Source organism: Oenanthe melanoleuca, unplaced genomic scaffold, assembly GCF_029582105.1.
Source record: "Oenanthe melanoleuca isolate GR-GAL-2019-014 unplaced genomic scaffold, OMel1.0 S001, whole genome shotgun sequence".
In the NCBI taxonomy this organism is placed as follows: domain Eukaryota; kingdom Metazoa; phylum Chordata; class Aves; order Passeriformes; family Muscicapidae; genus Oenanthe; species Oenanthe melanoleuca.
Genome location: NW_026612650.1, coordinates 4,432,804 through 4,504,892, shown reverse-complemented (window position 1 = coordinate 4,504,892; position 72,089 = coordinate 4,432,804). Strand labels below are relative to the sequence as shown.

Genomic DNA, 72,089 nt, shown 5'->3' with positions numbered 1-72,089 from the left:
GCCAAAAGGGGGGCGGAGCGGCAGCCTCATCACACGCGGCGGCGGCAGCAAAGGCTGTGCCAAACTTGATCCACAGGGCGCGGACGCGGTGCGGGGGGCGCGGTGCGGGCGGCACAGAGGCGGCAGCAGCAGCGGCCCCGGCCCAGCCCCGAGCAGGGAGCACGTGGGAAACACAAAACCCAGAAGTGTCAGCGATAGGGACACAGAGCCCCGATACAGGGAAAACGGTTTCAGGGAAAGACAGATTCAAAAGGGGAGAAATTCATGCTTTGTAAAGTCAAAGGAGAAAAATTTAACAACTTTTAAGTAATTACAGGCAGCTGCCCGGACGGTGCTGATTCAAAGAAAACCTAGGCACAGCAGCATGAAGTCACCAGCCCGGGGCTCACCAAGAGGAGGGGAAGCACCGCTGCCCCGCTCCCAAAAAAGGGCTCCGACAGCCCCCCCGCTGCTCTCCCCTGCCTTGCACGGGTCAAGTGCTGCTGAGGGGAGGGGGAATGGGGGATGGAGAGACACCAAGAGCTGTTTTTATCTATATTGTGGAGAACAAGCAGAACAAGGGAAATTGATAAGAGACTCAGTTTTATTTTCAGTTCTTGTATGTTAAACTAAGGTGTTTGTTTTTGTATTGTTGTTAAAAAGATGCTAAAATTTTAAGAGTGATGAAGGTATTTTAATAGTATTAGGTATTTTAATAATTAAAGGTATAATAAGGTATTTTGTATTTTATTTGAATACATATCATCTATATTTAGTGATTTGTTATTTCTCAGATATGAGTGGACGATTATTTAAATGTCAACATTGAGTTTTAATTTTCCTATAGTTAATTGTTTCAAAGAAACCAGTTTCTAAGTAGTTGTAGTACTGTCAATATAAATCAATAGATTTCGAATTTTTATAAGAAGCTTGCAGATTATGTTTTGCAGATTTATTATTAATATTTTAGTTTTCCCTTCAAATCAAATTGCAATGGATTTCTAGTCTACATTTTTAAAATTATCAATGAAATGTTGTGTGAACACAAATCAAGACCACTTCTAGGATCATCATTTGAATTGTAAAACTTAATTTGAATCAAAATTCTTTTCATATATCTTGGAAAAACAGTATTTATCTATCAGTTCAATTTTTAAGATTTAAATATAGTTTCTGTATTTAATTTAAAAAAAACACTGTAATAAGGTTGTATGAATTCTGTATCACAGAACGATTTTGTTTTCTGTTTCATCGTTTAATTTGAAGTCTTTCAGCATTTTAAGTAAGTTTTGGAAAGTCTCCAGATGTATTCTTGAATCAAATGTGTAATCAGTTAAGTTGTGAACTTAATGTTTCTTTGTCTTTCTTTTATTAATTCTCTCTTTTATTTTGGCAAGTCTTTTGTGACCTGGCCCTGTGCAAGTTTTGAATATTTTGCAGAATTCCAGAAAATTATTTGAGCTCCATTCTCAGAATGAATTTCTAGTGTTATGGTTTTCCTGAGTTGCTATCACAAAAGCATTGCAGCAGCTTGCCATGTTCAAAGCATCTTACCCTAAAGAAGAATTTTAGAGAAAATGAGTTGCTAAAGGAATTTGATTTCTTCTTCACCTTGAAATGTTTAATTGTAGTTTTGTTGTTAAGAGTTGTAGGGTTTTTTTTCTTTAATAAGAAGATGTCAGGGAGTTCTCTTCCAATTAGAGTTTAGGCTCTGGCCAAGCCTTGATTCTAACTGAAAGAGAAAAATGTGTAAACCCAGGTGTTTTCTGCATCAAAATAATATTCCGATCATTTGGATTGGCAATTTGACCTTATCAATATAACAGCTGAAGCTAACCTTGAAGTGAATTTGGTGTTCATTTTCTGGAGATGACCATCTGATTCCTCATTGAATCAAGGTTTGTCAGCTGTTTGCAGACCCTGAGGTGAAGACACAGTTTTTTAAGAGGTGATGACACAGTTTTTTAAAGATTGATGATTATCTAATCTTGTAAATGTATGTCTGATGTTTAAGGTATTTATAATTGCTGTATTGTGTTTTAACTTCAGAAGATGTAAAAACTTTGGATTTATTTTTTGTTAGAAAATAATTGAAGGAAAATTCTCCAGTTTTGATCAAAAATCTAGAAACAAAGAAAAATTGAAAAGCTTTCAAAATAAGCATTTGGGGGAAGGGTTCTGCTTGTGTCTCCACAGAGAGAGGACAGAGATGAATGCCAATGAGATATGTGAGGCACTGTCCAGCCAATACGTGGGCAGATGCCAGCCCTGGAAGTGAAAGGGCAAGCTCACAGATTGAATCAGAAACAAAGATGATGAACTTCTCTCCAGACAGCTGACTTGAAAAACTAATAAACCTCTTTAGATGGGTCAGTGGGCCTTGAAAAAGAAGAAATTGAGTGCTTTGAAGAATTTAGTCAAGATGGTGATTTGCTCATTGCGACATCCATGCAACAGAAGCTGAAAAAAGCTCATGACTGTCTGATCACAAAAGTGCAGAAGGCTGGATTGGAAATTAGCACTTCAAGATTTGTGAAATTGCACGCTGGAATTTTTTATGTTTGTTACTCTGAAAAAGACCCCTGGTTCATGAAGATTGCTTCATGATCTCAGAAAGCTGAATGAGATTGTAAAGTCTCAGAAAATAGAAATCAACTCAAAAATCAACAATTTGCAAGACCTACAACAATTTCTTGGAAAGATAAACTGGATGAAACCGATTTTGGAAATCACAAGAGAGGACCTTTCATTTTTGTTTAATTTTCTGAAAGGAACAACGATATCAAATTTCCTAGAACTCTCACATTAAAAGCACAAAGAGTTTTGGAAAAGGTTGCAGAAATTTTATAGCAGAAACAAGCACATCGTTATTTAGATTCATTGCCTTTTTGTTTAGTGGTGTTGGGAGAAGGAACACAGTCATATGGTTTAATTTTTCAATGGGATGAGTCTTAAAAAGACACACTTTTAATTATAGAGTGGATTTTTCTATCTTACCAATCCCCAAAGACAATTTTTACAGATTTAAAAATAATAGATCATAATAAAGAGAAAAACAAGGCTGATGACAATGACAGGCAGAGATTTTTTATAATGTATTTACCCTTGAAAAAGCAGTGTTTTGATTTGGCACACCAAAATCACAGGATTTGGCAGTTGTATTGTTAGATTATACAGGTATTTGTACAATTCACTATCCGAGTCACAGGTTGCTGAAAGTAAAGTTAGGATTCAAAGAAAAATCAAAAACGAGTGAGGAACCGTTGGACGGGATCATAGTGTTCACTGATGGTTCAGGGAAAACTCACAAATTAGTAATTATATGTCAGAATTAAATTACAGGAAAATAGGAATTAGATGTGGAAACAGTGCAAGATTCACCACAAATTGTGAAATTGGCAGCAATGGTCAAAGTTTTTGAATTGTTCTAGCAACCCTTGATTTAATCAAAGATTCGGCATATACGACAAATATAGTTAAAAGATTGGAAGGGTCACTTTTAAAGAAAACAAGCAATGACATTCTATATTCATATTTATCATATATGAAAACATTGCAGGAAAACAGGACACATAAATATTCTATTACACATATTAAAGCTCATCATTCCCAGAATTTTGGTAGAGGGAATGCACGGGCAGGCGGATTGACCATGTCTGTTTTGCAAACCTTGCCAGATATTTTTAAGCAGGCAAAATTAAGCCATGCATTTTTCATCAAAATTGAATTTTTTCACATTTCAAAAAAGCCAAGCAAAAGAAATTACTTAGTTCTGTAGGAATTGTTAAATGGTACAGCCGCCAGTTTTTATGGGAGCAGTCAACCCTAGGGGACTGCAAGGTCTTCAACTGTAGCAGACAGATGTGACAAAATACCCACTTTTTGGGAAAACTGAAAAATATTTATATTTTAGTTGACATCTTTTTAGGAGCAATTTTAGAAAAACAAAAAAAAAAAAAAGGGGGGAGGCAGAAGCTATGCGTCACATGTGGTTGAACAAAAGTTTTAAACTTCTTAAATGGTTCTTTTTTAGAGTGAACTCCACCAATTATAAGATATTTTACAAATGATACAAAGGCAAAGCTAAAAGAAAATCCTTTTGTTTTGATCAGAAATTTAGAAGCAGGTAAAACTGAAGGGCCTTTCAAACTAATTATGTAGGGAAAAGATTGTGCTTGTGTTTTCACAGATATAGGATTGAAATGGATTCCTGCAAAATACATGAAACCGTATTGGGCCCAAACGCAAGCAAAAGCCAGTCGTGGAAGTGAAAAAGAAAGCTCGCAGACACAATTAAAGACAAAGGATGTGAACTCCTCTTCAAACAAGACATAAAAGACTTAAGGACTGACAGTGAAACACGTTTGTTTATATGTTGTTGTATCTTATCTTTTTGTCAACTATGTTAGATAACAAAGCAGATTTATCAGTGATGCAGCCAAGGGAGAAGGTTTGGGAAAATTTAGCACAGACAGCGGGGTTGGGCACAATTTGTTTGTAACATTCCAAGCCAAAAAAGCCATTTTCGGTATGTCTGGTGGAATTGCCAGTGAAAGAATGGCCCATTCCGGAGGGCATCCCTTCATGGGCGATGCGAGTTGTGACAACTCCTGTGGACGGATGACATGTGTGGGTTCAATTTCTCCCTGTGGCCTCTTTCGAACCAGAAGAATTAGAAATGTTTTGCTTTGACAAGAATGGACTTCTGTATTGTATTTAAAGTTTCAGGAGTGACAAAGAACCAAACAATGAATGTTACTCTGAATCAGGATGTATATAATAATTGTACTATAGTCTCAAACAAACCATCCTTCCAAGTTTTAGCACAGTTACTGCTGGGAACATTTTTTGTTTGTAGGGACAGAATTTGGGCTGCTATCCCTGCCTGCATGAACTTGTCTGATCATTCAAAATCAACTCAGAAGAACATAAGACAGTTGCAGAAAGGTGTGGCAAAGCTTGAAAAAGTTACTAGATCAGGGATGGATGGTCTGTTTGACTTTTTGATCTTTTACCTTTGTAAAAAGAAATTTTGAAAGTAGGGTTTTATATATTAGTGGGGCTTGTAATTCTTCTTGTCATTTTGCCATGCATCATTCAGTGCATTTGGCATGCCATGGAGAAAGCTGTAAAAGAGGTGTTTTTGGTGCAAACAGAGGGGGGAGATGTGGGGGTCCAGAGTATTCCTCTGGCTTCCCTGGAAGGTTTAAGACCCCCCTGGCGGGGTCCCCGAAGACCCTCGAATGAGACCCAGGTGTCTCAGGGGCTGGATTTAGCTCCTTGGAACAATTTACCCACATTGAGAGAAGAAATGCAAGCCACAAAAATAAATAGAGTGTAAATTAGACTGTTAGAATGTAGAATTAGCAGATTTCTAGAATGTTTGTGATAAGGGACACGTGGCCAACATGGAGAATTGGGGGTGTGGATACCTCTTCCTCCTTCTTCTCCATGTCATCCATGCTGGGTGACACGCTGGCACTTTTAGATTGGATGAGAACAGAGTTGGACCATGTAACAAGATTGTATTGTATTGGGGGTCATTTGTAAATACCTAGTACGTAATTTAGACTATAAAAGATAAGTCCTGCCTCTACCAGGCAGATTCTGCCCTGGACGTCTAGCAAGCAAACCGCTGTTCGCTGGACAAAGCATTCCTGAGATAAGGAAGAATAAACAACCATGAAAACCTCTAAGAACAGCCTCCTGCAGTTTCTCATCGACGGGCATTGGAAAGAGCTGGGTTCCAAACCACCTGCATGTCCACCTAAGGTGATCTCAGGTCTAAGGAGACACCTCGGGATGTGACATCTTCCTTTTATTTTTTTAAAAGCAATCTAAAACTCCTGTTTCCCCATCAAAAACTGACATACTCCTCAGGTGTGTGCCAAGCCCAAGGTGCCACCAGGAATGTTTTCCTTTCCCAAGGCAGAACCCTGCAAGGAATGTTTGAGACCTTTGCACTCCTTGGTTCCCTGAGGCCTTGCAGTGTCACAAAGGACCCTTGCTTCCATGAGGTTCTGTGGTGTCACAATGGAGATTTGGGTCCATGGGGCCCTACAGTTTCACAATGCTATTTTTGGTTCCATAAGGCCTTGATCTGTCACAATGCACCCTTGGTTCCATGAGGTTCCTGCAGCAGGACTTCCCCTATGACACAGCAGAGCTCATCTGTTCTGTCCATCAGCTGAGGCCATAACTCAGGGCATCTTCCCCCTCTCAGGAATTGCTGAGATAACCCAGGCTGGACATCTGTCCTGTTCTGAGTTATCTCTGGTGCCAGGGAGGTGGAATTCCCAGCTGACCATGAACATCTTGCCTTGAGAGCAGACTGAAGGGAGATAAGCCTGAATTTCTGAGTGACACACACTTCACTTTAAAACTATAAAAGCTACACAGAACTTTCACAAAGCAGAACTCTTCTGCATAGTCCCTGCAAATGAGTGGGCTTCTCCCCCAAGTCTGGATGCATCTTCATGGTTACTTTTCTGGAAGCTGAGTGGAAGGGCTCCGTGTACACTCCCTCATCAATTCGGTGGTAAGTTACATTGACTCCTGATCTCTGCCATGTCTTCACCAGATGTAATATAGTTAACTTTATTGTGCACTGTGTTTGTATCTACCTGTTCTTCTTTTGTTTATCCTGTGCAGTAAGTAGTCAGTTTAAAGTCTCTTGCCTTTTATTCTTGAGTCCATTCAGTAAATAATTCATTTCATTTCACCTAATTGGCCATGCTAAAGAACTTATGAGCAAGAAAATTTTGGGGTGCAGGTCACCTGAAACAGAGCTACTGCCAGAAACCTGAGGATAAGGCAGGATTTGTCTAAGCTTTCAGTCCATTCAAAACAATAATGAATTTAATAACTAAAAGAGATATTTTTCCCCCATTATTCATTTCCTATTTATAATCTGATATCAGCAAACTCCAATTGACATTGATCCCAAGCACCTCCTAATGCAGTCTGAATAGATATAAAGATCAAGTCCCTTTATAGCTGACAATCAATCAAATTCTGTCCCTACCCACACCCTACCATTTCTCTCATCCAACCCTAGGGATTCAAGTCAGCCTTGTGCAAGTCTGAGCTTCCTCCATTCCAGGCTCTGAAACAAAATTCAAAGGTTTAACGGTGTAGCTGATGGATAGAAGCTGCACATATAATGATTAGAGCAGAAGCAATGTAGAAAGTGGCTGAGCCAGTAGAGCTAAGACAAAAAATCACTTGCTTGGCTGTGTTGTGTCAAGCTGGGCTGATGGGATATTATTAATTAAACTGTAATTGCACCTGGGCTCTGAAACCAGCCAGAACCAGGCTGGGAGCATGATCTACGGCCAAAGGGCATGAGAACCTAGCAACTAGACAAAGATGAAAAGTTGAATGGGAGGAAGACTCCCTGACTTCATCATTAGGAGACCACTGACCCATTTCAAACATCCACTGACCCATTTGAAGGAAGGAACTGTGCCAGCATAAACGGACTTTGAGCAAATTTTAATATGAAGAAGGGCTAGGTGGAGTTAGGTAATTCATATGTATAGGCATATTGAGTAATTATATGAATATGTAAGACTTTTGTGGATAAAAAAAGGCAAGAGCCCTGTGTACTTCGCTCATCCCTGTGGGAGATTTCTCCCTGGTGTGTCAAGCATCATAATAAACATGCCACTTTCTAACTTTAACTGGTTAGAGTCTTCGTTTCTGCCTCAATTTGTTGAGCACAGCAGGACACCTCTGTTTGGCTGGGAGAACAGTCCAGACTGTGGACATCTCTGGCACCACTGGGACCTTCCTGGAGGGGCCTCTGCTCCCCGGCTGCTCATTGCAGGGACGGACATGACCTCTTGTTGGACTGCAGACAAAACGGGATATTTAAATTTATATTGGGTAACCTGTAATAGGTACACGTGGCTAAAAGGCAGCTGATAAGTCTCTGAAAATGTTCTGCGCTCAGCACAAGCCTGTGCAGTTTTGCTTGCAGGCATCAGGAGGGTGCTGTGGCCACAGAAAGGGTTTGTTGTGTCAGGGGACGCATTAGAAGTTCTAGGGGTCAACTGGACAAACCCTTGTTTATTGCTGCTGCTACTTTAATAATTCTTATTTTGACTGTGTCCTGACTGTGTGAGTTACTGTGCATGTGATTGGTGAGATGTGTCTTTGGTATGACACAAGAGAGATGCCCGGATTCACGTTTCTGTTTTGGGGGACATAAACCGCTGGAGAAGGACAAAAGCGATTGGGATGACCATTTAAAATTGCTGCATGCTGTGTGCTGTGTTGACAAGAGGTGAATACTTTGTCTCTTGATAAACAGATACCCTTTGCTACAGTAATTTTTGACTTTGGGATTCGGGTTGTGCATGGGGAATTCCTATTTACTGGGGACGGCATTCCCTGTAACACTTGGTGTTCAGGGTTAACCGGTCCCTTGCCACTGCTGGTCATTTGGTGTTTTAGAGTAAGATTGCCATCTTGTGGCAAAAGTTATGATTGCAGCAAACCAGTAATTTTGCCCTGTGTTTCCTATGTTGTTACTCCTCCTGTGTTGTTGGCTGTGCTGTTGTAGTTTGCTGATAGAAGTGGCTGTTGAAGCTCGAGCCCAATGTGAAAGAGCCCTGACATCTAGGCAGGCTCTGTCTAGATGGTTTCAGCTTGAGACAGGAGAGTTTGTGAATACCGAAGGGGAGCTAGACTGCCATAGGGTGAAAGGACAGTGTAAAAAAATTCATGCAAGACAAATTAAATTAATTTCTCTCTGCAGTGGTATGTCCTTGACCCTTGGGAATTTAAGGGGGGTCGTATTTGTGGACTGTCAGATGTATAGTGTGGTGGTTTGAGCATATTTTAAATCTAGACTAGAAGAATAGCAGGGATCCCCCTCCCACAGTGATTATGACTGGATTCATGGGATTTCAGTGAACTATTGGATAGAAAGAGGAAGGAATATATAGAATTTCAGCAAGAAAGTTGGTAGCTTTGGATTGTGAACAGCCTGTGTGTCCTGGGTTGGTGTTGTGTCTGCTCCTCTCCCGCCCCCACACCTCTCTGTCTGCATGGAGCTGCCGCCGGTGCCTTTCCCCCGCCCCGGGGGGGGGGTGGGGCCCAGGGGGCTGTGCTGCTTGGCTTGCCCGGCTGCCCGGCTGCTGCTGCTGCTTGCTGCCTGCTTGCTAGCTACCCCAGCCGCTGCCCCGCTGCTGCTGTGGCTGCTGTTGCCCCGGCTGCTGCCTTCCCCTCCCCCTTCTCCCCTTCAGCTCGAAGATCTGTACCGGCTCCGGACAGGACCTGGACATCAGAGACTGCCTCCGGAGCCTGCCCAAGAAGCTTCTCGCCCTTCCCAGCAGCGACCGTCTCTTACTTTGGTGAAAACGTTTTTTTGTCATCTGAGATTGTACTTTCTTGTTGCTGGGAAGTGTTTTTCTTGTGTTTGTTAATAAATAGGTTTTTTCCACTTTTCCCCCCGAGTAAAATTCTTTCTGAGCCCAGTGGGGGGGAGGAATTGTAAGGGGGGCTTATTCTCTGGGGGGCTTCATTGGAGGTTTCCCCCCAGGTTTGTCCTAAACTTGGACAAATAATTTGGTGGCCCGTACAGGGAGACCAGAGAAAGTGGAAAAAACTGTGTAACTGTATATAATGATGTTTGGGATGGATTTTGGTATGTGGCTCTGGATATTGGGGTTTTTTGAGGTTTTAATGCCTCTTTGGTCTCTGGGGTTATTTTCCTGCCCGGAAATAGCTCCAGTACTGTCCCTTATTTGTAGTTTTTATACCAAAATATTGATTGGACTGAGCTTGGTTGCAATGGCTTGTAAGAGGTTTATAAAGATGCTGGAATCAGTTCCAGGGATATCTTCTGGATCCTGGTTATGGATATACATTCAGTTTGTTAGAGGAGAAGCAGGGGAGGAGGCTTTTCAGCCTTTGTTTCCTTTTGTCTCCTCTGAATTTTTTACATCATTATTAGGAAATGTGCAGTTCTCCTTGAGTATTAAAGAGATCATCTTTCTGATGTTTAATTTTGTAAGCTTCCTTTATACGGTTTACAGTTTATATAAAATCAGGGCTGAGATTTCTAGAGGTGCTGGTGCGACTCCTGATTTAGCAGCAGAGCAAAGTGTGAGGAGTCCTGAGTGGTGTGGGAAATGGCAGGACCTGGGCCAAATGTTAAAGGAATTTTCTGATCCTATGGTTTGGGACTTTTCACACGAGCAAATTCAGAACCCAGCTGAGGTGGTAAAATATTTGAAAGAGAAATGCCACAATAGCTCTAGGGAAAAAAAGATTACTGCAGTGAGCCAGGCTCTGGCGTATGCTTATCCTACCCTGTTAGATAGTGTAGAACAACAAACAAAGGAAAGGGAACAGGGAGATAACGTAGCTACTATGCCAGCTACTCAGGCTGTAGTTAACACGCCAGACTCGAGGACAGGGACGAAATTAGAAAGTAAGCTTCAACCAATGGCTGTGGCTACTAGTACAAGGAGTGGAAAGTGCACCAAGAAGACCGATCGACCAGTGGAGGATGATGATGAGGATGCAGGAGAAGGACCTTCAACGCCTCCTGATATAAAATCAAGAGTTAAAACAACTAGTGTGAGATCAGAGACTACTAATGAGTCCCTGTCCCTAAAAGATCTTCGTGGTTTAAGAAGGGATTATACAAAACGGCCTGATGAATCCATAATTAGTTGGCTGGTCCGGCTTTGGGATGCAGCAGGCGAGGCTACCATCCTAGATGGCACTGAAGTGAGACATTTGGGATCCCTGTCTCATGATCCAGTCATTGATCAAGGAATGATGAGGGAGGGTAACCCTCAAAGCCTCTGGGCACGTGTTTTAGACAGTGTGGCACAAAGATATCTGTGTGCTGATGACCTGTATATGCAGCACACCCAGTGGAAAACCATAGAGCAAGGGATCCAACATCTGAGGGAGATGGTGGTAGCAGAGGAATGAGGAAATTTGTAGCTGTCATAAGTGAGAGGGAGAGAGAAAGATGCAGACAGGGACCACCTAGACAAGGCCTGTCCCGAATGGGCAGAGACCAGTGTGTGTAAGAAATATGGTCACTGGAAAAATCAATGCCCAGAATGAAGACTGGATGGCCATCAGGAAAAGGGAGACCAGGAAAAGGGAAAAGTGATTGCACATGTGAAAGAAAACTGAGGAGAACTGGTAGATCTCACCCCAGGAGATCCACTGGTTATAAAATTGAAACTGGGGGAAAAGGGAAATAAGTGGAATTTCTGGTTGACACGGGGGCCACGTATTCGGCTTTAAATAAGACTCTGCTACCTGTGGGGAAGGATTATGTTACAGTAATTGGAGCAACTGGCCAACCTGAGAAAGCGTATTTTTGCAAGCCATTAAAGTATAGACTTGGAAAGGAATGGGGCATTCATAAATTTCTATGCCTGCCCAGTTCCCCAAGACACCTTTTTGGGGAGGGACTTGTTAGAACAATTACAAGTAACCATTAAATTTAAAAATTGAGAGGTTATTCTGGAGGTAAATGATGAACAGTACATAGAGACATTAAGTTTAATGTTAACAGCCTTTCAAATGGAGGAAGAAATTAGTGAAGAAATAATAAATTAAGTGTTTCCTGGAGTGTGGGCTTCCAATGTACCAGGGAAAGTGAAAAATGCACCTCCTATAGTATTCAAATTGAAGGAAGGAGAACAACCAGTTAGAATTAAACAGTACTCCTTGAAAAAAGAAGATAGGGAAGGAATTAGTCCAATACTTGAAAACTTTTTCCAATTAAGGTTATTAAAAGAGTGCCCATCTGAGTTCAATACTCCCATCTTACCAGTCCAAAAATCTGATCGGTCAGCACAAAATCTTAAAGCTGTTAACAAAATAACTGAAGATCACTATCCCGTGGTAGCAAACTCACACATTTTGCTGATGTGCCTAACACCGGAGCTAATTTGATTTACCTTTTTAACTTCAAAGATGCCTTCTTTTGTCTCCTTCTCCATGAAGACAGCCAAAAAATTTTTTCATTTGAGTGGAAAAACCCTAAAAGTGGGCACGAATCTGAGATCACATGGACAATGCTGCCTCAGGGATTTAAAAACTTTCCTACCCTGTTGGGGGAACAACTTGCCAAAGATCTGGAATCCTGGGAGGCTCCCCCAGAAGAGGGAAAGCTATTGCAGTACATGGACTATCTCCTTATATCCACCCAGATGAAAGAGGCATAGCCTGGTGTAGCCTGGACGGTAACCCTCCTAAACTTCTAGTACTTCAGGGATACAGGACATCAAAGAAAAAGGCCCAGGTAGTGAAGTAAAAGGTAATTTATCTGGGCTATGAAATTAGTGTGGGACAACAGAATCTATGGCAAAATTGCAAGGAAGTGATATGCCAAACCCCAAAACCTCAGACAGTAAAAGAATTGTGGACATTCCTAGGAATGACAGGGTTGTGCCAATTATGGATTCATAACTACGTCATACTTGTAAAACCTCTGTATGCGCTCATTACAAATGGGAACAGACAACTCCAGTGGACAAAAGAGGCCACAAGGGCTTTTCAACAGCTGAAGAATGCTTTCTGTTTTCCCATGAGAAGCAGGGAATTCCACTGGCCCAGGACCTGGGTCTGTACCAGAAAGCAGTTGCTTTCTTCTCCACGCAACTGGATGCAACAGCCAAGGGATGGCTGGGATGCCTCAGAGCATTCAGCAGTGGTGCTGAATATTGAAGAGGCACACAAATTCACACTGGGCCAGAAAATTACTGTATTGGTGTCTCAGAGTGTCTGTAGTCCTGGAAGTAAAGGGTAGGCACTGGCTCTCTCCACAAAGGTTCCTGAAATATCAAGCCATCATGGTGGAACAAGACGATGTAGAGATAATTTTGACTAACATTATCAACCTGGCTTCTTTTCTTAGTGGAAATCAAGGGGAGCTGGTAACCATGACTACCTGGAGACTATCGAAGCCTCCTACTCCAGCTGCCCAGATAGGAAGGACACGCCTTTGGATGACTGTCCTATGTTGCAATGTAAATATGTCCCCAAAAGTGTGTTTTCTATCACCATCTGCTGAAAACAGGTGGGGCAGTGATCCTTATTTCCGTGGGAGATGTCCTCTGCTAATGGGTCATCTGTTAAACCAGGTGAGGCAGTGTTCTTTATCTTTCCCATGACCCATCATTCCTCCAGGAACATGTCTTCTGTTAATGGGACATTGAGTCCCACTGCATGACTGACAAAGCTACATCATCCCATTGGAAGATGCTCCAGCCAGGGGGAGGAGCCAAACATTTCCTACCTAGAGAGAAACTGAGATTTGGAACACCAAGGCAGCCCCTACTCACTGGTTTCCAGAGGACAAGAGCTGCCAGGACTTCTACAGGATCACTGCTTCAAGAAGACCACTTCATCCAGACTGCTGCCACCACCCTAACTAGCAGGGTGTCAGGTTGTATTCTGACTCTGGCAGAGGTTTTTATTTTCTAATATTGCATGTATTTTATTTTCCTCATTTTTCCTATTAAATTGTATTTCTAACTCGTAGTCTCTCACTGGCTTTGCTTTCAAAATTATTTCAATGACACAGAAAACTGGTTCACTGATGGAAGCAGGTACGTTGTCAGTGGAAATCAACATGCCAGGTATGCAGTTAGCACCTGCAAAGAGGTAACAGAATCTGGACCCTTGCCAATAGATATCTCTGCATAAAAAGCTGAGATAATTGCTCTAACCCTCATTGAAGAGATTGCGAAGGGAAGGATAATAAACTTTTATACAGACTGAAGATATGTATTTGGGATTGTACACACACAGGGAGACATCTGGAAAGAAAGCAGACTGTTAAACTCACAAGAGAAAAACATCAAACATGCACAGGAAATATTGCGGCTACTGGAAACAATTCAGCTACCTGAGCTGTTAGCAATCATGCACATTAAGGAACACCAGAAGGCGAGCTAAGAATTGGCGGAAGGAAATGAACTGGCAGACAGAGGGGCAAAAGAAGCAGCAAAAGGTGAGATGATGATTGAGGGAGCTTTAAATCCAGATGGACAGGTCTCCCTTGCAGGTAAGCCAGTATGTTTGTTATGCTTTAAAACAATGCAACTGATAATGGTCTCACTGCTTAAAAAGGCCTGGTCTTACAATAAAGCGTCTCTCCTTTGCACCTGCCTGGGGACTCTGTGTTACTATGGACCCTCACCCACATCAGCCCATGGCTCTACTTTGACCAAGTGGAGCCTCATGGCACACATGTACCACTGGGACATTGCCAGGCACAGTGGAAACACGGCCCTTTATTGCACAGCAAGGCCTCCTGGGACCCAAGAGAGCACTGTGACACAATGGGATCTCATGGAAGCAAGTGTCCATTGTAACACAGCAGGGCCTCATGGCGCCCAGGAGAGCACTGTGATGCAAGACAGACTGGGGAAACCAAGTGGCAGCTACAAACACAGTGGGGCATTATGGAAGCCAGGTGCCACTTGGATAGTGCCAAGGCACGTGGAACTCAGTGTCCACTGTGACACAGCACAGCCTTATGGAGCTCAGCAGACCATTGAGACAACCTGGAATTTCACAGATCCAAGGCTCTACTTTGACCAAGTGGGGCCTCACAGGACACAGGTGCCTCTGGGACACTGTCCACTCCTGTGGAATCCAATGTCCATTGTGACACAGCACAGCCTTATGGAAACAAGGGGACCATTGTGATGCAATGGAATCTCATGGAAGCAAGTGTCAGTTGTGAACACAGCACGGCCTCATGGAACCCAGGGGAAAGTGGGACCGTGTCATGGCTCGTGGAAGCAAGGGACAATTGTGACACAGTGGGGCCTCTTGGAACCCAGGAGAACATTGTGGGGCAGTGGAATCTGATGGAGCCAAGTGTCAATTGTCAAAACAGCAAGGCCTCATGGAACCCAAGTGACCATTGTGACTCCATGGAATCTCATGGAACAAACTGTCAGGTGTAACACAGCAGGGTGTCATGAAACACAGGTGCCACTTGGACATTGCTACTGCTCATGGAAACAAGTGCCCATTGTGACAGAGACAGGCCTAATGGAACACAGGAGATTATTGTGACACAAGGGAATCTCAAGAAACCAAGACTGCATTGTGACACAGAGGGGCCTCATGGGACCAAGGATACCATTGTGAGGCAAGGGAATGTCCTGGAACAACAGGTGAATTTTCAAAACAGTGGAGCCTGATGGAACACAGAGCCAATGGGACATTTCCAAGGCTCATGCAAACAAGTGCCCATTGTGACAGAGACAGGCATAATGGAATGCAGGAGAACAATTTTACCCAGGGGAATCCCATGGAACCAAGTGTCCACTGTTTCATGGTACAGCCTTATAGAGTGATGGAGGCCATTGTGTTGCAATAGAATATCCTGAGACTGTTGTGACAAACTTGGGCTTTATGAAACCAAGGAGAGCACTGTGTTGCAATTGTTAAAAATGGATATTTGGATATGTCCAATTAATTAAACAACAAAGTGAAATTTAGTAGCAATTTATTAATAGTAGCAGTTATATATAAATGAATACAATCAAAATATATTAGTTTCATAAATTTGAGTAAATACAAAATTTGCCAGTAATTTAGTATATAACTGAGGTTTGAGGTTCGAATAAAGTAAAAGCAAAACTGACCAGGGGATACCCCGACCGGGGGTACAGGCAGGGCCATTCCTCTCACACTGTACCAAATCAGTCAAGCTAAAAATCTCACTTATATACTGTTTGCTGATACATAGTAATACAGAAGTTTCTAGAAAGCTCCTCCTCATTTCTATTCCTAAAATCTATGTCACTATGCTGTGTTATGCATGCTTCACCAGTGGTCGGGGGTCTCTCCTCCTTTCGGGGCTCTTGTTTCCCATGAAGGCTCTGGGTCTTCCTCAGTGTTCGCTGTGTGACCTTGCAGGTAGCAAAGGCACACTAAGCTTAAAGTTATATAATTAAATATATGTTCCCACAACAGGCCTTTTTCCATGTCTAGTGCCTGGAATCATCCCAATTTGGCCCAATTCAAGGTCGAAAGTTTGATTTCTAGATGCTGTTCTTAAACATATACCCTTACTATCCTCCCTCCCACCGAACATCTGGAGGATCATTCCATCTGCTTGGTTTCACCATTTCCTTTATCCTTTTTGCTTCATAACAATTAAATACAATTTTTCTATTGATTATAAAGCAACAATTTTGCTAATATAGTTACAATTTAATTAGCATGAATCACATATATAAGATGGGGGACGGTATTCCCTGTAACACTCGGTGTTCGGGCTTAGCCAGTCACGTGCTGCCGCTGGTCATTTTGTATTTTAGAGTAAGATTACCACCTTGTGAGAAAAGTTATAATTGCAGCAAACTGGTAATTTTGCCCTGTGGTGCCTGTGTAGTTGTTCTGGCTGTGTTGTTGGCTGTGCTGTTGCAGTTCGCTGATAGAAGCGGCTGTTGAAGCTCGAGCCCAAGCTGGAGGAGCCCGGCTGTCTAGGCAGGCTCTGTCTAGATGGTTTCAGCTTGAGCCAGGAGAGTTTGTGAATACAGAGGGGGACTGGACCGCTGTAAGATGAGAGAACAGAATAATAGATAGGGTATTTTTTGGGAGGAGTATACTCGAGCCCAGCTAGTTCTTATCTGGCTTTTGACTAGGAACTACTCCCAGCTGAGAGAGGACATAGAAATTCATTGAGGTGGGGACGAGCAGGAGTAATTCCTTGTTTTGTGTGTGGGCTGACAATCTTCCACTGGGAACTGGATTCACATTCAGCTTGTGTTCTTCTCCAGTGTAAGAAGTGCAAGAAAAATGGTATTGTGAATCTTACAGGCGGAGATTTGCGTGCCCTGAGTGTGTACTGGAGCTGCTGTGGTATCATAAATGGGAGGCAGCACATGCTAAATGTGAGGTAGTAAATTTAGCCTGTGGAAAAGATCATTGGTCCCCGAGGCCTGGGACATTTTTGAGGAAGACTGGGAGAGGGTGAAATGGTTGTGTAAGCCTTGCAGTACAAATTAAAGGAGTTTCCATCCTGCAGTGGTGTGTCCCTGACCCTGGGGAATTTAAGATATAAGGGGGTCGTATTTGTGGGCTGTCAGAGTTATAGTGTGGTGGTTTGAGAATATTTTAAATTGTGGCTAGAAGAATAGAAGAGATCCCTCTCCCTCAGTGGTTTGGACTGGATTGTTTGGAATTTGTGGATCCAGAGAACTATTGGATAGAAAGAGGAAACAATCAGGTTAATCTAGAAGGAATATACAGAATTTCAGCAGGGAGGTTGGTAGCTTTGGGCTGGGAACAGCCTGTGCAAGAGAGTCTAGTCATTCAAGAGAGAAGAAGTGGAATAGTTTGCTTTTGTGTGTGTTGCAAAGCTTTTGGGGCTTCTAGAGGTTGGCACTCTGTATGGTTATTGTTACAGTGTAGGACTTGTGAAAAACTTTGGTATTTTTCCTCTGAGAGAGAGCAAGGTCTATGCCCTCAGTGTAAATCGAGGCATCCTAACCAAGCTGATTTTGAACCTAAGATTCTAAAGTTTGTGTGTGGAAAATCACATTCAATACCTGCAGCTTGGGTGTGCATATGTGAAGAAGACTGGGAAAGGACTGTGAGGCTGTGTGGAGAGAGATTTGGGTGGAAACAGGATAAGACAAGAAGAAGGAGATAATGGGTACTAGTCAAAGCAAGAATAGTCCTTGAGGCTGTGTTTTGACACACTGGAAAGCCATAATCGGGTATGGGGGCACTGAAAATAAGTGAAGTTTGATCAAATTTTGCACACAGTGGTGGCCCCTGTATAAGCTGGGAGAAGGTCTCAGATAGCCACTGGCTGGAATTTTAGACTGTGAGATTTTATTGCAACTGATGCTATTCACAAGGAGAAAACAAAATGGGAGGAGATGACATATGCAAATATGTTTTTCTCTCTCAGGAATCATCCCAAGTGGCAGAGAGATTGCAGCATCAGACCCCCCTCCAATGCCTTGGTATTGGCCATTGAAAAGGACAGTAAGGCTGATAGAGGGATCCCATAGTCACTTCTAAGTGGTTAAGATTTAAAATTAGACAACACAGACCTGATTGTGCTGATATTCAGTTACTATTGAAAGCTTATTAGGCATGAAAGGGGAAGTTATAATCAGGAGGGCTGGGAGATTACAGGGAAAGGAAAAGGAAAACTTGTCATCCCCTCCTATTTGTTATGGTCACTAACACCCTGGGGAGTAGATGCTTTTTAGAATTATTTAAAGGACAGAATTATAGCCAGAAATTTACAGGGGACAGTCATTCAAGTGACCCGACAATGTAGTCTTTGTCTCCGAACTAAGCCCAAAAATATCCCCAAGCCAAAGCTTGGGCAAATTGGGAAAGGCTATGGGCCTGGACAACAGTGGCAAATTGATTTCTCAGAACTTCCAAGAAAAAGGAGGGTATTGATATTTACTAGTACTCCAGATACCTTTTCAGGGTGGCCAGAAGCTTTTCCTTCCAGAACTTCCAAAGCAGGAGAGGCAACCAAAGCATTGCTACAAGAAATAATACCATGCTTTAGTCCTTCCCTGACAGACTCTCTGGTTATAATCAAGTTAGGGGACAAAGAAAAAAAAATGGAATTTTTGGTAGATATTGGAGCAACACACTTGGTGTTAAATAAAGCTTTAATGCCTATAACAGATGAGTGTGTAATGATAAAGGGAGCAACTGCTTTGGAGTTTAAAGACCACACTTTATTTCAAAAATTTTACCGCAAATTAGCCACCAATTAGGCATAGATTGAGAATGCCTCACCTCATATCACGTTCAGTCAAGTGGCAATAGATACAAAATGAACCACTTGATCAAGCAACAAATTATAAGTCTAGGACAAGAAGAAAAATTACCCTTGCCCCATGCTCTTCCTTTGGCATTACTGCGAATTTGGACTAAAGCAAAAACGAAAGAAACATTAAGCCCTTTTGAGATACTGTGTAGAAGATCATATGGGATACAACCAAAAAACCAACCCAAATAAGGGAAGAAACCCTACATAAATACATGGTGGCCCTAAACAAACAGCTCAGAGAAATTGAGAAACACGTGGCTGGGGCTTGAAGCAGACAACTAGATGGGCCAGTACATGACATAGAGCCTGGAGATTATGTGTATGCTAAGTCCCTTGCAGAGAAAACTTTGGAGCCGCAGCAGGAAGGACCATTCCAGGTGCTTCCCACCACTTTTGCTGCAATCAAGATCAAAGAACAGAGCACCTGGATTCACCATACCCAAGTGAAAAAGACTCCAGAAGTCCCTTGGAAAGCAACACTGGGTGATAAAGAGCTAAAGCTAAAGCTTGCTTGGGAAAAAGTAATAGATCGTGGGTGAAAATGTTGGTTTTGTTTGTGATGATCCGGAAAAGTATTCCTAGCCAGAATCAATCAGGTGTAACCTGGAAAGATGTGGCTTTTGTGATCACAGTCATGGCTATGGCTACAACGGACATCAGTTCAAGACCTCCCATATATGATGTGACTGGTGTTTATTTGTGTTGGGGAAGAGCTTCTGGCTATGACTCTCGTAAGTCTCTGTGGCAGGAGTTTACAAATCACAAACACAACTGTCTGGACAGGGAAAGATGTCTGGGTTGTAAATCTGTATTTGTCCAGGATGGATTCCAACAAGGAATAAAACTTGCCTAAATTGGTAAGGAATGTTGTGACACACTTAACTGACTGTCCTATATTTTGGTTTACAATAGAGGGGTGTGAAGCCGAGGCTTTTCAAGATTACAAAATAACTCAAGTCTGTTAAACCTTGGAATGATGAAACCTTATCAAAACAGACACTAAAAATCCAGACCATCTGAGCCCTAACCATGCCACTTAAGCCTGAACCAAAGATTTATGAAATTGGACCATATATGTGGTAAAAATTGTGGCACAGCAGCAATTGCTGTTTAACTCAGAATGGTGTCTCAAGCATGTTGAACTGCTAATGCAGATTAACATTTCGAAAATTCAGCCAGCATGTTCCCCTTTTCTGAAAACATCCTTTGAGGGTTGGACAGCCTGAAGAAGCAGACTCACTTTAAAGTCAGAACACAAAGAGATGTAACCAGAATAAGCAGTATGGGATTAGGAGTCTTAAATGGAATTGATTCAGAAATATTAATGAGCAAACTGGCCACTGCGACTATTGATTTGGCAAAAATGAGGCAACCCTTACAATCATCTTTGTTAGCATTAGGAGCCAATCAGTGGCAAGTTTCAAAGGTATTGTCAAATTCAAGAGAAGCTGAAGATCAAGACCACAAACTAATAATCAAAATACTTGGCACAGCCCAGGATAATGTGCCTTTACCTCTTAGTTGCATACAGACACAGTTGTGGACGCAATCAATGGTCGCTTTAGTCATAAGAGAGGGAAGTGAAGGCATTTTTCCAATCAAAATGTGAAAAACCGTATGGGATAATGCCACAAATTTGGAAAGCAAAGGGACCTGCAGTCTTGGTGGACTATGGCAAACATCACTTATGACTCTGTCATTAATGTGGCCACTGCCTTTGTACTCACTATACGGAGTGGCTCAATTTACATTATCCAACCTATCATTGCATTAGGATTAAACCATGAAGGGACAGTACTCTACCCCTCTGAACACAGAGTGTGGGCCCGGATGGTAGACAAGAAATGAGAGACTGTAAATGCAGAATCTTTTGTCACCCTAAAACAACAGGGATTCCTCTGTAAAAGCAATGCCACTGATGCCCAGGACATAGGCCTAGATACTGAACAAGGTCTATGTCACTTTGAGATCCATCCAGACATCATTGAAAAGACTGTGTTCATATATTTTGGCCAAGGCTGTGTGTGTTTAAGAATTGCCTGTGCTTCAATAAGAGTAGATAATGGGAACAAATATGTATCTGTTAAAAACCACTCAAATTTTTCTATCTGCAATTATATTAATATTATTGGATGTGATTTTACGTATTTAGTACCAGTTGTTTCCCACCAATTAATAAAGATCAACTATAGTATGTACCACCATCTGTCACCCACACCCACTGGCATGAACCTTACACTGGTAAAACTGTTAATAAAACATCCAGATATAGATGAAATATTAAAGGAAATCAAGGAGAATGGAGAAAAGGTTTTAACAACTGTCTATCATGATGCAAAAGAAATCAGCACAGTTTTGCAAAGAATAAAACAAGAGGCAAGCCATCACTGGTGGGATGAACTCTTTGGATGGTCACCGAAGGCAAATGTTATACTTAATGTTCACCCAGTCGTTCTGCTTATTTTAGTCAGCATAAGTTTGGTTTTATCTGTTGCAGTACTCATCTGGAATTGGAGGATCCTGCAAAGAGTAGCAGCCCTGACCTCACTGTAAAGACCCTATGGTATAGTCCTGAAGAATACTTACTGTATGACTTGGTTGGATGAGGAAAAGTCTGTGTATTAGTAAAATAATTTATTAACTCTAGAGAAAAAGTGGGTAAAGGAAGCAAAAGTCAAAGGGTTAAGAGCTTAGCTGAAAGATAGAAGTTATACATATAATGATTATAGTAGAAGCAATGTAGAAAGTGGCTGAGCCAGTAGAGCTAAGACAATAAATCACTTGCTTGGCTGTTGTGTCAGGACAAGTAGATGGGATATTGTTAAAGTGAAGAAACTGTAACTGCACCTGGACCCTGAAACCAGCCAGAACCTGGTTGGGAGTTTCAACTATGGCCAAGAGGCCCAAGAACCTAGCAACAGGACAAAGATGAAAAGTTGGTGGTGAGGAAGACTCCCTGACTTCATCTTAGAAGATCACTGTTTCAAACATCCAACAACCCATTTGAAGGAAAGAACTGAACAAGTGTAAAAGGACTTTGAGCTAATTTTAATACAAAGTGGGGGTAGGCGGTGTTAGGTAATGCATATGTATAGACGTATTATGTAATTATATTATTATGTAAGACTTTTGTGGATAAAAGAAGGCAAGAGCCCCATGTACTTTGCACATCCTGGTGGAAGATTTCTCCTGGGTGTGCTCGGCATCGTAATAACCATGCCACTTTCTAACTTTAACTAGTTGGAGAGTCTTTGCTTCTGCATCACAGCAATTTCAGCCATGGGCACCTGGAAAGAGGGATGGTTCTTTTCCATAGGAAGGAAAGCACAGAGCCTCAGTGCTCCAGGGGCTGATGCAAAGTGACCCTCGGCATGCCAAATTCAGCTGGACCTGTCAGGTAGTCCTCAGGAGGCCAAGGCCTGCCAGACCTGTTCCATATTTCCTTGGTTCCACAGTGTAACAATGTTCTCTTTGCTTCTGCAGTGTCACAATGGCCCCTTGGATCCATGGTACCCTGAAGTGTCACAATGCCCCCTTCACAAGGTCCCCACAATGTCATAATGGTCTTCAGGAAGAAAACCACAGAGCCTCAGTGCTCAGGAGCTGAGGAATGGCAACCACCAGTGTCCAAGGCAAGCTTGATCTGTCTGTCCTGACTGGTTTGTCTGGGAACAACCCTTGGATATACAGAATTTGGAATGCAGAATCCTAATTTTGGCCATGGGCACATAGAGAGAAGGATGGTTCTTTACCAAAGGAAGGCAAGCATGGAGCCCCAGTGCTTCATGGGCAGACGAGCCAAGACCAAGACCAACCAGACCTATCTGTCCTGGCAAGCTTTCATCTGGGAACAACCCTTGGATATACAGAATTTTGGGGCAGAATCCCAGTTTCAACCATGAGCATGTGGATGAGAAGGCCTGTTCCTCCCCATAGGAAGGAAAGCACAGAGCCCCAATATTTCAGTTAGAATTAGAGGCGACCACCAGAGGCCAAGGCCAGGCAGGCCTGTCTGTCCTGGCATCTTTATCTGACTGGAAGAAAACCTTGCCTGGGTGGGAAGGACAGTTCTTTTCCATAACAAGCACAGCCCATGGCCACAGAGTTTGAAGGTAGGTGAGAGGTGGCTCTCAGGAAGCCAAGGGCAGCCAGACTTGTTGGCAATGGCAGCTTTTGTCTAGGAACAATCTCTGAATATATGGAATTTTTGAATGGGCAGAATCTCATTTTGGCCATGAGTAAATAGAGGAGAAGAGTCCTTTTGCATTTGAAGGAAAGCCCAGAGCTGCAGTGTTTCAGGGGCATGTGAGAAGAGACCCTTGACATGCCAAGGGCAGTTGGACCAGTCAGGCCAAGCCAACCACATCTGTTACCTGTTCCATTGGATCCATGGGGCCCCAGAGTGTCACACTGGCCCCTTGTTTCCATGGGGTCCTGTAATTTCACAGTGGTCCACTTTCTCCATGATGCCTTTGAGTGTAAAACTGGTTTTCTTGGTTGCATGGGACTGCACAGTGACACAATGTCCCTTGGTTCCATGAGGCTGCAGAGTGTCACAATGGTGTCCGTGATTCCATAACGTCATGCAGGGTCACAAGGGTCCCTTGGTTCCACTGGACTCCTCAGGATCACAATGTGTGAGAGTCCAGAGTATTCCTCTGGCTTCCCTGGAAGGCTTAAGACTCCCCTGGCGGAGTCCCCAAAGACCCTCGAATGAAACCCAGGTGTCTCAGGGGCTGGATTTAGCTCCTTGGAACAATTTACCCACATTGAGAGAAGAAATGCAAGCCACAAATATAAATAGAGTGTAAATTAGACTGTTAGAATGTAGAATTAGCAGATTTCTAGAATGTTTGTGATAAGGGACACGTGGCCAACATGGAGAATTGGGGGTGTGGATACCTCTTCCTCCTTCTTCTCCGTGTCATCCATGCTGGGTGACACGCTGGCACTTTTAGATTGGATGAGAACAAAGCTGGACCATGCAACAAGATTGTATTGTATTGGGGGTCATTTGTAAATACCTAGTACGTAATTTAGACTATAAAAGATAAGTCCTGCCTCTACCAGGCAGATTCTGCCCTGGACGTCTGGCGAGCAGACTGCTGTTCGCTGGACAAAGCATTCCTGAGATAAGGAAGAATAAACAACCATGAAAACCTCTAAGAACAGCCTTCTGCAATCTCTCATTGATGGGAATTGGAAAGAGCTGGGTTCCAGACCACCTGCATGTCCACCTAAGGTGATCTCAGGTCTAAGGAGACACCTCAGGATGTGGCATTGCTGATTCTGTGATTCTCTGAAAGCACCCCTGGAGCAGTTGCAGGATGAGTCCTGGGCCTCCTCTTCACAAGGTCCAGCAGCCCAGGTCCCTCAGCTTCTCCACACAGCCCCAAAGCCCATCCTGTCAGTCCTGCAGAGCCTCTCCAGCCCCTCCTCACTGCCCAGAACAGGGAGCCCCATACCCAGACACACCAGCCCAGATGTGCCCCCCTGGCCTGTAGTGCCTCTGGCAAGGGAGCAGCACGAGGCACTGCAGGAGCCTGCAGACAATTCCTGAAGCACTTGTACAATGATCCTGCTCCGCAGAGGATGTTCCCATGGTGCCAGGTCAGGAAATGAAATGGGGAGTGGGACCAGAAAGGAAAGGGCAAGTAGGGATGGGCTATTTGCAGGGGAGGAAACAGGGATGGACACGAAGAAGAAATCTGAACAAGGGATGAGCAATGAAAGCAAAGGTGAAGCCAAGGAAAATCTCAGGGCAGTTTGGGGAAGGCTGCCAGGCAGTCCTGGCTCTGAGCAACACCACCTGCAGTGGGACAGGAAACTCACAGCTCATGGGAACAAACTTTCTGACTGACTGCAGAGGCCATGACAAACCTGAGTGGTTTCCCTCCCATCCTCAGCCCGTGCTGGCCCCAGGGGCTGATGGCATTTGTGCTCACTCAGCTCCATCTCCCCACAGCAGCACCATGGGGGTGCTGACGCCTGCTCTGTGCAGTGCAAACAGGGGCTCCTGAGCCAGTGCTGCCTGTCTGTGCCTGCAAGGATGCGGCACCTGTGTGAGCTGGGGGAGAGGCCAGGGCTGCAGAGGGGGGATGTTGTTGGCAGGTGCATGAGGATGCTCTGGGACGCTGCCCTGGGGTGTCCAGCGCAGTGGGGATGGATCAGCCCCTGCTCTGCTGCTCCTTGCCAGGGTCTCCCCCTTGCAGGGACCTTGCAGAGCACCAGCCGTGCTGTTTGCCCCCAGACTGCCCACAGCCAGCCTGGGTCTGCTCATGGGGGTTTTCTCTGCTCAGCATTGGCCTGGCCAAGTGTTGTGGAGAGAGCCTGGGCAAGGAACCTGGAGCCCCCAGGCCCTGCTCTGAGGCGTCAGCACTGCCCCAGCAGTGCCCATGGCCTGTCCCTGCTGCAGCCCCGGCACTGCCACCCCCAGGGCTGTGCCCGGCCCCGAGAGCACTCAGGCCCTGCAGCAACACGAGGGGCAGGAGGGCAGCGGGGCAGTGGCACGGAAGCAGCACTGGCAAAGCCAAGTGCTGCTGCTGCTGGGCACAGCTGCTGTGCCAGCACTGATCTGCCCCAGCTCTGCACACAGACACTGCTGCAGCAGCTCCAGAAAAGGGAACAAAAGGGGTTCTCTGGAGAAATTTCTGCGGGGAGATCCTTTATTTAATTTTAACCCACTGAGAGCGCAACTCTTCATCGACCCAGTCTGTGGCCATAGGAAAGATGGAGAGAAAATAAATGAGAAAGGGCACAGGGAATGGCATTTCTTTATTGAATATATTAAAATATTAAATCAAAGGCAAGAAAAGAGCAATTCAACCACAAACCAAAGAAATAGTATCAAACATGGTTTTTACTACAAGTGGCTTGCAGAAACTAGCAAGAAGTTTACAGTTTCTTAAACAATCCCATCATCAATGTCCACATTGCAGCTTTGAGCTCCTGGTTCCTCATGCTGTAGATGAGGGGGTTCAGGGCTGGAGGCACCACCGAGTACAGAACTGACAGGGAGAGATCCAGGGATGGGGAGGAGATGGAGGGGGGCTTCAGGTAGGTAAATGTGACAGTGCTGATAAACAGTGAGACCACAGCCAGGTGAGGGAGGCAGGTGGAAAAGACTTTGTGCTGTCCTTTCTCAGAGGGGATTCTCTGTACAACCCTGAAGATCTGCACATAGGAGAAAACAATGAAAACAAAACAGCCAAAACCTAAACAGACACTAACAGTAACAAGTCCAAGTTCCCTGAGGTTTGAGTTTGAGCAGGAGAGCTTGAGGATGTGTGGTACTTCACAGAAGAACTGGCCCAGGACATTGCCCTGGCACAGGGGTAGGGAAAATGTGTTGACTGTGTGCAGCAGAGCATTGAGAAAGCCACTGGCCCAGGCAGCTGCTGCCATGTGGGCACAAGCTCTGCTGCCCAGGAGGGTCCCGTAGTGCAGGGGTTTGCAGATGGACACATAGCGGTCGTAGCACATGATGGTCAGGAGGGAAAGCTCTGATCCAAGGAAGAAGACAAGCATAAAGAGCTGTGCAGCACATCCAGAGTAGGAGATGGTCCTGGTGTCCCAGAGGGAATTGTGCATGGCTTTGGGCACAGTGGTGCAGATGGAGCCCAGGTCAGTGAGGGCCAGGTTGAGCAGGAAGAAGAACATGGGGGTGTGCAGGTGGTGGCCGCAGGCTACGGCACTGATGATGAGGCCGTTGCCCAGGAGGGCAGCCAGGGAGATGCCCAGGAAGAGGCAGAAGTGCAGGAGCTGCAGCTGCCGCGTGTCTGCCAGTGGCAGCAGGAGGAAGTGGCTGATGGAGCTGCTGTTGGACATTTCCTCACTTGGGGCATTGTGGACTGTTGAAAGAAAACATTGACAAGGTGGGACAGATTTCCTTGAGTCAATCATATGCTCTTTTTTTCACTGGACATTACTTGTCTTTTTTCAAGGTAATTTCACTTTCCTTGGTTTAAAATTTTTGAGTTCCGGTTTTTTTCTGCTGACTTACTGCCTCATCTTCAGCATTGCTGTCAGACTGAACACTGGTGAGCACAAAGGAAAATTAGGGTCCCTGTATCCCAGTGCAGTCAGACTGCTGATCACACACAGGTTTTTTAATCATTTTATCTCTCCAATTTCAGGGTGACTGCACTTAAAACATGCTTGAAAATAAAGCGGACTCTTTGTAAGGACTGATTTAAATGTCACTTTTTTGAAACTCTTCTGTCTTTACCTGTGAAGCCGGACAGGAAGAGATATGCAGGGTTGTTCTGGCTCTCTGCTGTCTGCAGTTGTGCCTACTGGGAGATGTTTTTCTCTATCCAAGATTTCTCCCTGCCAGTGCTCCCAGAGCCCAGCCCAGCCCTGGGGTCTCAGCTCTGCCCTGCACACCCCTCCCAGCACAGGGCACTGCCCAGGGACATCTCCCTGCCAGCAGGGCCTTAAGGGCAGCTCAGACAAACTCAGATGCTGCAAGCCAAAGTGCTGCTGCTGCTGTCTGTAGGCAGAGGAGGGTGAGGAGGCACTTTGCGAGGGAGATCTGAGGCAGATCTGCTGATGCCCAGTGGGACAATGGAGGAGTCTCAGTGACACACACACACCTGACAGCCCCTTTCCCTTTGCTTGAGGAGAAAGCTGAGAGCAGCCCTGGCCATGCAGCACCATCTCCACAGCAGGAGGAATCTGCCCTGATGGGGGTGGCTCCTTCCACTTCCAATTTCTCCTCACAGTCCATGGGGAGCTGCCAGGCAGGTGAGAGCTGCCCCTGGCAGGTGGCACATTCCCTGGGCTGGCCAAGAGCCCTGAGGGCTGCAGGAGCTGCTCTGCAGGACAGCCCTGGGCAGCCCTGGCTGCAGACCAAGCTTCAGCCCCTGCAGCCATCCCTGGCAGCAGGAGCCATCCTGCCCTAACCCTCTGACGGTGCCCAGGGCAGCCCCGCTCTGCAGCACATCCTCCTCCTCCTGCTGTGCCTCAGAGAAACTGGGAGAGTCCTCCTGACATATCCCCCAGGCTGTGGGCTGTGCTGGTTCCAGGAGATCCCTCCAGGAGCACAGGGGACATTGCCCTGCACCCACAGACTCACCATGTCCAGGGCTGTGAAGATGTTTCCCCAAGTGAAGTCTCAGCTCAACGTCTTCCCAGTCCTGATTGCCTTCAGCCTGTCTGTGCCTGGCTCCTGTCCCCTCAGTGCCTGCAGGCAGTGCACTCAGCCCTGCTGGGCTGGGAGAGGAGCTGCTCCTCAGCAGAAATGTCTTTTTGGAGCTCTTCTTGGTTTACCTTGGGAGCTGCCTCTGTGCCAGAAGCCCAGCCCAGCTCAGCAGCACAGACACAGCACAAGGACTTTTAACGACACTCTTGGGGAATTGGTGCTGTTTACATCAGACTCAGTCTCTGAGAGAGTGCTCAAAAAAACTTCTCAATAACTCGAAGTTACATTCAAACTCCTGTTGAATTTTTAATGGGTCCCACTGAGAAAGTTTTCCCAGGTTCCAGTTAGAATAGAACAAATGAGGCAGTGATGACAGGTGAAGGTAAACAAGGGATAGGTGTCCCTGATGCTGAGCAAACCTGGATGTGTTTCAGGAATGCAAAGGGCCAAGGCTGAGCCCCAGCCCCTGGAAGGCACATCCTGTCCCTCCCTCATTGCTCAGGGCTCTTCCCGGGGCACTGGGCTCTGGGGATGTGCAATGCCAAGGGCAGGACCATGGGGCGGCCCCTGCCAGGCTGCTGAGCAGGGACAAGGAGGCAATGAGGCCCCAGCACAGCAAGGCTCACTTGTCCCCTGCTGGCCTCAGGCCCAGGGCCAGCAGCCATGGCCCAAGTGCTGCAGCAGTTGGCTCTGGCAGGGCCTTTCAGCTGCTGCCCATCCCTGTGCCCTCTGCAGCCCAGGTTGTCCTACGGTGTCCATGCCCTGCGCCTCTGTCCCTGCAGGCTGTCGTCATCCCCCGGCTGCCCCACCTCGCTGGCCCTTCCTTTGCTGACAGCTCTGCGTCCTGCCTGCCCCTGCCTGGGCACACATAGCCTTTTCCTTAATACCAAGAGGTTCAATTCAATTTTTACTGGGCCTGTGAACTTTTAGCACAGTAACAAGGCATTTAGGGGCTGCTTTCCCAGTAAGGATGGTTGGAAGACAAGAAGAAGACATCTGGCTCAAAGGTGCATTTCATTCTCTTAACCAGGGAATTTTGTGTGTGTTTTTTGGAAATGGGTAAATTCTAATACACGTCATGACCAAATATAAGCAACACACTTGTAGAATGATGTGTCCACATAAGGATAGGAATTATCCCATATTGGACTTGAGATCTGAAAAAAAAAAAATCTGTCCTCTTCAAAACCAAATTTGTGTTAAGGAGACTTATTCTGATACTTTGGAGATTTGGTGACAGCAGGGCCTCACAGAACCAAGGAGTCAACTGTGACACTATGGAACCTCAGGAAACAAAGGCGCCTTTTGATACCGTGGGAGCTCGTGGAGCCAAAATCCATTTTGACAGAGTAGGGCCACATGGAACCAATTGTCCATTTTAACATTGCAGATCCAAGGAAGCCATGGTGACATTATGGAACCTCCTGCAACCGTGGGTCCATTGTGACACTGCAGGGCCTCACGGAACCAAGGAGTCCATTGTGACACTGTGGAACCAAGGTGACCATGTTATACTGCAGAATCTCGTGGGACAAAGGGTCCATGGTGACACTGCAGAACTGCTGCTGAGAGTAGGAAATCTCATGGAACCAGTAGTCCATTGTGACCAAGGGGCCACTGTGACACAGCAGGGACTCATGGCACCAAGGGCACAATAGTGACACTGTGAGCTCCAAGGGACTAAGGGGACATTCTCACACTGCAGATCCAAGGAGACCATTGTAACACTATTGGGCATCATGGAACTAAGGGTCCATTGTGACACAGCACAGCCTCATGAAACCACGGTGGCCACTTTGAGACCTCGTAAAACCAAAGGGCCATTGTGGCATTTCAGGGCATTTTGTCACAAGGGGTTCATAGTGCACTGTGGGGCTCAATGGAGCCAAGGGGCCATTGTGACACTGGGGGGTCTCATGGAATCAATGATCTGTTTTGACATTGCAGGGCCTTATGGAGTCATGGAGACTATTGTGACACTACAGGTGATGCCTTGGAGAAGCTACCTAGAAGGTTAAGAGTAAAGTGGATACTTATTAAAGGCCTTCAGTAGACACACCTTGGGCTGTAAAAAGCCTCCCAGATGCTACACCCAAGATGGATGGTGGTGATGAGTTTTTCAAACAGATATAAATTTGGTCAATTTACATATCAGGGGTTAATCCTGCAATTACAGCTTCAGGTAATTGTCATATTTCCCCAGTTTTTTACCCCCACAATTCACTTTTGTTTATACTTTTCAGAGTCTGAGGCTGTAGGTTATCCTTGAGTGTCAGAGGAATTATTTTGTCTGATCAAAATATAAAGACAATTAACTAACACTTTATATGGAGTTTAGAGTTACACCCAAATGCAGTAGAGGATTTTAAAAATATAAAGGCTTATATATAAAGGCTTTACAGACCTCATTGAACCAAGGGGCCACTGTGACACTTTGTGGCCCCATGGAACCAAGGAGCCCATTGTGACACTGCAAGGCCTCATGGAAGAAAGGAACCATTGTGACACTGTGAGGTCTTGTAAGGCCAAGGTATGATTGTCACTGTGTAGCATCTTGGAACCAAGGAGTCTATGGTGACACTACAGAGTCCCATGGAACTAGCGATTCATGTAACAGTGCTGGACCCCATGGAACCAAAGGTCCATTGTGACACTTCAGGACCTCATGGAATCCTGGAGGTTGTGATGACACTTTGAGGCCTTGTTGAATCAAGGGGCTGTGAAAGTCATCATGCAATCAAGAGGACTCTTATGCCATTGTGAGTCCCCACAGAACCAAGGGTCTGTTGTGAAACTGCAGCACCAAGGAAACCCCTACGACACTGCAAGACCTCATTGAAAAAAGGGACCTTTGTTACACTGGAATCCCATGGAAAAAAAGGCCAGTGTGACACATCTGGGCCTCATGAACCAAGGATCCAATATGACACAACCAGTGTGACACTGAAGGGCCCCATGGAAACAAGGGAACAGGTAACAGATCTGGTTGGCTTGGCCTGACTGGTACAACTGCCCTTGGCATGTTGAAGGTCTCTTCTCATGTGCTCCTGAAACACTGGGGCTCTGGGCTTTCCTTAAAAAGGAATAGAACTGTTCTTCTCATCCAGACACCCATGGAATTCCCTTAAAAAAAAATCCCAATATCCAGGGATTGATCCTAGACAAAAGCTGCCATTACCAACATGTCTGCCTCACCTTGTCTTCTTGAGGGCTGCTCTCACCTGCCTTCAAACACTGGGGCTCAGTGCTTTCCTTGCTGTGGAAAAGAACCATTCTTCTTCTCCAGGTGCCCATGGCCAAAATTGGGATTCCACTTCCACTAGATTCAAATATTGCTCCTACACAAAAGTTTCCATTGCATCCAGGTCTGGCTGGCCTTGGCCTCTGGTGGCTGCAGGTCATCAGTCCCTGAAACGCTGGGGCTCCATGGTTTCCTTCCTGTGGAGACCATGGTGACACTGGGACCCTCTGAAATGAAGGGGTAACTGTGACACTGTGGGATCCCTTTGGAACCATGGAGACCATTGTGACACTGTGGGGCATCATGGAACCAAAGGCACATGGAAAGGGTCTGGATGGTTTGGCCTCCTCTGGGACACGTGGTAGGTCTGGCTGGCGCTGGCATGTGGAGGGCTGACAACCATCACCCACTGGAGCACTGGGGCTCTGTGCTTTCCTTTCTATGGAAAGGAACCATCCCTTTTTCCTGCTGCCTAAGGCTGAAATTGCTATTCCCCAGAAAAAGTTCCATATATGCAAGGCTTCTCCCAGCCAGAAGCTGCAAGGACAGACAGCTCTGGCTGCCTTGGCCTTTTGCGGGCTGTCTCTTATCTATCACCAAACACTGGGACTCTGTGCTTTCCTTCAAGTGGAGAAGTCCCTTCTTACCTAAGTGTCAATGGCCAAAACTGGGATTCAACATCTAAAATTGCATCTATCCAAGGTTTGCACCAAGACAAAAGTATCCAAAACACACAGGTCTGGCTGTCCTGTCCTCTGGTGATTTTCTTAGATTATGAGAAGAATGTTTTAATTTGGAAAAATGTTTGAGAGGGTCCAGAAATCACCCAGAAATGGGGTTTGGAGGCTGCAAGAACATGACCACTGTATAAGGACAAAGAAGGTCTGTGCTCAGTGGAGTGGAGACTGAGGACAGCAGAGAAGAGGCCAAACTGGACATGGAGAGAAAGGAATTTCTCTCCCAGGGTAGGGCTGGGGTGCAGCACATCCTCCAGAAAGAGTCTGGAGCAGCCCAAGGCTTTGTGTGTCCAGGCAGAGGCAGGCAGGACGCAGAGCTGTCAGCAAAGGAAGGGCCAGCGAGGTGGGGCAGCCGGGGGATGACGACAGCCGCAGGGACAGAGGCGCAGGGCATGGACACCGTAGGACAGCCTGGGCTGCAGAGGGCACAGGGATGGGCAGCAGCTGAAAGGCCCTGCCAGAGCCAACTGCTGCAGCACTTGGGCCATGGCTGCTGGCCCTGGGCCTGAGGCCAGCAGGGGACAAGTGAGCCTTGCTGTGCTGGGGCCTCATTGCCTCCTTGTCCCTGCTCAGCAGCCTGGCAGGGGCCACCCCATGGTCCTGCCCTTGGCATTCCTGAAAAACATCCAGGTCTTCTCAGCATCAGAGACACCTTTCCCTTTTTTTTTTCCCACTTGTCATGAGTGCCTCCAGTGTTCTGCTCTTACTGGAACCTGGGGACACTTTTTGAGTCTTATCCCTCAGTGGGAGCCATTAAAACTTCAAGAAACTTTGGAGTTTGAATATAACTTTGTTTTCTTGAGATGTTTTCCGTCAGGTCCCTCTCAGGGACTGATGTTCAGGGACTCAGCACTGTTGGAAAATTGCAGTTCTATAGAGATGAGGCAACTGAGAGGCATTTAAAAGATTTTATTTCATTATCAATCTTGTTGAAGGGTGAAACATAAGAGATGTAAAACTCATTGTCATTCTATCAGAAGCAAACTTATTTTCTGGTTACAGTATCTTAAAAATTTTAACTTTTGCCCCACAATGGTGCTAATACTTGTAACATCAATCACCTATTATTTTACCCCACATTGTCTTGCCACAAGGCATCTTTCACAGTTCTGATTCTCCAGAATATCAGGTCTTTTTGCAAGGCCATGGTTTGAAACTTATTTCTAGTTCAATCTCCCTCTCAACAATGTCTTCTCTATTCCCTTCTTTCTAAGTCAGCACACGTTATCTCAGAGTTTGCATACACATGTACATGTGTACACATGTGTGAGCTTTCAGTCAGGCTTTGAGAATCCTCTACAATTCCATTTATCACAAATATCAATCACAGAATGCTGCAATCACCTCTTCTCTAAAGAGAAGAGTAGTAAAATACACCCTTTAAAATAGGAATGGATATTTCTAAGAGGCTCTTCAACATATTTCTCCATAACTGGAGTTGAAAATCTTCCAAATGAACTGCACTAGACCAGAAGGGAATCAAGGCAGGACCGTGGTTTGCTAGGAAACCTCTCAAGAATTCAGTCATAATCAAACTCCAAAGTTTCTAATGCCATTCATGGGTCCTACTGAGGGGACACGACTGAGAAAGTGTCCCCAGGATCCAGTTAGAGCAGGAAATTGGAGGCAGAGATGACAATGGTGTAGGAAATGGAGGCATGGAGAGCTCTCAGTGCCTTGTGCATACAGGCTCAGAGACAGAGATGGATCCAAAGCTTGACCTAAGACCTTGGAGAAAGCTTGGAGACTTAGAGCATTAAGAGTAAAATAGACATGAAACAAGAGTATAAGTTTGTATTTATGTAGAAATGTGTTTCAAGTAAACAGAAATATGTATTAGGAAAGCAAAGCAATATCTTAACTAAGATAGTGAAAGATTTAGATATTTAGCAATGAAACCTATTAAAAAGTTAGTTAGAAGCCTAAGATGTATCAATATGGGTTTGCGAAGTGTTATATGATTGTTTGTAAAATGACACATTGCAGCAAAGCCATGAGAAGCAAAGCAATTAATGAGAGGTGTAAAGAGACACTAGCGAAGTTCATAGAAGTGTTTGATTGGTTAGAAAACTAACATAAGGCATTGTAACCAAGAATGAGCTGGCTTCTGATATTATGGCATTGGATGTAACACCTTTAATGTCTCACCTTTCTATGAGACTGATACAGTAAAGCAATAAACCGTCATTTACAATTTCTCTCAATTGTCCTGTCTCTTGTAATATTAATCTCTCGATAGGGATTTTGTTGGGTTTACTCCATTGAATTCAATAGGCATGTAGGGACACCAAGTCTACTGCATTAAAGTCAGTGGGGATTTTGGGACATCACATTTACCCTATTGAAATCAATAAGGATTTAGGGTAAACAGGTCTACCAATAAAATCAAATGGGATTGTGCAGAAATTTGAGGCTAAAATGGGGAAATTTGGGGAAATTTGAGGGAAATGTTTGGCTGAATTCTGGTAATTTCCACTCTAGAACTGAGGTCCTGATGCTCTGGAAGTCTTGGTTGAATTCCTGGAAGCCAATCCCGAATCCCTGATCCCTCACCTGTGGTCCATGCTGGATCCGTGTCTCTAGGTAAGCCCAAATCTCTGTTTTCAGCCCAAAATCTTGGAGTTTCAAGCCCAAAAGTGGGATTTTTAGCACCAAAAATGTTGGGACATAGGATCTATCCATTGAATTCAAAGGTGATTGAGGGACACCAGTCTACTCTATTGAAGTCATTTGGAGTTTGAGGAACACTGGATTTACTCAATTGAAGTCAATGTGGATTTAGTGACACCAGGTCTACCCCTTAATAGCGGTTGTTCAGAAAGGGTTACTGGTTAAGCTGGGAGCACTGGGAGCTGCTAAGGGGAGACACTGAGGTTATGGGAGCACTGGGGTGTAAGTGTGACCACTGGGAAATAAATGGGAACACTGGGAAATAAATGGGGATAAACAGGACTCTGAGTCTGCCCCACTGAAGTCAATAAGAATTTGTACACAAGGGACACCCATTACAGGCAATGGGGATTTAGGGACATGGTTTATCCTGTCAAAGCAACAAGGATTTTGGGGACATCAGTTTGGGAGGGCTCCAGGGGTTTCAGGTGATCCACATGTTCAAGGGGTACCCAGGTTATCCAGGTGAGTTTTGGGGGTACCCAGGTGTTGTGCTGCTTGGTGGTTCTCCCCTGGCAACAACTTCACCGGCTTAGCTGGGTGATAGTGTGACTGTATTAATAGAAGGACAAGTGTGATGGTTTGCCAAGACATCCTTTAATCCATGTGAAGCAGTGTCCAAAAGTGATGTTATCCAAGGATAGGCAGGAACCAAAGACCAGGGTCAGGGGATCGGGTTCACAGTCCATAGGGAATAGCTGAGGGCAAAGGTCCAGTCCTGGAGTACTTGACCTTTTATGGCAAAAGCTCTCAGATCAACTGATAATTAGGGCTAGGAAGAGAATTTACTTTGGAATGTGCTAATTAACATCTTCACAGTGCCTGGTTTGCCAGGTTCTCAGGTTTATGTCTCTAATTTCAGTTGATCCAATTACCACAGTGGCCCATACAGATGGTCAGTAGTGAGTGGTCACTGTGAGTGATCATTTGGGGTGGTCAGTGGGTTTGGTCAGTTTGGGTAGTCAGTGGTTTGTGATCAGTTTGCATGGTCAGTGCAGTGTGGTCAATGGGGTGTGATCACTGATTGTGGGCAATGGGTGTGGGGAGTGGGGTGTGGTCAGTGGGTGTGCTCAGTGGGCTGCGGTTATTGGGGTAAGGTCAGCGGAGGGGGTTTGCGAGTGTGGTCAGCAAGTGTGGTCACTGGCTGTGGTCAGTGGGAGTGGTCAGTGAATATGGTCAGTTGGATGAGGGTTGTCTGTTGGGTGCTCAGGGGGTGTGGTGATTGGTGTGGTCAGTGGTGGTAGTCAGTGGGTGTGAGCAGTGCGTGTGGTGGGTGGATGTGGTCAGTTGAGTGGTCATTGGGGGTGGTCAGTGGGTTTGGTCAGTGGGTTTGGATAGTGAGGGGTGGTAACTTGATGCGGTCCTTTTTGACAGTAGGGGTGGTCAGTGGGTGTGGTTAGCGGGTATGGTCACTTGGGTGGTCATTTCCTTGTGGTGAGTGGGGTGACCATTGTGTGTGGTTATTAGGGTGGTCAGTAGGTGTGATCAGTGTTTGGGGCCAGTGGGCAGTGGTCCTTGCAGTCATCAGTGGAGTGTGGTTAGTGGGTGTAGTCAGTGGGCTGTGGCCAGCTGAGTTGTTAATTGGTGTGTTCAGTGGGATGTAGGCATTGGTGTTTGGGCTCTGGCTGTGGTCACTGAAGGAGAGGTAAGTTGGTGTGGTAAGTGGCATGTGGTCAGTTAGGTGGTCAGTGGATTGTGGTCAGTGGGTGTGGGCAGTGGAGATGGTCAGGGGGGTGTGGTGCGTGGGTGTGGACATTTGAGGTGGTCAGTAGGGTGTGGGAAATGGGATGTGGTCAGTGATGGTGTGGTCAGTGCTTGTGGTCACTGGGGTGGTGAGTGCAGGTGCTCAGTGGGGATGTGGTCAGTAGGGGTACAGTCAGTTGGGGGTCATTAGGGTGTGATCAGTGAGTGTGATCCGTGGGTGAGGTCAGTGGCTGTGGTCAGTGAATGTGGTCATTTCAGTAGTTGGGTGGGGATGGTCAGTTGGGTGTAGTCACTGGGGTGTGGTCACTGGTTGTGAGCAATGGGTGTGGACACTGGTGTGTGTTCAGCAGGGGTATGGTCAATTGGGTAGTCATTGGGTGTGGTCAGTGGGGTGTGGCATTGGTGTCTTGGCAATGGGTGTGTTAACTGGGTGTGGTCAGTGGGAGTCGTCAGTGGGGGTGGTCAGTGGGTGGTGAGTGACAAGGTGCTTGGCCAAGGCAAAAGGAGGCTCGCTGTGTGCCCTGCTCCCCTCTCCCTGAGCTCCTGAGAGCTCTGCAGCCCCTGCTGCCATCCCATCTGCCCAGGCCAGCACAACAGCCCCAGCCTTGGGGCCCTGCAGAGCTGCTCCTGCTCCAGGCCCAGGGCCCATCCCAGAGCTGGGGCAGCCACGAAGCTGTGCCCATTTCTGTTCATTCCTGCGCTGATGAGGATGAATCCTCTGACACTTGGAGGATGCTGATGAATTTTACTAATCAAGAGGCCATTATTTTCTCGAGTGTTCAGTTCAGGAATTCAATGACAAAGACTCCTAAATATTTGTTCAAAACACCAAAACAAGAGAAGGCCCTGGGAATAAATGAAGTTTTCAATTCTTCTCTGGTTAAGTAAACAAATTTCAGAAGTGCATTCAAAATGAATATTTTCTATCTAAAATAATGCTGAGAGAACAGTTTTGTCTTTTTTCCTGTTTCTACATTGATATCAGCCATGTCGAATTTATATTGACCCCCAGCAACTTTTAATGCAATCTGAAGAGATATGAAATTCAAGACACTTCATGGCTGACAATCAATTACACTTTGTCCCCACCCGTCCCCACCACTTCCCTCATCCAACCCCTGGGACTCCTATGGATCAGGAATGGTGTGGCCAGCAGGACCAGGGCATTTGATTCCTCCTCTGTGCTGGTTGAGCAGCACCTCAAGTGCTCTGTCTAGTTCTGGGCCCTCAATTTAGGAAGGACATGGAGGGGCTGGAGTGGGTCCAGAGAAGGCAACAAGGCTGTTGAGGAGTCTGGAACAGAAGTCTTGTGAGGAGTGGCTGAGAGAGCTGGGGATGTTTATCTTGGACAAGAGGAGGCTCAGGCAGACACGGTGGTGTGTCATGGTCCACACCACATGCGGAGTCCTGATAGGTTGTTTTAGGGATCTCAAAGCGCAAAAGACACAACAGGGGACAAAACCAGTTTACTTTTGCAAAAGATGCACTTTTATTTAGTGCCAACAGAATGCGATAGGGGGACAGAGAGAGAGAGACAGAGAGAGAGAAAAAGGGGGTTGGGATTATAGCTACCAAGATGGGCAGACGATCTTCGTGGAAGCAGCCGAGGTCCGTTGCCGTCCGGGGAGATCTCAGGGGTCTTCAGTTTGAAGGTATGTTTTATAGTCTTTTCCAAGGCATCGGGCGACTGGCCAAAAAGGGGGAAAGATTTATGGACTATTGTATGTGGAGATCGTTGCTCAAAGAAGCAGGTGGAAACAGGACGCTGTGCAAGTGGCCTGCGTAGGAGCAGTAGTGCATCATGGCAAGCTCCAGGCCCACAGCCTGCGTAGGAGCAGTGCATCATGGCAAGCTCCAGGCACACCATCAGTCCTTGTGATCAGTCCTGCAGCAAGTAGCCTGCGTAGGAGCAACACACCGTGACCAGTCCATTGTTCTCACACCTGAGGGAGCAGATCGCCCTTGGTTGGGATGGGCACCAACTGAGAACAGTCACTTGGCATTCTTCTCTTCCCTGGCCAGCGCCTTTAAACTGCAGTTCTTTAGGCCTCAGGCAAGGGTCGTTGGGCAGAACAAACGAGAGGCTCTTAGATGGACTCTTACACCACCCCGTGACCAACGAGCGTCGCTGAGGAACTCCAGCAGTGTGATGTTGTGACGATGTAGCATCTTCAGGACCTGTCATTGGTAGCATATCCCGGAAAACAGGGACAGAAAAAATCAGAGATAAGAGGGAAAGAGGTAAGGAAAAGGAAAGAAATAGACACAAAATTAATATAGCAAAATTATCACAAGAAATTGATTGAAAACAATTTTTTCATAACAATTTTGAAAAACAATTTTTCAAACAAATCAGAATCATGACAAATTGAAAAACAATTTTTCAAACAAATTACGATCATATTAGTTGAAAACTTTCAAACAATCAAAATTAATTAATAAAATATCTTTCAAACAATTATTAAAGCAAATCAATCAATAAAATAACTTCCAAATAATATTAAAGCAAATCAATATTGATTATAATATGTTTCTAAACATAATTAAAACTAATAATAATAATAATACCAATCATAAGAAGCAACAAACAATTTTAATTAATCTGCTATTACAGGCTTAACTTTTACTGCTCGCTTAGTTTGTCTGGTGTCAATAACTTTCGGGGTATCTTTAGCAGATGGAGTAATGATCAGATTATGTGCTTCCATTGTTGATGCTAATTGTGTCAACCGTTTTACTATTCTCCAATTCAGGATGTATAGAATGGCTGACAAAACAAAACCGATCAAAACCAAAATTAAAAGCACAACAATGGGGTGACACACTTTGTTTAGGATGCTGGTAGCAGTAGGTGACCACCCAAAAAGAGTATCCCACCACCTGGGTTCAGCATCCCTTGTTACCCTTTCTAAAACCCGATGTATCTCTCTCACATCATGATGAACAGTCACCAGGGTCTTCTGTCCATTTTTCTTGATCTTTTCTAAGATTTCAATTAAGTCCTGGTGAAGCAACAATTGTTTAATCAAAGTAATGTTCATTCCAATGGGAGCAGGTGCTAATTGGTGAATTAGTGTAAAATTGGATTGCAAAAGGTGATAAGACATAACTGGGACAGTATAGGAAAAGTCACAGCCCATAATTGTGGTAAAATTACGAACACAAAGATTTGAATGATTCTTTACATTCACTGCTACATTTTCTACAAACACTAAGTTACAAGCAGTTCTTACACACACACATCCATTACCTATGTACACCAGCACTGTTGCAGGAGTCTCATCAAGATGTATTTCAAAATGACAGATATTTTGCTCTGTTTCTAAACAGATGTCTTGGGCCACAATGGCATTGCTTTCACAAATGAAACCCTGTTGCTCCCGAACAACACAAGATTCCAAATTAACAGTTTGCCATTTCTCACCAATTTGACGGGCCCATTCTCTATGCTCAAAAGGATAGAGAATAGCTCCATCATGATTCAATCCTAATGCAATGATGGGGTATATCAAATGCACTGAAGCGTTACGTATTGTCAGCACAAAGGCTGTGGCTGTATTTGTACTGGGGTTGTAGGTAAAATTTACCAAATTCCATCAGGACTGAAACTTCCTTTCAAAATCATTAGCATTGTCCCAAATTATTGTCCGGATTTCAGTGGGGAAAATACCTTCTTCTCCTTCCCTTATAATTGAGGCAACAACTGTTTGCATCCAAAGCTGCGCCTGGACACAGCTGAGGGCTAGGGAGATGTTGTTTTGAGCAGCACCAAGAGTGTCAATTATCAATTTGTGATCATTCACATTTGCCTTTTCCCAATCTGGTAAAATATTTGATAACAACCACTGTTGCGTCCCCAGGGCTGTCAAAGAGGACTGCAGAGGTTGTTTCAGTTTGGTCAGGTCTCTGGTGGTGGCAACCAATTTGTTCATTAATACCTCTGAATCAATGCTACTTAGAATTCCCAATCCTGCTCCCACAACACCGGTTATGTCTCTTGCCATGCGTTTTTTGAAAGGAGTCTGTTTCCACAGCCAGGTGGTCCAACCCTGAAACGAAGTTTGTAAAAATGGTGAACATTTTGGCTGAATTTCTGAAACATTGTTCTGCATCAATAATTTAACTTGTTTAAGGGACCATGCCGGATTAAACAATATTTGTTGACCAGTTTTTTTAATTATGTAAGGCCCAATTTCAAAAATATTTGGCTTCAGCACAACCGGTGGTTGGGTAATGGGTGTTGTAGGTATTACAACATTAATATCTAATTCTCCCCAGTATTTAGTATTGTTTTCACCACATATCACCTTGTGAGAGAATTGCACATCAGTTAGGTTCAACCAACAATTTTGATTTTGAGTCTCACAGTGTAAAACACGGCCATGAGGTCCTATACCAGAGCTGTGTATGGGTTCAACAAGAGATCCAACAATTAACTCACATCGGATGGCAATATCAGAACCTTGTATTAGTGTAAATGGAGGAAAAACTTTATTTTTGCTATCCAGCACTAGGGGAAACTGCATATCAGGGTGTATGATTACTGCAGTTAACACAGGTTTTGCTACAGCATTTATTTTGAACTTGTAAGTCAAACCTTGTAAGCCTGACGGATCTGTAGGGTCATTTTGCCAATTACATGTCACATAGGTTGGTTTGATTAAGGTAAAATTGTACCAGCAGTCGGTAGGTTCATGCTTACAAAGTTTAGTGATTTCGACATTGTTGGTGCTGGGGTCTAGGGTGTAATTACCAACATTATCCTGCCGACAGCACAACAAAAAAGGGGTGTGCTGTTTGCATCCCCACCCTGTAGTGGGGCAAAGAGACTTTGTAATGTTGGGGTGCAAACTACTTGTTATGTTTGGTTCCAAAAGGTTTCCAGTAACTGCAATGGATGTGGCTTTCTCATGGGAAGCTCCTTCTACCTTTCTGCATCCTACCTCAATTTTTTCACCAATTGTCCCAGTTAACATCTGGACCCAGTCCTTTCGGTCCCAGTCTCACTCATTTTGATGGTATACCTCTGAGTTATGCAACACTACGGTCGCTAGGTTTGGGCGACGACCTCCAGGGTAGGATCCTTGAGCACTGGTGTACCTGATGGTAGCTTGGGTCCATGGCCATTCAGCTGGGCTTTGGCCATGCAGGTATGGTAGGATGTAGAGGAGTATTATTAATGTTAACATTGTTATCTGGCTTTCATGTCATTTGAAGTGTCCCTCGGAGATCACCTGCAATTATAAACACAGTAAAAACTGCCATCTAGTGGCAGGGTGTTAAAATGATGGAATAATCCAATGGGTATTTATCCGATATTGTTTTCCCACAGCATCAGATGCTACCCATGCAAATTTATTCAAAGGAGTTTTCAGCACAAGTGGTACCTCTCCTATCATAGGGAGGTCTACTAAGACAGGTTGTCCAGGATAATGAGCTATATTCTTAGGATTATCAGGTCCTTTTAATGAAGGAGTTGTGGTTGGGGCTTTGGGGCAAAAAGCATTGATTTTCGGACACCCATTCACCCCCCATCTTTCATTTACACCTTGAACGGCTTTAGGCAACCGTCCATCCCAGTTTCCTTCCTGTGGTTTTAGAAGCCGTTTCAGGAGACCATTGGTCCTTTATACGATTCCATTGGCTTGTGGGTAGTAAGGGGTGTGGAAAACCCATTTTATTCCTTCACTTTGTGCCCAGTCTTGCACTACTTTAGCAGTAAAGTGGGACCCATTATCAGATTGAATTTCTTGTGGTTTTGGGAAGGTCCCAAACCATATCTGCAATGCTTTAACACAAAATGTTTTCCTCCTGATCTCTTAAAGGGACCAATATAATCTATCTGCCATGCATCCCATAAGCCTTTTCCTCCTCTCAAGTGTAAAGGGTCATCCTCTAAAGGGTGTCTCTCCAGCCGCTTGCGACACTGCTCACAGGCTGATACACAAGTTTTGCACATTTCTCTGGTAACAGGCCAACCTCGAGCATGAGCTTCTTTATACAAATCTTTTGCACCTGTGTGTTGTCTTTTTATATGTAACCACTCCAGCAACCGTTCCCAATCTTCAGTAATTTCTTCCTTTTTCAGGGGGCTCAATCTTGCTAATTCATCAGCTCTGTTATTCCATTCTCCTGCTGGATTCCCATCTGTCTGGTGAGAGGCTACTCACCCCTGACTTGCAATTTGTAAAATGTCTTGCCATTTTTCTTTTTGCCACACTGGAATCCTATTAACTTCCCATTCATTCTGTTGCCAAAAGGTCAACCACTCTGTACATCCTTTAAAAACAGTATATGAATCAGTGTAAATACAAACAAGGGAAGTATTTTGTTTTTCCTTTTGGAAAACACTCCAAACAGCTATAAGCTCTCCAATTTGGGCACTGCCTTCCCCTTCTGTAATGATCTGCTCACCAGAGGAAGTGTGTAAGGCTACAGCTTTATATTTCCACACCTTTCCTTCTCTTTTGGCTGAAGCATCAGTAAACCAAGCATTCGCTGTCTGCTCAGGGGAGAAGGGAGGGGCTACCTTGATTACTGAAGCTGGTTTTTCTTGGCTGCTATTCCAAGTTCTCTGTTTCTTGTATTGACAAATTTTTTACAGCACCTTCAGTGATTGAGAAAATGTGACAGTAGTGTTCTATTTGAGCATACCATTTTCTCACAGAGGCCCGCTGAGCAACCCCTTCTGGAGGCGGGGTCTCAGAGGTAACTGTTTTTATTACTTTAAAAGGACCTCTCAATACAATTGGCTGTTGTCTTGTGATTTTTTCTACTTCTATAAGAGCCAGGCTAACAACAAATAATCCTTTCTCCCAGATTGTGTATCTTTTTTCAGCATCTTTAAAGATACGGGAGTAAAAGCTAACAGGTCTTGTTGGGCCTTCAGGCCCTCTCTGCCGTATGTGTACAGACAACCCTGAAGAAGCGAAACCCCATTCTACCTGGAAAGGATCTGTTGGGTGAATAGGGCCTAGAGCCTGATGGGCTGTTGCTTCAAAAATCAATAATTGTAATGCCTCCTCCTGGGCTGGGCTCCAGTCCCATTTCACCCCCTTTCTTAACAGGTTATAAAGAGGCCTAGCAATAATTGAAAAGTCTGGAATGTGTTTTCTCCAAAATACTAATAATCCTAAAGCTTGTTGGAGTTCCTTTTTGGATTCAGGCATTTTAATCTGATCTAAGGAGGTTAAAGTGTCAGGGGGAATACATGTCATTCCACCCTTCCAGAAAATCCCCAAAAATTTGACTTCCTGTGAGGGTTTCTGTATTTTCTCTAAAGGAATCTGCAAACCAAGGCTTTCTAGGTGGGAAATTATTTTCTGTTGCACATCCCCTACTTCTTCTTTTCCTTCTCCTCCTATCTATGTATTGATATACAGCTACAGTGTCAGGTTTGGGTATGGTTTCTAGCTCTTGGGCTAAGGCATGGTGGGCTAAGGTGGGAGAGTGTCGGTACCCTTGAGGTAACCTAGTAAATGTGTATTGTTGTCCTTCCCATGTGAAAGCAAAGCGATCCCTGTTTTCTGGCTGTATAGGTATCATAAAAAACATATCTTTTACATCAATCACAGCCATAAAGGTATGAGCCTTTTCTTGAATTGATATTATTAATTCAGCTAAGTTTGGAACTGCTGCTGTGAGGGGATCTGTGTTAGAATTCAGGCGGCGATAATCAATTGTCAGTCTCCACTTTCCATTAGGTTTTTTCACTGGCCAAATTGGAGAATTAAAAGGACTGTGAGTATTGATAATTACTCCTTGATCTTTCAATTCTTGAATCACTGGCTTAATGCCTTCCTTAGCACCAGAGGGCAAAGGGTATTGTTTTACAGAAGTGATTTTACTGAATGGTAGGGAAGGTGCGGTTTGGAGCAGTCTGATGTTAAGGCGAGGAGCTCCAAAGGACCACAAAAAACCGTCTGGGTCTTCCCACTGTTTTCCTGCGAGTACATCCAGTCCTAGCAAACTGTCTGGGATATCTCCAATAACCATTTGAACAACTACTGGGCTGTGATCCCCAGGCAATGTGAGTTTTACCAAAGTAATGCTCATAGGTTCTGCAGTTCCTAGAGCATTTATGACACAGCATCGTCTTTTGCTAGGGACCACCCCACACTTTTGAGCATCTTTCCTAAATTCTGGAGGCTCAGAACAGAATGAGGACTCAAGGTCAAGCCTCAGCCATGCTGAACACAGTGGAAGAATCACTGCCCTGCTCCTGCTGGCCACACCATTCCTGATCCAGGCCAGGTGCCATTGGCCTTCTTGGCCACCTGGGCACACTGCTGGCTCATGTCCAGCCTCCTGTCCATCAGTGTCCCCAGGTCCCTTTCTGCCTGGCCACTCTCCAGCCACTCTGTCCGCAGCCTGGAGCACTGCAAGGGTTGTTGTGGCCAAAGTTCGTGACCTGGCACTTGGTCTTGTTAAACTTCACCTTGTTGGATTTGGGCCCTGGATCCAGCCTGTCGAGGTCCCTCCAGCTGATCCGCACTCACACCCAGCTTTGTGTCATCACAGTCTAATATGGCCCTGGAGTGTCATAATGGTCTCCATGATTCCATGAGGCCTCACAAATCCATGAGGTGTCACAATGTCCCTCTGGTTCCATGGGACCCCGTGGTGTCACAAAGTCCCTTGTATCCTTGGGCCCTGCAGTACCACACTTCATCCCTGGTTCCATGAGGTTTCACAGTGCAGCAATGCTCTCCTTGGTTCCACAGTGTCACAATGGCCTCTTGGACCCAAGGGCCACCACGGTTTCAAACATATTTCCTTCATTCCAGGAGTCCCTGAGGAGCAGCACTGGCCCCTTGGTTTCATTTTCCCTGCAGTGTCACAATGGCCCCATCATCACACAAGGTCCTGCTCTGTCACAGTGCTCTGCATGGTCCCACAAGGCCCTGCAGTGTCACTGTGGCCTCTTGGCTCCATGAGGGCTCCGAGTGCCACCATGAATTCCTTGGTGCTGCAGTGTCAAAATGGAGCCCTGGTTACACAAGATCCTGCAGTGTCACAAGGGACCCTTGGCTCCATGGGGCACCACAGTGTCACAATTGTTCCCTTAGTTCCAAGAGTCCTTGCAGTGGAACACTGGCCCCTTGATTCCATTGGCCCCAGGCTCTCACAAGGCTCTCCTTGGTTCCGCAGTGTCACTCTGGTCCTCTCAGTTCCACAAGGCCCTGCAGTGTCACAGTGGCCTCTGTGGTTCCACGAGTACCCAGACTGTCACCATGGACTCCTTGCTTCCATGTAGCCCCACACTGTCACAGTGGCCCCTTGGCTCTGTGGTGCAATGTCGTACACAGTGTCACCATGGTCCTCTCAGTTCCACAAGGCCCTGCAGTGTCATAATGGCCCCTTGCTTCCCCAGGGCCCTGCAGTGTCACAATCATCACAGAATCACCCAGGCTGGAAAAGACCTTTAAGAGCATCAATTGCAACCTTTTCACCCAACACCACCTTATCACCCAAACCATGGCATGAAACACTTCCAAGGACGGTGGCTCACCTACATCTCCTGGGTACCCTATGCCAACGCCCAATCACCCTTTTTTGAAGAATATTTCCTAATGTCCATCCTAAACCTCCCATTCTAGCTTAGTGCTGGGTCCTCTTGTCCTGTCACTGTTCCCTGGCTGCACCCTCCTGTCAGGGATTTGTAGATAGTGATGAGATCTCCCCTGAGCTTCCTCTTCTCCAGGATAAACATCCCCAGCTCCCTCAGCCACTCCTCACAGCACTTGTGTTCCAGACCCCTCACCAGCCTTGTTGCCTTCTCTGGACACGCTCCAGTTCCTCCATGTCCTTCCTAAATTAGGGGCCCAGAACTGGGCACAACACTCGAAGTGCGGCCTCACCAGTGCTGAGCACAGGGGAAGAATCACTGTCCTGGTCCTGCTGGCCATACCATTCCTGATCCATAGGAGTCCCAGGGCTTGGATGAGGGAAATAGTGGGAACGGGATGGGGTCAAAGTGTTATTGATTCCCAGCTGTGAAGGGTCTTGATTTTCATATCCATTCAGATTGCATTAGAAACTGCTGGGGGTCAATATTATTTGCTTATATCTTTCTATAAACGGGAAAAGACGACAATAAAAATGTTCTCTCTGCATTGTTTCCAATAAAGTATATTCACTTGGAATACACTTCTGAAATCTATCTTATTAACCACAGAAGAATTGCAAACTTAAATTATTCCCAGAGGTGTTTCTTGTTGGGGTGTTTTGAAGAAATGTTTATGAGTCTTTGCCACTGAATTCTTTTACTGAAGAGCTCAAGAAAGAAGAGGCCTCTGGAACAGTAAAATTCATCAGCAATCTCCAAGTTCCTGAGGATCCATCCTCATCAGAGCAGGGATGAACAGAAATGGGCACAGCTTTGTGGCTGCCCCAGCTCTGGGATGGGCCCTGGGCCTGGAGCAGGAGCAGCTTTGCAGGGCCCCAAGGCCGGGGCTGTTGTGCAGCAGGGGCTGCAGAGCTCTCAGGAGCACAGGGAGAGGGGAGCAGGGCACACAGGGAGCCTCCTTTTGCCTCGGCCAAGCACCTTCCCAATGACCACCCCAAATGGCCACACTCACTGACCACCCCCACTTACCAGAACCACTGACCAGACCACTGACCATACCCAATGAACACACCTATTGCCAAGACACCAATGCCTGTACCCCAATTGACCACACCCCACTGGATTTTACCACTGACCACACCGTATGAGCACTTTGCACTACTCACATCCACTGACCACACCCACTGACCACACCCACCAGACCTGCTGACTGCACCCACTGACCACACCCCAATGACCCCCAAACTGACTGTATACCCACTGACCACTCCCAATGACTGCACCCATTGACCACGCCCTATTGACCATCTCAGTGATCACACCCATCGTCCACACATGCTGCCCACACCCACTGACCAAACCCCTGACCACCCAAGAGACCACCCCCACCTGACTACCCAACTGACCACAGCCACTGACCACACACAGTGACCATAACCTGACTGACCACACGCCACTGACAACACTCCCTGAACCCCAAAAAATTACCACCCCGTCCCTGACCACAGCCACTGACCACATCCACTCACACCCCAATGACCACACCCACTAACTGCACCCATTGACCACACCGACTGACCAAACACCACTGACCACCCCCAGTACCCGCACCAACTGGCCATTCCCCCTCTGACCACAGCCACTGACCACCAACACCGACCAGCCACACTGACCACACCCACTCAGCACAGGTAGTGACCACATCCACTGACCACACCCACTGACTGCACCCACTGACCACAACCAGTGACCACACCCCACTGACCACACCCACTGTGAAGACACAAATGCCCACACTCCATTCACATCAACCTCTGACCACCCAACTGACCACCCCTTACTTACCACCCCTATGTACCACACCCCACTGTCCACACCCACTAAGAGATACCAATGCCCACAGCCCTCTGAAGACAACTGACCACCCCACCACTGACCACAACCACTGACCACAAACCACTGACCATCCAAACTGACCAAACCCACAGACTACCCCTAATGACCACACCCACTGACCACACCTATTACCTTAATTGGAGTTGTGGTTGGAGACGGAGATGACACAGTGATCCATATAACAAAAGCTTTCTGTATTGTTCGGGACCCATCTTAAATGGAGGCTTTGAATGTCCTGGATATACACATGTGATTGTTTGGGGTCTTAACACACCCATTTCCCTGGCCAATGATGCATCTGCACTTGGCGTTCAATGAATTGGCTGCGATCCTTTGTATGTGCTCAAATCCATCCAATCATCGCTCAGCCAGGGACAAGGTTACTTCTAGGCTGGTGTGATGGTTTGTAAAGATTCCCTAAAATTTTTCTATGCCAGGACCTGGGCAGCGCTTTTGGATCGGACAAGGCCCAATCGGTGTCTGATTTTTAATACTGACACATTGGTACACCAATGAGAAAGTTTATTCGTCTTTGTGAAACACATATGTAAAGATGAAAAACCCCAGGAAAGTTCTCTTTCTGTTCCAGCCTCAGTACAGGTAACACTGACCTGGGCCCCTCCGTGCAGCCCGCAGGCCTGGCCGGGCCCAGGTCACGGCCGGGCTCTGACTTTGGCCCCCGTTTTTGGCTGGGGTCCTCATAGAAATGGGGAGGGGAGGCCCGCATGGCTGCTAAGATCTTAGATTTCCCAGCCTGGCACAGCCAGGGAGCCTGTGGCTCAGCAGCTCAGCAGAACATGGAGCTGACATTCAAACCCTGCCCTGCCGCCGGTCCGTGGGGCCTCCACCCTCGGGAGAGCGGCTCCGGGTGGCCGGGCCATCCTGGGCAGCGCGGCCTGGGGCAGAGACAGCCGGGCCCGCTCCGGCAAGGGGCCACCCTTTGCCTGCTGGGCAGGGGGAGGGAAACCCATCAGCCCGCGGCTGGAATTGAATGTAGAAACTCCCAGAAAACAACCATGGAGCCAGAACAACCACCACTGTTTTTTTGGCTGGGCCCTTACGATCCTGGCCCAGCCTCAGCGTGGTCTGAAATTCTCCACCAAAACTGCTCCAGCTGCTGCCCAGGCAAGGTAGTAACTCTTTCATTGTTCAGAATGAGACTTGTAGACACTTTGTTCTCTCTCCTGAGTGAAACAAAAGGACCAAAATGAAGATTTGCACACAAACAACATAAAAACACTGAGGTCAGATAAAGGCAAGAGTCAGGTCCCAGATGAGGGAAGGAAGAGAGTCATGGACTGAAATTTCTACTTTTTAAGCTATGAAGAAGAGACTCTGGTTTCCCTGTAACACATAAAATATTACAGAGTAAATATAACTGTTCTAACTGTAAATATGAACAAAGACATTAGTGTTAGATTAAGTAGATGTTGAAATAGCTGTGATCCCTTAAGTTTGAATATTAAGAAGATGAAGACTCGTGCTGCTCCCCTAGGAAGAAGAAAAAGAAGAAAAACCTCTGTTTTTTCAAAAATAAAGCAAGCTTTTGTTTAAACTGTTATAATCCCTAAAGTGTGCCCCATAGTTGATAGGTCCTCAATAATAGTTCTAGAAAAACTGTAAGTTAAAGAAAGGATTTTTACATAGTGATCAAAATTCCATTATCCCAGATGCCTAATCACTGGAACATCAAGGCCACGAGAAAACAGTTTCTTGTGGAGAAATCTCCGTAGACTGAAGAGGGAAGTCTCCTCTCCCAATGAATTGGTAAAAGACTATTTTAGAGATGGTAAATTGACTTAGTAGTTTTCTAAATGCTTTCAGTGTGAAAGAAAGGAACTGTGGAGAAAGAGTAGTCTAAACTTTCATTCTGAGGTTTTTTCTTTTCCTTTTCTTCTAATTTCCAGTAATAAAATTTCTCTTTGTACTATTTAAAGTTCAGCTTGTTTTGTCTTCCTCCTAATCCTATCTCACAACAAGAAAATTTCAAATTGGCGGACCAAAACCACTACACCCTGGACGACCAAACCTGTTTGGGATCATGGTCTAAAATTGAAATTCACTCATAAACCAGTGTCTTTTTCATTGATAATACTGTCATTACCTTTGATGTTATCATCCATGTAACACTAATAGGAACCACAGGTAATTATACAGGACTGATGGGTTGCTGGCTTTGCAGAGAGGTGCAACAATAGAACCTTCCCTTAATAGGGAACCATCAAGCAATTGGTCAGATTGGAACCTGTATAGCTCACACAACACTAGTGCTCAATGCAGACAGGCAGGATCTTTCTTTGGGAAAGCCCCTTTTCCAATTACCACCTATCAGTGAGTCAGTCACACACATAGGACTGAACAACTCTGGAGCAAATCTTGGCCACTTTTCCAGTAACACAGCTGGGTGGGTCAAAATGTCACTCAGCCAATGTGGGAAAACTGTCTTTTTGACAGACATAGCAGAAACGAGTCCGTGAGAATTAACACCAGCTGCCACCTTCCAGATGCATCTTGGTGGCTTTGTGGGAATGGAATAGCATTAAACAATTACCAGGTAACTGCACTGGCCAATGTACCAAGAGATACCTTCTCCCTCAGTTACAGGTTACAAACCAAACTAATGAAATGACAGGTAATAATCAAGGACTATGGAAGAACAGACTCAATAAGACAACACCCAACAACCCACCGGTGTGACACAGCACCACGTTTCACAGTTTCCTTAGGGCATTGCCTCCAGATTTAGTAATTGCACAACTGCAAAAGGCCATTTCATGCATCTCAGCCAAAATAGAACTGACTGCTAATTCAACAGTAAATGCCTGAAGAAGACTACAAATTGAAATAAACTCACTGAAAGAAGTAGTCTTTCAAAACCGCATGGTGTTAGATAAGGTAACAGCCAAATGGGAGGAGTTTGTATTCTAATTAATACCAATTCTCGCAGTTCTATAGATCAGTCACGGCAAGTAGCAGAGGATATCCACACCATTTGGCAACATGCAAAAGTAGTCCCTGAAGTGACCAAAGACATTACATCTTGGACTAAGCATTTGTGGGAAACTCGGCTATTGGCTATTTTGGCTCTTTGACCTGAACTGGCTAACACAACTTTTTGTAGGAATTTTAGGAACTGGAATACCAATCCTAGGAACCTCCATGAAGAGCCAGTGTATTGTATGGTATTGTAGACAAACTACCACCACGTATCAAAAATGGGAGCAAAATAAAATGAGATACAGGATTGAGACAGGTAAGTATTTTGAGACCACAACAAGGCTATAGTTGCAAAAGAAATTGCAAAGGATATAAGAAAGGGCTGGCTTGATGCCTGGGCAATGAGATAATTGAGCTACACAAAACGCTGTAGCAGTGCAGGAAGAAGTTATGTGGTAACAGGGTATGTGAATGATGCACTTTTTAAAAATCAGCAAATTTAGCAGAACAAGCTATCTGCAAAAGCTAACCACTGGCTATTTGAGCAGACAATACTACAGAGCATGCCCAGGAAACAGGGGTGGAAAGTTCAGCCCTAGGAAGACTCATGAGCCTTCATCCAAAACAACCAGCAGGAGGCTGATGACCATCTCCTGCAGAAACCACACATGTTCTACAAGGGCTCACATAATCATGTCATTACAAAATATATTGCAATATGAAGGTTAGGAAAGAATAATGTGTGCATTAAGTAAAAAACGCATACAAGCCTGTACTGTGCAAGGAATAGACAGGTGGGTTTGTGGTGGAGCAGTGCCCCTCACTCCAGCCTAAAATAAAAAAATACCTGTCCCATAGGCCTTATACTATGGAGCACTGATTGCTTGCCTATTTTTCAGGCATCAGAATGCAGTGGATTTCAGCATCATCTTGCCCAGGAAAGGCTTTGGTCCAAGCCTACATCCCTATTTAAGATTGTACAGGAACACTGAGGACTTCTTCCCACTCTTCCTTGAACTGTGCAGCAGTGCAGAAGTTCAGCTATTACAGCCCTGCATGGGAGAGACTTTAATTCATCTAGGAAGTGTTTCCAAAAGCCTTGTGTGCAATCCTTGCTTGGTTTCCTGGGAATGTTGCAATTCATTTGGCTTTTCCTGCATATGTTTGCTGATGTTTGCATTTGGAAATAGACAAGAGATTGTTTGAAGCTTTATATATTGCTGTGGTTGAACTCCCCTGTTTGTGGCTTTCCACTGCCATGCTCAGCAAGAACCCCATTGTGTTTGGACATGAGCTACCACTGCCAGACATGCAGCAACTGGAGCATTGAACAGAGATTGGGCTAATGCTTTTATTGGAACACAAGGAAACATGACAGTGTTTGGGAATTGTGGGTACAGAAAGCTCTCATGGCCTTGTGCATACAAGCTCAGTGATAGAGATGGATACAAGGTTTGACCTAAGGTCTTGGAGAGAGCTTGGAGAATTAGGACAGTGAAAATAAAGCAGACATAAAACAAAAATATGAGTTCATATTTTAGGCAGAAATATGATTTAAGCAAATGGATATATGCATTATGTAAGCAAAGCAATATGTCAAGTAAGAGAGTAAAAGATTTTAAAGTTTAGGAATAAAACCTGTTATAAAGTTAGTTAGAAGTTTAAGATGCATCAGTGTAGATTTGTGAAGTGTTATATAATTGGCTATAAATGACACAGTGCGGCAAAGCCACAAAAAGTAAAACAATTTTTAAGTAGTATAAAAAGGATGCTACCAAGTTTTGTAAAAGTATGTGATTGGGTAAAAACCTAACATAAGGCATTGTAACAAGGAATTAGATGGCTTCTGATATTATGGCATTAAATGTAACACCTGTAATGTCTCACCCATCTGTGAGACTGATGCCATGAGGCAATAACTCATCTTTAAAATGTATCTCAGTTGCCTTGTCTCATGTAATTTTGATCTCTTGATAGCAGTGCGTCTGTACAATCTTATTGTCCCATGAAACTTGGCGGCTGATGGGGTTCTGGCACTACTGCCAATCCCTTCCATGAGCAAAATAATTTCAGGAGCTTCTGCCTCCTGACAGAAACCAAGAGTTGCCAGCACTTGCTGCAGATTCTCCTGCCAGCAGCCCCTGTAGGAAGGAGCACAGCCCCCAGTGCACATGGGCTTTGGCTCCCTCTGGCACAGAAGCCCCTGGGGCACAGGTCTGTGGGCCAGGAGCTGGGCACCAGCGCTGCTGGGGCTGAGATGTGGCCGTTCTGCTTGGGCTGGGACTCTGCTACACCTGCTGATTTCAGTGCTCGCTAGGCCCCAGGGGTCAGAGAAGCATTAGTGCCCTGGTCCACATGTTCCTGGTCTGTGTCACAGCCATGGGTTTAGGATGGCCACCAGCCAGGATTTGTCCCAAGCAGGCTGAGCCAGCTTCTGTGCAAGGCCCGGCGTCCTTACCGCTGTGGTTGTGTCAGCAGCCCTGGGGGCTCCTTCTGCTGCCCTGAGCCTGCAGAGCAGGCCAGCGTTTGCTGATGGTTTGAGATATTCTACAGATCGTGTCGGGCTGTCTGAGTGTTGGTGGTTGAGTGTTTTTCTGTTACTGTGTCAATTTAAAGAGTTTTTCCCATTATCGTGCCAATGGAGCTGGCTGGGTTACACACAGGACCTTTGACAACTCTACACAAAGGGGTAGGTGGGAGCTGAGCTTCAGGAGGGGCTCTTATGCTTCCAGAGGGGACTCGTGTTTCTGGCGAGCTAGGAGGAGGATGCCCCGTCTGCAGCCACGCTGCCGAACGCAGGAGAGCCAGACCCTCTGCGATCACCTGCCCTGCATCTGCCCCACTACAGCCTCCTGCCTCAGTGGACACAGCTGACCACCAGAACCCAAACGGTGAGCGAGGAGCTGCCCTCTCCAGCCCCTTCCCACCCGAGACCAGTGTGGCCGCTACCACTCCCTCCCGCCTCTGCTCCCGCCCACTTTCTCTAGGGCAGAGATAGAGTGTGCCTGCAGCTAAAGAAAGGACTGGAACCGAGTTATCTGTTCTGTTTTGTTGGTAATTTTAACAACTGCTGTTGTTTCTGCTGGTACAGTTAGATATATTAGTAAAAGAGCTGTTATTCCTACTCCCTTATCTCTGCCTCAGAGTCCTTGATTCAAACAATTATAACACTTGGGGGGAGTGGAATTAAAGTCTCTGTTTCAAAGGAAAACTTCTGCCTTATCGGCAGACAGCTGTCCTTCAAATCAGGACAGATTTTGGCGCCCAATGTGGGACAGAGGGCACTGAGTGGAGAGTTAAGACAGGAGTAACAGCTCTCTTAAGTGGCAACATGTTGTCCGGTTTAATCTGGTTTGGGCTCCAAGTGGTCACAGATACCTCTCTCTCATTGGCAAGCCCTTATTTGAATAAGGCCCCCCTCACCAAAGTTACTGTAGCTATTATCCGATTAGTTTGGTGGATTGATTATGTCAGGAATTCATGATTTTTTAGTTTTTTCTGGAAAGTGGCCACATAGATTCAGAGCTATCGTACTCTAACTGCATGTTTCTGGGGTTATTTCAATAATGGTACTTATTGTGAGGTAATGAACGCAAGGGAAATTTTCTCCCAACCCATCACCCAGTTATTTGAATCTACCCCACCAGTTTTCAAGGATTTCAGATCTGCTTTAATTGCTAGTGTTATTATACAGTGGCTGGCATTGCTGATAGGCCTACTCAGCATTCAGAAACAAGGGAATATTGGCTTGGATAACAACTCTGATACCTGCCCCAGGGACTAGGGATGCTGCCCCAGAGCCTGCCCCTGCCCAAGGGACTAGGGATGTTGCCCCAGATGCTGCCCCTGCCCCAGGGACTGGGGATGCTGTCCCAGAGCCTGCCCCAGGGACTAGGGATATTGCCCCAGAACATGACCCTGCCCAATGGACTAGGGGTGCTGCCCCAGAGCCTGATGCTGCCCCACAGCCCACTGCAGAAATGAACCACCCAGAGTGGGTGGGAGCTCTAGTGAACGATATTGGCCAGGTGTTGAAGGAGCAAAGCCAGATGTTGAAAGAGCACAGCTAGATGTTTAAGGAGCACAGCCAGATGTTGAAGGAGCACTTTTCTCCAGCTGGTGAGAAAACCTTCCCCTGCTTTAAAGAGGGAGAGTCAGATGGTGCTGCAGTGGAAGCCGTAGATGTTGTATCTGTCCAGGTTCCAGCCAGATCACAGGGGCAGCCACAGCCAGCAGCAGTTGCCTCTGTGGAAACTAGGAAATCTAAGATTAAAACGAGGCACCTAGATAATGGGGATCAGCCAGGAGGGACCTCACAACCAGCAAGGGAGCCAGAGATTGAGATCGTCACCAAGTCCCTCTCATATGATAGTCTCCGTAACCTGCATAAAGACATTGTACGGCAAGGCCGTGAGCCTTTTACAACTTGGTTACTCCTGGTCTGGGACCTTACGGGAACAGGTGTGCAACTGGATGGAACTGAGGCCAGGAATTTGGGATCCTTGGCCCAGGAATCAGGTGTGGACCAAATATTTGTAAGGGAGCAAGGCCTCCTTTCCCTCTGGGACCGGCTTTTAATGAGTCTGAGAGAGAGGTTTGTCCACAAAGAGAGAATGCAGGAGCACCACTGTAGAGTGCACTGGAAGACCCTTGAGAAAGGGATCCAGCAGCTGAGAGAAGTGGCAGTATTAGAGATACTCTTTCGGAGCATAGACAGCATGACAACGACCCTGACAAGGTCAAGTGCACAGGGCAGATGCTGTGGAATCTGGCAACCATGGGGCCATCTCAATATACCACCTTCATTGCAATGATCAATGCTGATAACCACCAAGAGACAGTGGGTTCTGTTGCCAAAAAACTCAGAAATTTTGAGTGTATGATGAATGGCCCAATGCAGGCCAATGTCTCTGCCGTGGCCAGGGACCTCCAAGAGGTCCAAAACAGGATGGAGGAGATGAGGGAGGAGGTAAGGGAGGAGATAAGGAAGATCAGTGCAGCACCAGTGCAAGTCACAAGCCCTAAATCTAGAACCCAATGCCCCCCAGCTAGGGAGAGAGGGTACACCCCACGAGCTGACCTGTGGTTCTTCCTGCAAGACCATGGGGAAGACATGGGAAAATAGGATGGGAAACCCACTTCTGTCCTGGCAGCACGGGTGCATCAGCTCAGGGAGGGAAATGCTAACCGGGGGAACCACGCTAAAATGAAGGTAGCCTCAACTTCCCATGGTAAAGGTGCAGGGTATTACAGAAGGGAGGATGATCTGTCAGATCCCCAGGAAGGAACCTCCAGTATGTATGCCCAGGAAAGGAATAATAGCCAGGTCTAGAGGGGCCCTGCCTCTAGCCGGGGAGAGGCATGGGATAAAAGGGTTTATTGGATAGTGTGGGTGCAATGGCCTGGCACATTAAAGCCACAGGAACATAGAGTGCTATTTGATACTGGTTCACAATGCACTCTGATACCATCAGAACATGTGGGGAATGTACCTGTTTCCATTGCTGGGGTGACAGGGGGATCACAGGAATACACTTTGCTGGAAGCTGAGATTAGCCTGACAGGGAAGGGATGGCAGAAACATCCAATTGTAACTGGCCCAGGGGCACCGCGTATTCTAGGCATAGACTTCCTAAGGAACGGCTACTACAAAGACCCAAAGGGGTTCAGGTGGGCTTTTGGAATAGCTGCTGTAGCAACAGAGAGCATTAAGCAGTTGAACACCTTGCCTGGACTATCAGAATACCCATTTGCAGTGGGACTCCTGAAAGTGACAGAACAACAGGTACCAATTGCCACCATGACAGTGCACTGCCAGCAGTACCGGACAAATCGAGATGCTGTGATCCCCATCCACAAGATGATCCGTGAGCTGGAGAGCCAAGGGGTGGTCAGCAAAGCCCAATCACCCTTCAACAGCCCCATCTGGACTGTGCGAAAATCTGATGGAGAATGGAGACTGACTGTGGACTATCGTGCCTTGAATGAAGTGACTCCACCGCTGAGCGCTGCCGTGCCGGATATGCTGGAGCTGCAGTACGAGTTGGAGTCCAAGGAAGCAAGGTGGTATGCCACCATTGACATCGCCAATGCGTTTTTCTCCATTCCTTTGGCAGCAGAGTGCAGGCCTCAGTTTGCTTTCACCTGGAGGGGCGTGCAGTACACCTGGAACCGACTGCCTCAGGGGTGGAAACACAGCCTCACCATCTGCCACAGACTGATCCAGGCTGCACTGGAAAAGGTGAGGCTGCAGAACATTTGCAGTACATCAATGACATCATTGTGTGGGGGAACATGGCAATGGAGGTATTTGAGAAGGGAGAGAAGATCATCCAGATTTTGCTGGGAGCCGGTTCCGCCATTAAAAAGAGCAAAGTCAAAGGACCTGCCCGAGAGATCCAGTTCCTGGGAGTGAAGTGGCAAGATGGATGGTGCCAGGTCTCCACTGAGGTCATCAATAAGATCACTGCAATATCTCCACCAACAAGCAAGAAGGAAACACAAGCTTTCCTAGGTGCCATTTTGGAGAATACACATCCCTGAGCACAGCCAGATTCTGAGCCCTCTCTATCTGGTCACTTGCAAGAAGAACGATTTCCACTGGGGCCCTGAACAGCAGCAAGCCTTCGCCCAGATCAAACAGGAGATTGCTCATGCAGTAGCCCATGGTCGAGTCAGGACGGGACCAGAGGTAAAGAATGTGCTCTACTCTGCAGCCGGGAACCATGGTCTGTCCTGGAGCCTTTGGCAGAAGGTACCTGGTGAGACCCGAGGCCAACCCCTGGGATTCTGGAGCAGAAGTTACAAAGGGTCTGAAGCCAATTACACTCCCACAGAGAAGGAAATCCTGGCTGCCTATGAAGGAGTTCAAGCTGCCTCAGAAGTGATTGGTACAGAAGGACAGCTTCTCCTGGCACTCCGACTGCCAGTGCTGGGGTGGATGTTCAAAGGAAAGGTTCCCTCTACCCACCACGCCACCGACGCCACATGGAGCAAGTGGATTGCCCTCATCACGCAGCATGCCCGTATTGGCAACCCGAATCGTCCTGGGATTTTGGAGATAATTACAAACTGGCCAGAAGGTGAAGATTTTGGTCTCGCTGATGAAGAGGAGCAGAAGCGAGTTGCCCGGGCTGAAGAAGCTCCACCGTACAACCAACTGCCAGCAGATGAATAATGCTACTCCCTTTTCACAGACGGTTCCTGCTGCATCATGGGGATGAATCGGACGTGGAAAGCAGCCGTATGAAGCCCCACACAACAGCTTGCACAAGCTACCGAAGGAGAAGGTGGATCAAGTCAACTTGCTGAGCTCAAAGCTGTTCAGCTGGCCTTGGACTTTGCTGAGAGAGAGAAATGGCCAAAGCTCTACCTTTGCACTGATTCCTGGATGGTAGCCAATGCTCTGTGGGGGTGGCTGGAGAGGTGGAAAAACGCTGACTGGCAATGTAGAGGAAAACCAATCTGGGCTGCTGATGAGTGGAAAGACATCGCCACTCGGGTAGAGAAGCTACCCGTGAAAGTCCGTCATGTGGATGCCCATGTTCCGAAGAGTTGAGCTAATGAAGAACACCGGCATAATGAGCAGGTAGATCAGGCTGCACAGATAGAGGTCTCAAAGATACACTTAGATTGGGAACACAAGGGAGAGTTGTTCCTAGATCGATGGGCCCATGATGCCTCATGTCATCAGGGCAGAGATGCCACCTATAAGTGGGCATGAGACCAAGGGGTGGATCTAACCATGGACAGCATCTCTCAGGTTATCCACGACTGTGACACGTGCGCTGCCATCAAGCAAGCCAAGCGGGTGAAGCCCCTCTGGTATGGGGGGCGATGGTCCAAGTATAAGTACGGAGAGGCCTGGCAGATTGACTATATCACACTGCCTCAGACCCGCCAAGGCAAGCGCTACATGCTGACCATGGTGGAAGCCACCACCGGGTGGTTGGAGACCTACCCTGTACCTCATGCCACTGCTCGGAACACCATCCTGGGCCTTGAAAAGCAAGTCCTCTGGAGGCATGGTACCCCTGAGAGAATTGAGTCAGACAACGGGACTCATTTCAAAAATAGCCTTATAAGCACCTGGGCTAGAGAACATGGCATTGAGTGGGTGTATCATATTCCCTACCATGCACCAGCAGCTGGGAAAGTCGAATGGTGCAATGGCCTGCTTAAAACCACCTTAAAGGCACTTGGTGGGGGGACTTTCAAAAACTGGGAGATCAATCTACCAAAGGCCACATGGTTAGTGAATACTTGAGGTTCCACTAACCGAGCAGGCCCTGCCCAATCTGAGGCCTTGGGAACACCAGATGGAGATAAGGTCCCAGTGGTACACCTGAGAGGCAAAAAAAAACCTGTTTGGGTGAACTCTCACTCCAGCAAAGACAATCCTGTTCATGGGGTGGTTTTTGCTCAAGGACCAGGTTGCACTTGGTGGGTGATGCAAAAGGATGGAAAGACCTGATGCATACCCCAAGAAGATCTTGTTCTAGGGTGAACTATCTATGATACTGTGCCTGTAACTGCATGTATGTATATGATTTAAAAGTTTTAATTTGCTGTAGCATGTTGGCATGGAAAAAATTCGGGGTGGATAATGTTGTGGGTTAAGTGTTTTACTATTGCTGTGTAAATTTGAAGAATTTTTCCCATTGTCATGCCAATGGAGCTGGCCGGTTGCACCGCGGATCTTTGATGGCTCTGGACGGGAGGGGTGGGTGGGATCGGCTTGGAGAGGGGCGCTCGTGCTTCCGGAGGGGACTCGTGTTTCCAGCAAGCTGGGAGGAGGAGCCCCCCGGTCTTGGAGCCACGCGGCTGAAGGCAGAAGAGCCAGACCCTCTGCGATCACCTGCCCTGTATCTGCCCCGCTGCAGCCTTCTGCCTCTGCAGACACAGCGAATCACCCGGACACCAATGGTGAGCGAGGAGCTGCCCGCTCCAGCCCGCTCCCCCCTGAGACTGGCGCGGCCGCTGCCGCCCCTTCCCACCTCCTCTCCCGCCGAGAGAGAGTGTGCCCACAACTAAAGAAAGGACTGGAACCGAGTTATCTGTTCTGTTTTGTTAGTAATTTTAACAACTGCTGTTGTTTCTGCTGGTACAGTTAGATATATTAGTAAAAGAGCTGTTATTCCTACCCCCTTATCTCTGCCTCAGAGTCCTTGATTCAAACATTTATAATATTTGGGGGGAGAGTGGAATTCGGGTCTCTGTTTCAAAGGAAAACTTCTGCCTTTCTTGGCAGACACCTGTCCTTCAAACCAGGACAGACTGTTAACTCTTTGTTGGTTGCTTTTTTCCTTTCCCTTTTCCTTTGCTGATAAAATTATATGCCAAGGAATAGAAGGTTCAGGGAGGGGGATTCCAGGACAAAGGAACTTCCCTGTCCAAGAGAGGGCTGTGACTGTAGCCTGTGAGTTGTGTTTCATTGTGTAGTTTGTCGAGAATTGTGGGTCAGACAAGTGTATAAGTAGAAGATCTTTGCACCAAGTTAGTGCTAGGTGAAGCTCTGAAGCTGGGATAAGGTTAAAAGGTTTTGAGAGAAAAATAATTTTCAGTATGGGGGCAAGTGAAAGCAAAGAAGTTCCTAAAGGTAGTCCTTTAGGATGTGTTTTGGCATATTGGAAAGAGTTGTTGGATCATAGGGATACAGAAACTAAAAGAGAGTTTATTAAGTTGTGCATACAGTGGTGGCCACTTTATAAACTTGAGGAGGGGGCGAAGTGGCCCCCATCAGGGACGTTGGACTATAACACTTTGGTACAGCTGATGGTTTTCCTTAGGCGTGAGCAGAAGTGGCATGAAGTAACTTATGCTGACATGTTTTTCACAGTTAGGAATCACCCTGAGTGGGAAAAGGCTTGTGGAATTAGACCACTCTCTGACCCTTTAGTGTTGGCTCTCGAGAAAGATAATAAAGCTAATAAGGAAAAACCCAGGAGGTGTTGCAGCACATGCTCAATAAATCAAAGGTGTACACATCCTGATAAGGTATATTGTATGGAGACTCAGGAAGAGGAGACAGAGGAATTGCTCAGACCACCCCCTAAAAGACAAGGAAAGGGGAGGGTGGTAGGGGAAGTAGATTAGGAATTGCCATCAACTTCAGATTTTACCCCTGCTTCATCCCCTACTTCATCCTCACTTGAGAGAACAGTAATTAATATGGGAGTCTCCCCCCAATTCCAGAGCCACAGGAGCCAACCCGACTGTATCTACCCTTACCTTCCAGTGACAGTGAGGAGGAAGAGCGCTCCCCACAGGGCCCTATAGCATCAGGGACCCGAAGAAAAATGAGAGAGGCCATACTAGCCCCTTTAAGGGAAACAGTCACCTCTGAGGGGGAGACAGTATTAGTCAGTGTCTCCTTTACTGCCTGGGATTTAGATTCCTGGGAAAAGATTTCTAAAAATTATCGGGTTGACCCACTAAGTATTGCTAAAAGGATGAAATTTATGGTTAAACAACATAGGCCTGATTGGACTGACATTCAGATACTACTTGATTCCTTAACAGAATCAGAGAGGCAGATGGTTTTAAAGGTGGCTAAAGATCTGGCTGAGGATGATTGTAGAATAATACAGGATGATGTTAGGATGTATTTCCCCTTCAGGACCCAGGCTGGAATGCTAATAGGCCAGAGGGAAGAGCACGGCTAACAAAATATCAGGAATTGATAATAAAAGACTGGAAAGAGCAATTCCTAGGACTATAAACAGGTCAGCCCTTTATGCTATTAAACAGAATTCCTCTCAAACTCCTTCTGAATTTCTAGACCAATTGCAAGAGGCAATGCGTCGGCACACCACCCTGGATCCTGAATCTGATGAGGGAATACAACAATTGGTAAACTTGTTTTTATGGCAATCTACTGGTGACATCAGAAGAAAGCTCCAGAAGATGTGGGACCCAGCAAGTCAGAATTTGGAGACTTTGCTAGATGAGGCATGGAGAGTTTTCAGCAATCGGGAAGGGGGGTGTAAACCAGGGACAAAGATACTAGTAGCAATAATACAGGAAAATGTAAAAGGGAAATGTGAGCATCGTTCCCCAAAAGAAGGACCACCCTGACTGGAAAAAAAACCAATGTGCATTTTGCAAGAAATTTGGACACTGGAAAAACCAGTGTCCAGAATTGAGAAGGGGTGGTGAACAGAGAAAAGGTGACCGAAAAGGGGAGGGGGTGGTGGCTCATGTAAAGGAAGGGGACCAGAGGGCCCTACCCTAGAGGACCCTCTGGTTATAATCAAACAAGGGAACAATGAAAAAGAGGTGAAATTTTTAGTAGACACAGGGGCAACATATTCAGTGTTGATACATATAACAAATGATTATGTTGTAGTAAAGGGAGCAACTGGCCAATCTGAAAAAGCATATTTTTGCAAGCCATTAAAGCATAAATTGGGAAAACAGTGGGGGATTCATCAATTTTTGTAGATGCCTAAAGCTCCATCTGCACTTTTGGGCAGGGATCTGCTAGAGCAGCTGGAAGCAAAAATAATATTTAAAAATGGGAAGATTTGTTTGGAGGTAAAAGTCCAACAATATGTGAAATTGTTAAGCTTAATGCTAATAATCAAAAAAATTGAAGTTGAAAATGAAGAAGTAATTATTAAGAAAATAAAGGATCAGGTATTCCCTGGAGTGTGGGCCTCTAATATACCAGGGAGAGGAAAGAATGCTCTACCAGTACAAATCCGGCTTAAGGAAAGAGAACAATCAGTAAGGGTCAAACAATATCCCTTGAAAAGGGAAACAGAGAAGGTATTAGCCCAATCATAGAAAATTTTTTGCAAATAGGATTATTAAATGAGTGTCAATCTGATTTTAATACTGCTATTTTGCCCCTGAAAAAGCCTGATGGATCATACAGGTTAGTACAAGATTTAAGAGCTGTTAATAAGATAACTGAAGATTTATACCCAGTGGTTGCTAACCCCTACACCTTGCTAACTCTTTTAACACGTGAACTAACCTGGTTTACTGTTTTAAATTTGAAGGATGCTTTCTTTTGCCTCCCTCTCCATGAAGCCAGCCAGAAAATTTTTGCATTTGAATGGGAGAATCCTAAAACTGGATGTAAAACTCAGCTTACATGGTGTGTACTGCCCCAGGGGTTCAAGAATTCCCCTACTATATTTGGAGAACAGCTGGCAAAGCATTTGGAGTCTTGGGAACCCCCACCAAGAGAAGGACAGCTGCTTCAGTATGTGGATGACCTCTTAATAGCCACCTAGACCCAAAAGGCATCTGTGGATTGGATGGGAAGCCTCCTAAACTTTTTGGGCCTGCAGGCGTATTGGGTATTCCAAAAGAAAGCTCAGATGGTGAAACAAACAGTTATTTACCTGGCCTATAAAGTAAGTGCTGGACAAAGGAGCTTGGGGCAAGACCATAAGGAAGCAATATGCCAAACCCCAAAACCCCAGACAGTAAAAGAACTGAGAACTTTTCTAGGCATGACGGGGTGGTGCAGACTGTGGATTTATAACTATGGATTGTTCGTTGAACCCCTGTATGCCTTAATCATGGAAGGGAGCAGGGATCTTCAGTGGACAACAGAAGCAACACGAGCCTCCAACCAACTAAAGAAAGCTCTTATGTCAGCTCCAGCCCTGGGACTTCCAGATGTGAGTAAACCATTCTTTCTGTTTTCTCACAAAAAACATGGGATTGCTCTGGGAGTACTAGCACAGGACCTGGGGCCATACCAGAGGGCAGTCGCCTACCTCTACAAACAGCTGGACTCGGCAGCCAAGGGGTGGCCAGGGTGCCTCAGAGCTGTTGCAGCAGTAGCAGTGAACATCCAAGAGGCACACAAATTCACCCTAGGCCAGAAGATGACTGTGCCAGTATCCCACACAGTGTCTGCAGTCCTGGAGGCGAAAGGGGAATATTGGCTTTCCCCACAAAGATTTCTAAAGTACCAGGCCATACTGGTAGAACAATATGATATTGAAATTGTGGTAACTAACACTGTGAACCCAGCTTCTTTCCTCAGCGGGAGCATGGGAGAACCAGTGATCCACGACTGCCTGGAGACCATTGAAGCCACCTACTCCAGTCACCCGGATCTGAAGCACACCCCTCTCGAGGGCGCTGAGGGCTGGTTCACTGATGGGAGCAGCTATATCATCAGTGGAAAAAGATATAATGGGTATGCAGTTACCACAAGCAGAGAGGTAATAGAATCTGGACCATTGCCCACAAATACCTCTGCACAAAAAGCTGAAATAATCACCTTAACCCAGGCCTTAGAGCTGGCAAAAGGAAAAAAAAAAATCAACATTTATACAGACTCAAGGTATGCATTTGGAGTGGTTCATGCACATGGAGCTATATGGAAAGAAAGAGGACTGCTGAACTCACAAGGAAAAAATACTAAACACGCACAAGAAATACTAAAACTATTAGATGCAGTTCAGTTACCTGAAAAGGTAGCTATTATGCACGTCAGGGCACACCAAAAAGTGAGCTCAGAATTGGAAGAAGGAAATATGCTGGCGGACAGAGAGGCAAAAGACGCAGCCAAGGGTGAGGTACCCAGTGTAATAGTCGAGGCAGCATTAATTCCAGGTGGAAAGATCTCTATTGAAGGTAAGCCAGTATATAACAAAAAAGATAAAAAACTTTTTAAATAAGAAGAAGCAACTTATAACCAGGAAGGGTGGGCTGTAACCAAAGAAGGAAAAGTTGTAGTACCTTCTTACTTGTTGTGGTCTAATGCTAAAAAAACATGAGAAAACACATTGGGGAATGGACGCCCTGTACAATTATTTAAAAGATAGAATTTTGGCTAGAAAATTACAAGGCACAGTTACACAAGTAACCCATCAGTGTGGACTTTGCCTCCGAACTAATCCTAAAAACTTTCTGAAGCCTAAAATTGGACAAATTGGGAAGGGCTGTGAACCTGGGAAATGAAAAATGAAATGGCAAATTGATTTTACGGAATTGCCCAGGAAAGGGGGGTATGGTTACCTATTAGTGTTAACAGATCCCTTTTCATGAAGGCCAGAAGCCTTCCCTACCTGGACAGTTAAGGCATGAGAGGTGACCAAGGCATTGTTACAAGAAATAATACCACATTTTGGAGTCCCAGCTGCTATATCTTCTGATAGAGGGCCACATTTTATCTCGAAAATTGTACAACAAATTAGTCACCACCTGGGGATAGATTGGGAATTGCATACTCCATATCACCCTCAATCTAGTGCCCAAGTAGAGAAAATGAACCATATGATCAAACAACAAATTGTTAGGCTGAGGCAAGAGGCAAATTTGCCTTGGCCCCAGGCTCTTCCACTGGCATTAGTATGGATTAGAACAAAACCAAGAATAAAAGGGAAATTAAGCCCTTTTGAAATATTGTATGGGAGACCATATGCAGTCCAAGAAGGAATAACACCCATTCAAGTAGAGGAAGAAACTCTACACAAACACATGGTGGCCCTGAATAAACAACTTAGAGAAATTGGAAAATATCTGGCTGGGGCCCAAAGCAGAGAATTAGATGGGCCAGTACATGATGTACAACCTGGGGATTATGTATATGTTCAGTCTTTTGTAGAGAAGACTTTGGAGCCACAGTGGGAAGGACAGTTCCAGGTACTCCCCACCACCTTCATGGCAGTCAAGATTAAAGAACAGAAGGCATGGATCCATCACTCCTGAGTGAAGAAGGCTCCTGAAGAAATTTGGAAAATGGCACCAGGCAATGGAGACCTGAAGATGAAATTCACCAAGAATAGTGAGTAATGGACTTTTAGCTATTATGGACAAAATGCAAACGGTTGTGACCCTTGTGGTCATTGCCATGACTACAATAAGAGTCAAAGCAACACCACACCAGTACAATGTAACCAGGATTTATCAATGCCAAGGGAAAGCTTATGATCCCTACTCTTACAGGGCTTTGAGCAGAATGTTAAGGGTCACGAATGCAAGTATGTGGAAAGGGAGGAATGTTTGGGTATGTGAATATGCATTTGTACAAAATGTGTTCCATGAGGCTTACCATCCACACATGGAACTCATCCAAGTCGGTCTTGGATGCTGTGACAAATGTTTGACCACGTGTCCTGAATTTAGACTTAAAATTGAAGGATGCGCAGCAAAACGGTTTAATCTTGATGACAAACATACTTGCCTGGACACGGACCAAAGCATTTACCACTTTGAAATGCTTCTAACCAACCAGACAACTTCACTTGTGTATTTAGGACAAGGTTGTGTCTGTCTCAGAACAGCATGTCCCACCATAATAATATGAGACTCAATTCAATTTATGTGTTTGCAATTTTGCTACCATAAAAGCGGTTTTTAAAAGATTTGAAGAACATCTGTCTCATCATTGGTGGGATGTGCTATTTGGATGGTCACCAACAGCAACCGATTTGCTTAATGCTTGATACACCCTATCACTGTGCTGCTTATTTTAGTCAGTATAAGTTTGATTTTGTCTATTGCTGTATTTGTTTGGAATTAGAGAATATTACGATAAGTAGCAGACTTAGCATCACTAGCAAAGGCATATAACTTGGTCTTAAAAGATCACCACCATGCGTCTTGGATAGATGAAGAGAAATCCCCATATTGAGTAAAAGAATTTACTCATTTCAAAGGAGAAGTGGGGAATGAAACACTGATCTTAGAAAATTAGGATTTTAATTACCTTGCTGAAAACAATTAAAAGTTAGAAGGGAGGAATTATCTGAAACTTAAATAACTGATTGCCTGTCATTTCATGTTTGCTCAGCTGAGCTTACAATGGAAAAGACGAAACTAGTTAGTAGATCCAAAGGAACATAAACAATGCAACCAGAAACCCATTCTTTGGAAAACTGGACTATCCATAGAAATCATTTGTATTGTCAGTGATAGAAAAAGTCAAGAGTTTAGGGTGAGGAAGACTGGCCTTACTTCCACCTTTTAAGACCCCTCCCCACAAAAATGACCCGAGACTTAATTTAAGAAGTCAAGCACGCATGCTTAATAGGTATTCAAGCTAATTATCATAGGAAGCGGGGATGGGAGGGGCTGTTATTATGAATATGTATTTGTTTGGATCCTTTGCTAATAAATAGACTTTGTGATCACCTGTGATTTTGCGGTGCATATTAGAGGATTACCTCACGCTGCTGCCCAGAGCTGAATAAACATTCACTTTTTAACTTTAAATTGTTAGAGAGTCTTTTGTCCGTCACAGTTGAGTGTCGGTATTAGACCAATACTCATATTTTGGTAATTCAATCCCACAAACAATGAGATGTGTCTGCTTCCAAACTTTTAAAAACTCTCCATATGGTTTCTGTGTCATGGCATATTGTGATCAGAGTCTTTCTTCCCATGTTCCTAATTTCATTGAGAATTTCCTTTAAGTCCTCATGTTTCAATAGCTGCTTGACTAAAGTCAAATTCATCTCTATAGGAACAGGCAATATTTCTTGTACAGCAGTCAGATTTGCTTTTATAGATTGATGTGATACTACAGGTGCCTGATAAGAAAAGTCACAACCTTCAATTCTGACAAAGTTGCAAATACACAGATTGGGCTGGGTTTCATTTATGATTAACTTATCTACCAGGATTGTGGGACATGGTGTTCTGAGACACATGCAACCCTGGCCCATGTACACAAGTAAAGTTGTCTGATTCCGTGAACTTTGAAATTACAAATGCTTTGTTCTGTATCCAGGCAAGTACCTTGATGATTATTTATATTCCCTTCACATATGAACCCTAATTGTTTCCTCATGGTGCAAGACTCTATATTAACAGTCCTCCCCTTCCATTCAGCTTTTCGTGCCCACATCCTATGTTCAGAAGGGTGTAGGATGGTTCCTTCATGGTTTAATCCTAAGGTAATTATTGGATGTATCAGATTCACTGATGCCTCATGTATAGTTAAAACAAAGGCAGTTACCATACTTGTTACATGATCATAGATAAAATTGACTAGGACCCACCATGACTGAAGCTCTCTTTCTTAATCAGAAGTATTATCCCAAACTATTTTGTGAATCTCAGTAGGGAATGTGCCTTCACCATCTTCCCTGATAATCAAGGCAGATACCAATTGCATCCATAGTTGTGCTTGCACATATCCAGGAGCTAAAGACATGTTTTCACTAGCTGCACCCATGGCATTCATTATTAGTCCATAAACTTGTTCTTCTATACCGTCCCATTCTGGTAATGTTTTGGCCAATTTTGACTGACTAGTGCCTAAGGCTAGTAAAGAAGAACGTAAGGGTTGTTGTAATTTAACTACATTGCTACCGGTTGCAGTGAATTTGTTCATTAACACTTCTGAGTCCGTTGTGTTCAGGATTCCCAATCCTGTCCCTATTATCCCAGTAAGATCTCTTTTCCATCTGAGCATATCAGGTGCACGTTTCTGTAACCAAGTGGTCCAATCCATATAGGAGGTTTTGGGTATGGGGTACATTCTGATTGTATAGCAGAAGCATTAACTTGCATTTCCATTTCTACTCACTTCAGGGACCACTCTGGATTCAGCAATAATCTTTGAGTCCCTACTCTCTTAAAAGCATAAGATCCAATTTTGGTAATTATTGGCTGAATTGTCCTCCTTGAGGTAGTTTGGGTTCGAGTCACTGTGGTTTCTTCCGGTCTCTCGGTCAGTGTATTTTCCGCAGTCTCATCTACCTGGGGTACAACGCGATCCTGAGTAATATCATAATTTAATCTATAACCCTTAACTGCACACCCTTCAATTTTAAGTCTAAACTCAGCACAGGTGGACAAACAAGTCTCACAAAATCCAGATCTATTCAAATTCATTCCATAGGTTTCTGGTGGTACTTATGGAATCTGACCTGAACAAACGTGTATCCACAACCCCAAACATTTCTCCCTTCCCAGACAGTTGCATTGGTAACCTTTATCATTTGGGATAACATCCTATGGGAGTAAATGTCATAAGATTTTCCTTGGCAAAAACATATCCCAGTTGTACTATATATATGTTGTGTTGCATTAACTTTGGTCACAGTTATGGCCATAATCATGAGAAATACAGTTCTCCAAGCTAACATTTCTATCCAAAATCTATTCACCTTTCTCAAGTAAGTTTCAAATTCAGTTCATTATCACCCAGTGTTGCTTTCCAAGGAGCTTCTGGAGCCTTCTTTACTCGTCTATGATGAATCCAAATGTTCTGTTCTTTAATCTTGGTTGCAGTATTAGCGGTGAGAAGCACCTGGAATGGTCCTTCCCAGTCAGGCTCCAAGGTATTTTCTGTAAAAGATTTAACCTACACATAATCTCCAGGTCGTGTGTCACTATTGGGCCAACTAGTCCCCTTCTTCAAGCCCCAGCCACATGCTTCTCAATTTCTCTGAGTTGTTTGTTCAGGGCCACCATGTATCTGCGTAGGGTCCTCTACTTGGTTTGGTGTTTCCTGATGCATCCAATATGGTCTTCCATATAGGCTCTCCAAAGGACTTAATTTTTCTTTTGTCCTTGTTTTAGTCCAGATCCGCAACAATTCTAATGGAAGAGCTTGGGGCCAAGGTAATTGAGCTTCTTGTCCTAATCTTGCAATTTGCCGTTTAATCAAATTATTCACTTTTTCTACTTGGCCGTTTGACTGAGGTTGATAGGGGGTGTGAAGTTCCCAATCTATACCCAGCAGGTGGCTAATTTCCTGTACAACCTTTGAAATGGAATGTGGCCCTCTGTCTGAGGACATTGTGGCTGGAACTCCAAAGTGTGGTATCATTTCTTGTAACAGTACTTTGGTGACGTCTCGAGCTTTGGCAGTTCTGGTAGGAAAGGCTTCTGGCCACTCCCAGAAGGTGTCTATTAACACCAATAAATATCAGCACACTCCTTTCCTTAGAAGTTAGCCACTGTTGCCCAGGCCCATACCCCTTACCAATTTGCCCAAGTTTTGGTTTGGTAATAGTTTTGGGATTGGTTTGAAGGCAAAGACTACATTGTCAAGTCACTTGGATGACTGTGCCTTGTAAGTTTCTGGTAACAATCCTGTCTCTTAAATAATTATACCAGGCATCCATTCCCAATGGGTTTTCTGATGTTCCTCTTTTACTAATGTCCATAACATATGGGAGGGGACTACAAGCCTTCCTTTCCCTTCTTGTGTGACGGCCCATCCTTCTTTGTTATAACTTCCATTTTCTGCTTCAATGAGCCTCTTATCCTTTTTTGTTATAATTTCGCTTACCTTCCAGGGAAATCTGTCTATCTGGAACTAAGGGTGATTCGATGGATACCTCACTTTTGGCTGCCTCTTTTGCCTCTCTGTCTGCCAGCTCATTTCCTTTTTCCAGTTCGGAGCTCAATTTCTGGTGGGCCTTAATATACATGACAGCTACCTTCACAGGCAGCTGGACTGCATCTAACAGTCTTACTATCTCCTATGTTTAATGCTCCTTCCTTGTGAATTTAACAGTCATTTTTCTTTCCAAATGGCTCCATGTGCATGCACAACCCCAAATGCAGATCTTGGATCTGTATAGATGTTAATTTCTTTCCCCTTTACCAATTCCAAGGCACAGGTTAAAGCAATTATTTCAGCTGTTTGTGCAGAAGTGTTTGTTGACAGTGGTCCAGACTCTATCACTTCTCTGCAAGTGCATACTGCATACTGCAACTGCATACCCAGTATGCCTCTTCCCACTGATGACAAAACTGCTTCCATCAGTGAAGCAGGTCTCAGAGTTTTCAAGAGGAGTGTCCTTCAGGTCCATGTGACTGGAGTAGGTGGCCTCAGAGATCTACAAGCAATCATGGACCACTGGCTCTCCTGTATTCCCACTGAGGAAGGAAGCTGGGTTCACAAGGTTAGTGACTTTAATCTCAACATCATCTTGTTCTAGCATTATAGCTTGGTACTTCAGGAATCTCTGTAGGGAGAGCCAATGTCCCCCTTTTACGTCCAATACTGCAGATCCTGTATGGCACACTGGCACAGTCACCTTCTGGCCCAAGGTTAATTTGCGTGCTTCCTGATGTTCAGTACCACAGCAGCAACTGCTCTAAGACACCCTGGCCACCCTTTGGCTGCTGCATCTATTTTCTTAGAAAAGCAAGCAACCACCCTTCGATAAGAGTCAAGGTCCTGTGCCAGTATTCCCAGAGCCATCCCCTGCTTCTCGTGAGAAAATAGGAAAATGGCTTACTCACGTCTGGAAGTCCCAAGACTGGGGCTGAATGAGGGCTTTCTTTAACTGGTCGAAGGCTCAGGTAGCCTCTTCTGTCCATTGGAGATCCTTGCTCCCTTCTGTGATTAGAGCATACAGGGGTTTAACCAACAGTCCATAATTGTAAATCCACAATCTGCACCACCCTGTCATTCCAAGAAAAGTTCTCAGTTCTTTCACTGCCTGGGGTCTTGGAGTCTGACGCATTGCCTCTTTACGACCTTGCCCTGGAATACTGTCCAGCACTGATCTCATAGCCCAAGTAGATATAAGTGTTTATTTTACCATCTGAGCCTTCTTTTGAGATACTCCATACCCTTGCAGACCTAAAAAGTTCAAGAGGCTTACTGTCCGGTTTACACATGCCTCTTGGGTTTGTGTAACTATCAGGAGATCGTCCACATACTGCAACAGCTGCCCTTCTCCTGATGGGGCTTCCCAGGATTCTAGGTCTCTTGCAAGTTCTTCTCTGAATATCATGGGACTATTTTTAAAATATGGGGCAGTACTGTCAGTGTAAGCTGAGTCTTACGACCTGAAATTGGTGTTTCCCTGACAAATGCAAGAATTTTCTGACTGTTTTCAAGGAGAGGGAGGCAAAAGTAAACATATTTCAAATCTAAAACAGTGAACTAGGTTAGTTCATTGGTCAAGTATGTTAACAACATATATATGGGTTTGCAACCTCTGGGTATAAGTCCTCAGTTATTTTGTTAACAGCTGGCAAATCCTGGACTAATCTATATGATCCATCAGGCTTTTTAAACAGTAAAATAAGAATGCTGAAGTCAATTGAAATTCTTTTAATAATCCTATCTGCAAAAAGTTTTCAATTATTGAGCTGATTCCCTCCCTGTCTTCCTTTCTCAGGGGATACTGTTTGACCCTAATTGGTTGCTTCCCTTCCTTAAGCTTGACCTGCACAGGGGATGCATTCTTTGCCCGTCCAGATGTGCTAGAGGCCCACACACCTGGAAATACCTGGTCTGTTATTTTCTTGCAACTTTCTTCTTCCTCTTTAGTTTTATCCTCATTAATTTTCTCATCAACTGTTAACATTAGGCTTAGTACTTCCATATATTGTTGATCCTTAACATCCAAAAGGATCTCCCCATTTTTAACATGATTTTTACTTCTAGCTGTTCCAATAAATCTCTACCCAAAAGTGTTTTTGAGGCATAGGGCATGTATAAGAATTTATGA

General features: G+C 45.2%; 1 protein-coding gene and 1 long non-coding RNA gene across 2 annotated transcripts; one reads left to right on the top strand and one right to left on the bottom strand.

Annotated features, from left to right (window-relative positions):
* Nucleotides 1-25,651: 25,651 nt before the first annotated feature.
* Nucleotides 25,652-26,278, bottom strand: LOC130266196 (olfactory receptor 14J1-like). The gene has a single exon (XM_056515564.1). It carries the CDS (start codon nucleotides 26,276-26,278, stop codon nucleotides 25,691-25,693), a length of 588 nt encoding a protein of 195 aa, XP_056371539.1. The 3' UTR covers nucleotides 25,652-25,690.
* Nucleotides 26,279-37,768: 11,490 nt separating this feature from the next.
* LOC130266227 (uncharacterized) lies at nucleotides 37,769-42,975 on the top strand. The gene is made up of 3 exons (XR_008842782.1): nucleotides 37,769-37,942; nucleotides 42,379-42,444; nucleotides 42,895-42,975. It is a non-coding gene; the product is annotated as an uncharacterized LOC130266227 (long non-coding RNA).
* Nucleotides 42,976-72,089: the final 29,114 nt, after the last annotated feature.

Excerpts from the sequence above, each read along its gene's own strand:
- LOC130266196 (XM_056515564.1), bottom strand. The coding sequence starts at position 26,278 with ATGTGCTACGACCGCTATGTGTCCATCTGCAAACCCCTGCACTACGGG.